The sequence below is a fragment of the Xiphias gladius genome, chromosome 19 (genome assembly GCF_016859285.1).
Source record: "Xiphias gladius isolate SHS-SW01 ecotype Sanya breed wild chromosome 19, ASM1685928v1, whole genome shotgun sequence".
Lineage (NCBI taxonomy): Eukaryota > Metazoa > Chordata > Actinopteri > Istiophoriformes > Xiphiidae > Xiphias > Xiphias gladius.
In genome coordinates, this window is record NC_053418.1 from 29,455,138 (window position 1) to 29,527,226 (window position 72,089).

Sequence of the window (72,089 nt, forward strand, 5' to 3'; positions counted from 1 at the left end):
GTACAAGAATCTGGGCAGGAAGTCACATAGTGGGTAGATCATGACAAAGACCATTAGAAGCCCGTACTGCATGCCATTTTATTTTTGTGGGAGCTTTGATTTGGCAGAAAGTGCTAAATTCCTACACAAGTGATATTAAGGGTATTATAAACCCACATTTTCGCACCAAAATGATATCAATCATTATTTTTTTCTGTAAATACAATCGTTTAATAATTTTGCCAAATAGGGTAACCCAGTGACCACAATCACATCTTAACCACATCTACAAGACGTTATATTTGAACCTCCAAAAGACATCCTCACAGGAGCCAGAATGAAAGTTTTTTCATACATCATTTATGGATGTTGTATTAATGGCAGTAATTAGATATATCTAGTGTAGCCAAGATAAAAGATTTTATACATCATTCAAAGATGCTTTTTAAAGTCCTGAATTCTATATCATGACTGATGTTCAGCTGGTAAAGTCTGGTTTAATTTAAGCAATTTTTCTATAACTCAGATTATTGATAATAGTATAATCTAATATAACCTAGGGCTAATTAAGATAATATATTATGATAATTAAAATTGACAGAACAAGATTTACGTGGAAACCTCACAACACTTGAACCTTGAAGGCTGCACAATCTCATGTATTACTTTAATAACAGAAAATTTTTAAATTTTATACCTGAATTTTTTTCAAAATACACATTAGTGCATTTAATGTTTCATAACAAGGCCTTTGTGACTGTGAATTCGAGGCAGAATTTTATTTTTTATTTTTTACACCTTCTAAGAGCCAGTGCTGTACTGTAGGTTACCAGTTAGCCTTAGTTGGGTGTTGCAATCAAACAGAAGATACGTGTTCCAGATGTTGTTATTTCAAATAAGTGCAGTATGTTATAAGAAAAGCAAGTATAGCATATGTAAAGACTATTACAATTACTGCAGGGTTCATATATTGGATTGAATTACACTGTACAAGTGTTCCTTTTTTCTTAAAGTTTACCTACAGCACATAAATACATTATTCAATATATTTTCATTACAACATACAATGAGATATTTCTGTTCAGTATATATACATATATGTGCATTTCTAAGCAACATGATTAAACCACTCAGACAGGGTCAAAAAGTGAACATAATGACGGTAAAAGTTTAGTCTCTTAGCCATTATTTATTGGCTAGTCATGTTTTGTGGCTACATAGTTTACCTTTGTCATACCTGTTTGCCATATCCTGGCTGTCACAAAATTAACCATCACGAGGTGGAATGTAGAACAAAAAAATTTATTTAGTGGCTAAGTTGTCTGTGACATTCCCTTGATGCCATCCTGGCTATTATAACATAAGACATCACTTAAATTAAAAATTCTTAACCTAAAGGAAGATGACTTCTAGTTTAATGGCGGTAAACGAGCAGAAACAACTGATGAAGTAACTCTAGTCTAATAGAATCTCCTGTTTGCACTTGTCAACACTGCTGAGCTGGGTGTAGCAATCCCGATGTGAATGTGTTACAAATATTCCACCTAATATTTTCCATTTTTAGAGAGCTTCTGTACAGGACACACAGACTTACACTCTCTACAATGATGATATTAGAAAAATAATATAAAAAATTAAACTGTTGAGTACCCACAACAGAACATGTTACTATACAATGCTATAGGATAAATATAAATGAAGATAAAGCTTGACAAGACATACGATGTAAATACAATTCTGATGACAGAAATATTGTAAATATTTAATATATTTAAGAGATGCCAGACATTACACAAGAATGTAAAGAATCTTAAGCTTACAGTAAAGTCACTACACCAACCAAATATGAGTCCCTATAGGGTTATTAAATAATAAATGATAACCTAAGTGAACTAATGCTCCCAATATTCTGATTATTCCCTTCTCTGTGGTAGTGTCTTCCAGCTGAATACTGTTCCATGCAGTCCTGCTGAGCATCTTCTCCCTGAAATGTAATAGGCATAATCAATACTGAATTTCACATTGAGGGTGTCTTTGTGGTCTAGTGGTCTAAAATGCTCACCATGTAATTGCCATGTCCCTGGTTCATGTCTGGCTGTGGACCTTTGTTGCATGTCCTTCCTCCTTTCTTTCACCTCATATCCTGTCAGCTCCTAACTGTGTACTATCTAATAAAGGCAAATGCCTAAAAATACCTTTAAAAATAATTTCACATTCAGTCTGGTTTCAATGTTTAATGCATTGTAAATAGAATTGGATAAAAAGACGTTTAAAAATTAAGTATTATTTTGATAGCGCAAGAGACACATTTCCATATTTTTAGGATGGTGAACCAAGTATTATCCCTGAGATCTCAGTCAGGAGCTGTTTAATTTGTCTGTGTGAAGGCCAATGAATCAAAGATGTGACCTGAAAATGTACAAATCTCAAGTAAAGTTACATTATACTGATTATTGTAACACTTTCCTTTCAGGCCTGCCATGTGTTAGTACTAAAATTCCTCCAGTGGTTCAGAGTGCTGCAGCTAGAATTTTAACTAAACCAATTTTAGCTTCCCTTCACTGGCTCCCTATCCATGTCAGATCAGACTTTTTTTTTCCTCTTTTATTATTAAAAGTTCAAAATACATCACACACATTTACACACTATTTACATGAAAATTGTGCATACATTTTTACATCGCTCTACAAATTAAAAATAGACATTGTGCAAAACACATACAGAAATTTGCCCTACAAACCCCTAAATTTGAACAAAAACCACCAAAGTATGTGACAAAGAAAACATAATCAAGGCAAAACAAAGTTGAATAAAAAACTGAAAAACAATAAATCTAAATAAACAAAACAAAAACAAAAAATAAAATAGGATAAGATTCAGTAAATAGTTAAGCTAATTCATTTACATATAAATTAAAATTACCCAGAATACACCCACATCATTTAAAAAATTAAAAACTGTTCATTATTGTCCATTATTTTGACTATTACAGCTCTGTTTACCAACAAATTAGAATTAGAAGACAACATATCTACTCAACATAACTTTACTGGGGGTCAAATAGAAAAACACTTAAAACTGGATTAATTTTCTCATTGGGAGAAGCATCTGCTTAATCAAAACCTCCCACTCCTAATCACTATAAGTGCCTTTAGCATGCTGCTTTTAGGCCTGTATAACACTGCTGAATAAGAACTTACAGCAAGTTGCCAATTACAGTGGATGTCTGGACCCTGGTGCACCAGCTTTAGATAGGCAGTCTGTAAATTGTAGGTACTGCCAGAAATCAATATTTTACAAATTAATCAAACATTAATCAAAACTTTAAAAAAAAAAACACCCCCCTCATACAGAAATCCAGTATTTTATGATGTCCTTAATATATCGATCTTCCAATAAATGTTGTTTCTTCCTATTTTAATAAGGCCACCCTTCAGATTTCCTAAATTGTTTTCAATTTCAAGTGGTTATCGACCAGTCTACTTATTCTATAATCAAGGTTATCATGTCATAACCAGGCCCGTAGGCCATGACAAAATGGAGCGGATATGCAAATGGCAGCAAATTTAATTATTTATTTTAAAGAAAAGAAAAATATTTTGGAATGTGAAGTGTGAGAGTCAGTAACATCAGTGGTGTAAATGTGTGAACAATGTAATGAGAGTTGTTGGAAGGCGTAAAAACAAAGCAAAGGCCAAAAAAAATTATTTTGCATATGTACTACTTTATGTTTATTCTGTAAAGACCTATAGAATGGTTTTCACATTTGCAAAGGAGCAGATCCACTGGGTTTTAATGTTTTAATTAGCTCATATGTATACTCTGCACAACTAAAACAGGTAGCGGTGGAATGCCAGCAGCTGCAGCAATATCATTCAGTTGCCTGTTCACCATCAGTCCCATTTTCTGTGCTGCTCCTCCTCTTTCAACTTTTCATCATTCAAAATAAGTAGCTTAAATTTTGACCTCAGCAGGGTCAATAGGTAGTCTTCTTTAGGGTTGCTTTTTTTTCAGCAGGCTGATTCCCCTCTGTAACAATCTAATGGAGGTCACAATAATGACTTTACCTTTCCAAGGTGAGCCAGACCCTACTTAGGCAGCGGCATCAGGTCTTGAGAATGCTGATGTCATCTCAGCCCTGGCTCTAGTCCTGCTGTGAGCCAGCCTTAAAGCTAAGAAGTTTGGTGCCATCTGAGATGGCTGACAGGGGTACCCTTCTGTCAAGTAAAACATCAAACTCATCATATGGGGAAAGTCTAGGAACACCACAAAACGTGCAATAATCATTTAAGTTCAGGGACCTGTTCTGATAGAATGAAAGCTGTTTACATAATGAGCAAAGCATTACAATTTTGTAAAGAAAACTTCCTCATGTAACTACAATTACCAACTTGCAGTCGTGTGCCTCTGCCAACCAGTCAAGTTGCAGTTTAAATCCATGTCTGTCCAGACTCATAATACACGCTATGTAGTGAAGAGTTTGAAGGAATTTAATAAAAAGTATTAGGTGTATTGTCAAATTTATATTGTATGTGTTCACATGCTTGGCCAATAAAGTTGATTTGGATAGAGCAAAAAGTTGTAGCCATGACAGTAGACAATGCTTCAAATATGGATGTTGCTGCAAAGAAGCTAAAAATTCTAAAACAGATGCTTCACACACATCTTCAACCTAGGAGCATATAAGATCTATACAATCACCACAGTTTCAAGGTGGGCACCCAAGATAAGTGTCACCAATTCATATATACGACCAAATGTGAAATTTAGTCACAATCTCCCCTTTCTGTTCCTGAATTATGGCATTGAATAATGGCCAGCAAAGTGTTTTTGCAGAACATTATGATGTCATAGTGAAGCTGACCTTTTGGATATAAAATGTCACTTCATTTTATCATGTTAGACATGAAATTTTGTCATAATCAGCATATGAATTCTTGAATTACGGCCCAAAATGTTTTGAGAGGTCAGTGACCTTGATTTTTGACCACCAAATTCAGATGAGTTCAACCTTGAGTCCGATTGGTGCCAAATTTGAGGTAATTCCCTCAAGGCGTTCCTGAGACATTGGTTTCATGAGAAACGAACGGACCGATGGAAGGACAACCCGAAAACATAATGCCTCCTCTGGCCAGGGCTGTTGCCCGCGCAGAGGCATAAATACATGAAAATGTATATGAAGCTGAGCGCAAAATCCCCAATACCTAATATTTAAAGTGTAAGAGTGGACAACATTAAAATAAATGACTGCACAGAAAAATGGTAACATTAGAAAAGTCAGACATCGTGTAACAATTAAATATCCAAACAGGATTCTAATCGGTCTCCAAGCATGGACCTGCAAATTACGTGAGATTTGATGCACTGTTTTGTAAAGAAAAGGAAATACCATATCCAACACCTTGTTCAGATACTGAACCTCAGGGTATGTTGAAATAAATCTGCTACGAGCAGGTTGGGGTCACAATATAAGCTAGTGTAAGTAACAGACCTAAAGTTTCATCTGACCCGTTTTTTTTTTAATTAGCAGCAGGCAATTGCAGCCATTGTTCCAATGTTGTATACTGCCCATGTGGTCCAGATTCACATAGCAGTTGCAGTACAAGTAGTAGAGTCCATAGGCTCCTCATTGAATATGCTTACTAAATTTCATAATTCCTTCTGCAAATCTCCACTTCTCTCTTTTTTTGCAGGCTATTGACAAACCTTTAAGCTGCAACACAGAAAGGAAGCTAAAAACTTTGAGGGCATCAAAATACTAGTTTGTAAAATGGACTTGATGCTAACCCTAGCCTGAAATATTGTGTTTACACTGCATACCATGAGAGAAACCAAGGTACTCAGCAAAAGATACACAATTCTTCAATCTGGAAATGTATTTATTCTGCTACTGGAATTGCAAAGCAGAATGCAGAACACGGCAGTAATTCACAACAAGACCTACGCTGAAGGGCAGTTAGATTACTGTCCCTTCTATAGCCAGTCAAGATTTTTATTATTTTGAATATTTGAATTTAATTTAGCACCTAACCAAGTTAAAAGGCAAGCAAGCCAATAAAGATCCTTATTAACCAGGAAAACTAAATTCTAAAAGCCAAAACAATACACAATGTGAACATGACGATGTTTTCCACAAATCAAAGCCTTTTTATCTAAACGTTATTCAAATACTTTATACTATATTTAGGGCTGCCAGCTTCTCTACAAACAAAGATTTATCAACAGTTAAAGTTCTTCTGAATCTTTGTGCAATACCTCATAGGTCTTATATCTTAAGTATAGCATTGGGATAAGACCTGTACAGACATTCGTGTTCCCCAGAGGATGACTCCTAATGACTTTATTGATCACCTGATGTTTCAACTTTTCCTTCTGTCTTCCATCTTAAGTGTATCATTAGGACATAACATCACAGGATCAAACATCACTTGCATTAAGTACAGTAATTCATATTCAAAAGAAAAAACATTGAAAATTCAGTTGGCCAAATGAATGTTTCACAAAAGTAACCACAACACAGTCCCCCTCTGAATGCAACTATACAGATGAATGAAGGCAATTATCATTACTTTTTCTCCTGATCCACAATACGGAGAAGTCTGGCTTCATTTTTGATGATTTCCACATACCCCCGCAACTTAAAATCACACAAATACAGTTCAGAGGGGAGCAGCAGCAGAAGCTTAAGAAGCCACTTTCATCAACACTTCTATTGAAGAAGCACATCGGGTAAAAACTGCTTTATCTAGTACAGAGAATTCTGAACCCCAACTTTTGACAAAGAAATCTACAACTAAAACAGTACACAAATTGACATTTTTGTGTGTGTAATACCAAGTGAGACTGCAATTACATTGGTACATCTGTAGCTTTAAAAAAAAAAAAAAAAAACAAACAAACAAACAAACAAACAAACAAACAAACAAAAAAAACCCCAATACACAGGAGACAGCGTATACAACGTTAGTACATTTTCGTATGTAGATTCGTTTAAATTAATAATGGGAAAGCTTAGAAACTATCATAGTCTTTCTTGTCTTTTTTGCCTTCACCCTCAAAGCTGTCTGTCCCATCACTGTTGTCACGGCGACGCTTGCGGCTGTTGCGGATGTTGAAGCGAGGGTTTATCTGTGGCAGAGGGTCCATGCCCAATACTTTATGGATCTGACGGAATGCCAACAGCCTCAGAGCAAACTGTGTAAAAGTACAGAAAAAACATTTCAGAACAATTACTCTTAGTGGAAGCCAAGGCAGCCAGGGTGTCTCATCTTTATGATGAGAGATGAAACAAAACCAAGATTTTCATTTTTCAAGAGCTAACAAATCCCCGAAACACAATTTATGTGAATTTATGTGACAATTTACCACTTGATCATGCCACTCTCTAAAAGTGCAAAATATAGTGACAACTGAAGACAAGTTTCAGTATCAAAAATCAAAATTGTAAAAAGCCTGTTTTGTCATTTTTCCTATTTAACCTGTTCACCCCTTGAAGCAATATTAAGTCTAAATGCTTCATGTCTCAATCAGCTTGAAAGTTTATGTATAATTCAAGAGCTTGTACTTGGGCACTTGAGGTTATGTCCTCTCTCTGTTGCTCTCCCATAGGTGTAAGGGTATCCACAGGCTTCTTTTCACAAGGATCTACCAATCCTGGTCCACCTGTTAAAATAAATAAAACTTCATCAGGTGATGTTTCATTTAATTGTTTTCAGTGTCCTCTGCATCAACACAACAGAGGTTGATGAAAATTAATACATAAGGAAGTTTGAATATTCACCAAAATTTAAAATGTAGATAAAACTCAAATCACATTTTGTTCAAAAACCAAAATATGGCAAGTCAATGCATGTTTGTATTGTACGTAATACACTAAGGCATTTGTCTTCACTACATCCCTTTCTTCAGGAATTTTAAGTAGTTAATTGACTTTGCAAATTTTGAAAAACCTAGATTGATGGACTTGACCACTTGTTAAAGTGAAGCAAAAAAAACCCCCTTTCCTGTCAGTTATGAAATATAGTCCTTTTTTCCCCTCTCTACTGTGCCTACCGAGGCATACTCTCCCCAGACAGCTGTTTAAAATCGCACAAATCTACCATTTGTGTGAAGTTTTTAAATGATGTATGTTATGAATGATGAGGCTCCTGGTGTCACTGTGAGCTTGCTAGTTTCACTTTCCCCCACCCTCTTTAGCGGGCAAGGAAATCAGTAAGAATAAAAAAAAAATTACTGATTTCTTCCTGAGCCTACATGAAAGCTAATTGTATCCAATACATTTCTGACAGCCGATTCTGACTATAGATGCTGAACAAACAGTTGGAGTCGTGGATTGATCAGACCGAACACTTCAATAGTGCTTACGTGCTTGCTCATGTCTCGCTTTTAATGTGGATTCCCAGTAAGGCAGAATGTTGCAAGGTTTTGCAGTGAACCTTGGAGCCAGACTGAACATGTACACTAAATTTGGTTACGATAGCTCAAAGCAAGCTTGATTTATGAGTTTCCATAGAAAAGACTGCATTGTCAACTTTATGAACTGCAGAGAAACAGAATGGTATATCATAACCAATAACTTTTGTGCAGTCACCAGGAGCAACTAGAGGATACAGTTTTGAACTTTTCTGATAGAAAGCTGTCAGATATTTTTAAGTTAGCTCTCAGAAAGAGATTGATTTCCAAAAATTTTGTAGAAACATTATTTGCCTCTTTCCCCTCGTGTCCACCTCTCCTACAGACCAAAACACCATAGTTTATATTCCTGTCTTTAAGGGCAAAAAAACCCTAACAAAAGACCAGAAATGCATGCACCCTTGGAGAAATATTGTCGTTTGGATGAAGATGATGTAAACAGTAGAGGTGGCCTAACTGAGAACATTTCTGCCTATTTAGACCACTTTATTAAGGAGAGGTGGAAACATCAGGATCAATTAAGTCATTAAGATTCATCCTCTGGGCAACATGAATGGCTGTACAAAATTTCATGGCAACCCATCCAATATTTGTTGAGATATGTCCAAAGTGGTGGACTGGCCAAGAAATGTTGCAGGAGGGGTCTGTTTTGGGGTTCAATTTTTTTTCTTAAATAAATATACACTACTCAGCCTCCCTAGGACGGCTTATGCCAGAGTTCTGGAGGGCAGACTGATTGTTGAACCTCAGATTCAAGAGGAAAAACGTGCATTCTGTCCTGGGGCCAGATCTACATATGATACATATGCAAAAATAAAGATGTACCGTAAATTCTCAAATAGTGGCCTTTATTTACAATGCTGAATACCCAAAGGTAAAAAGGTAGCACACAGAGAGCTTCAGGACAAAGTTGAATAATCTGAAATTCACTTTATTCCGGCCATGTCCACAACGATGCCAACATTTCGGTCTAGTGGCCTTGCGCGGAGTGGAGAGCAGAGCAGAGCATGACAGAAAATGGAAGTCATGTCATTTATATACAGGAGTGGCAGGGGATTGGCTTATTAAAGGATCACATGGTAATTCACTTCATAAAGTCCCATTTACATCTTTTCTTGACATTATGAAAATGATGAAGCGCAGGTGAAATGGTGAATCCCATACAATTTAACAATTCTGAGGGTCTCAGATTCTGTGATAAACATTCTGTGTTTCCATAGTTTGAAACTTTTGAGGAAGCATTTGGAACTGAAATCATTATTCAGTCCAGCAGGTGTCATTGTGTTGAGTTTTGCGATCCAGGACCTCTCTCTCTGAAGGGGTAATTTTGGTAGACTGCCTCATCTGGCTGGAGAGCCAAGTTAAGCTTCATGACAGTGCTTGGCTATAGCTGTTTTATGTTCTGAGATTCATTGGTTGAGTGCTCTCTTTGTCCAACATATGCTTGTCCACATGGGCGTGTCAGACATATGTGAACTCAAGTAGCTAATTTCTAAGATTCACAATGGAATATAACCTCAACATTATTAATTTTTTGGACTTTACCATCTCTAAATACCAGGACGGAAGCATTCATAGCTCAATTTATAGGAAGCACATGGATCAAATTACCCTCCTCCACCATAACAGCAACCATCTAAGCCATTTGAATCAAGAGATACATAAAGGGACAGTTCTTATGACTAAGGAGAAATTGCTGTATTCAAATGCAAAGCAGATGAGACTAAATGAAGATTCTATGAAAGAAATTACCATCCATCTATAATAGACAAAGCCTACAACCGTGCTTTAATATCCCCAAAATCTGAGGTGCTTAAGCATAAACCCATATCTGAAAAACTTCAAAAGAATAAGCTTCATAACTGAACTCAACACGTTGACGAATTTTCACATTATTAAGATTTGCAGCATTCCCTTTATAATTAGGATAGGAAGTGTTGAGTTTTGTTAAAGGCAACTTAACATTGATCAGGGGTTAATAAAGAAATAAATCAATAAATAAATCCAAACTAAAATTACCGCCTTATGGTTGTATGCCTATTCCAAATAGTCAAGTTGCAGTTTACATCAATGCCTGTCCAGACTCATAATATATGTAGTGAAGACTGAAGAAATTTCATAAAAATGGTATTTAGTATATTTTGTCATAATCAGCTTATGAATTCTTGAATTATGGCCAAAAATTTGTTTTATGAGGTCACCAAATTACCACCAAATGCTAATCAGATTATACTTTAGTCTAAGTGGACGTTGTGCCAGTTGTAATGAAATTCCCTCCAGGCAATGCCTCCCCAACATGTTCCTGAGATATCACGTTCACAAGAATGGTATGGACAGATGGACAACCTGAAAACATAATATCTCTGGCCATGGCTATCACCAGTATGGAGGCATAAAAACAAAAAAACACAACAACAAAAAACACTGGAATTAAATAGTGTATGAAAACATAACTTACGTTGGAAAAAGGAAACTCAGAGCAGCAGAATAGTAAGTCTGACATGACTATTGTACTAATGGAATTTAGACCTGTGGAAATTGACACACTAAATTTACCACATGAGCTGCTGTAATAGGCTACAGATAGTTCCACTTGCAGTCAAAGTTTCTTTTTTTTTTTTTTTTTTAAATCCAGTGACTGGCCTTTATTTGAGAGAGACTTGGCCTTTGAGAATTTACAGTATATGTCATTTCCCCATACACCATCTGGTATTTTCTAAAACTAGAATATAAGAAGTAATGATAAGGTGTGCACCTCACCCATACTTCAAACCAGTGATAAACATTTTTACCTAAAGCAAACTGCTGAGGGCAGTTGCCAGCCAGCCACTGGAAAACTGAACCCCCTTAAACAAACGAGTCTTGTCAAGTCTTGTTATTTAGTTTGCTTTAAAGGGGCTTGTATACTCCGTTTTAACTCCTTGTAGGATGGCTTTAGTAACCCCCTCTGCACATCTTTTCAACGCTGGATTAGGGGCAGGTCTATGTCCGATGTCTTTAACTTTCCGAAAATGAATATCTGACTTTCACATCATTCATGCCATGACTGGCCAGCTGTGCTGAGGTGAGAAGGTGCAATGGGATGGAACTTCTCTCTCTGACTCTCCTTCATTTGTTACACAACTATCTGTGGGACTTTTCATGTGTACAACTAAGTGTAACACTATGAATGTCTTCCTTGAGGAACCAGCAGAAAATGTGCACTGTTACGTCCATATTTAAAACAACATCGCCTCTCACCCCTCTCTGACGGCTGGATTTTCACACTGACTGCCTGCGAGTGTGGCAGGTATAAATACTTTTGGCGAATTATTTCTTTTGTAGAGTAACCCAGCTTTTAGAGGTGCAGGTAGGCAGATTCTGTTACCTTTGGACAAAGCAAGGTGAGCCATTTCCCCGTTTCCAAACTTTGTGTTAAGCTAAGCTAGTGTCTTCTGGCTGTACCTTCATATTCAATAGACACATTATGGCACCAGGGCTCATTAGCAAAACCAAAATAGAGCTACTTCTGTCTAAGCAAAGGATTTCTTGCAAAGAATTTTTTAGAAAAGGATATTAGGTTCTGAGATGGGTTATAGCCAAAATACAGGAACCGGCAGTTTATATCAATGCACATAAATAACCTTTCATCTATTTTTGGCCCACAAACAGAGAACTGCATTTATTTTATCTGAAATACAGATCTGAATTATATAACACTAACTTACCAGGGAGTAAAATCCCAGAAGAAATACATTCAAAGGCCCGTCTCAATGCATCACCTGGGCTGAGGGGGGCAGAGGCGCTACTGATGGCCTTCTCAACTAGCAGCTCCATGGCCTGAACAGAGTGGACAGTGAAGATGGTTTAGAGACCAGGCAAACACACACCATCATTGCTTACATTACAATAGTCAGTTTTTAAACCTGGAATACTCTATAAATACAGTAATTGTTTAAAGAGGTGAATCCCGTAATATTTTAAGGCCTCTTTTCAAAAAAAAAAATAAAAATAAAATAAATAAATATCAGCATGAGTTTGCAAATGAAAAAAATGTGACTAAAATGCAGTTTAAACGTAAAAACTATAATGTAATCTCACGTTTTCATTGACGTAAAAAAGAAAATTATATGGACTGTTTTTTCAAACAATGACATAATCCAAATTTCCTCCTTTAAATGGCTGCACCCACATTTCTCTTTTTGTGTGCCTGAATCATCCATGTGGTGACTATACACACCAGCAGGGCAACCATGAATGCACAACCAGTAGTGCTAACATTGACCTAGCTATGCACTTTAACGCTACTGCTGTAGGAGGTCTGGCAACATATGGTGACAGGAAAAGAACATGACAGCGGCCGTGGGGCTTGGTTGTAAAAAAAATGGGTTGACATTTGGACCAACTATACCAACTATAACCAAATATAACTTTTGCAAGAAAAAAAAGCAGACAATGCTTAAATTCAGGTAACCTGATATTAAGATGTTAGGTAATGTTACATTACTTTTAAAGCCATATTAGGCCAACTACTAAAGGCAGTGGTGTAACATTATGCACTAGCATTTCACAATAATGGGACATTGCTTGTTGTAGTGAACATAGCTTCACTGGGGGGGGAAAAAAAAAAAAAAAAAAAAAAAAAAAAAATCAGTAGCCCAGTCAGCTACGTTGACTAACCTTTGGTTAAGACAAGTTTGTTTATTTTGGATTGTTTAACATGTTATCCATTCTAAAGCACGTGCAACTTACAATGCACGAAATATTATGTGGATGGGTCTGCTAAGTTTCCAAATATTTTCTTCACAAATGTATTTGAATGGTAGTGTACTTGAATATAACAGTCTGGTATTACCACACCTCTAGTATCACTTTTCTGGCACAGTCCTGATAAAAAATAAATACTGTAAGGGTAGGATGTATGGCAGGACTGTTGTACAGAGTTCTGATTGAATGAATATGTAAAAGGGAGAGCCAGCATGTCGAAACAGACGCTGACATTGTTTACGTGTCATGCCTCCGATTCCAGAACTCCAGCATGCTATCTAAAATCACATATGGGGCAGCATTATGCCAGCTTTGCTTTGTTCAGTTTAAACAAGCAAAGCCACAATAATGAAAGGTCATCTTAAGGGCAATATAATGGGATCTCTGTTTAAAAGAGGCTAGTGTGAGGTATGCTAATTTTCGTGTTTAATCCAAGCTCGAGTAGTGTGGCATCACCTCACCAGAGTCAGTTTGTAGTCTGCAGAGAAGTAGATATTTACGGTCTAAAATGTAGTAACTTGGTAAAAAATCATTATCATGTGCAGGTGAAAGTTACTGCTGCATTACTAACAGCATAACTCAATGTGGTGTAAAATGCCTTTAACCAAACCCTGGAGCTTATCTAGGAGCTAAAGTTCTGTCTAAACAAACTGTGTTTGCATTTACATCAAATATAAAATAATGTGAGGATACAAATAACAGACAGTGAACTTATAATGTTGCTTTTTTATATTCATGACTGTTGGAATGTTTCATTCAAAGTTTGACTAAGCCTGTCAAGTGTGTTGACTGGTCCTTTCTCTACTCTGGTTGGTAACAGCAACATAACATTCCTCATCTATCAGATAGTCATAACTTTGGAGCAAGGATTTGTGTGGGGCAGGAACTATTGCACAGGGACGAACACTTACATTATTGACCCTTTTTGAATGGTCACAGGAACTAAGGTGCTCATGAAACTATATTACAAGCTAAAGTGTCTTTTACGCATTGTGTTTAAAAGAAAAAAAAAAGGTTTGTTTGAGGTGCAATTTTTGTCATGTGACAGGTCATCAAAACAAATCAAGAAGTTCATCATTAATAATGCATAATCCTGAAGTTTAAATCATTGTTGCAAACATGAGCAATTCTTCTGATTGCTTTCTGGTTATTTTTCCATTTGCATGTATTATCACATTGAAATAATAAATTAATAAATTTAATTAAGTTTTCATTTTGGTTGCTCGCTTGATCACTATTTATCACCCAGTACCTCGATTCACGATGCTCATTTCTAGAAGGCAGGGAAATCAGCTATGTTGTTTAAAGATAAACAAAAATTGTGAAATAATTCCAATCTCAAGACCAAATACTGATACAAATGAAAACCCAGTTTGTGTTTGAACTCTAAATTAATGCTTTACACGTTATAAAAGTTGCAAGACTTCCACCTAAATAATTACAGTGTCATCATAAAGTAGGACTTTGAAAGCAGTTACTTTTAGAGGCGAAAACTATGGCCCAGAAACCAAAACTGGTACTGTGGTTGAAATGCAGGCATATTTCCTGATGTCTCTGAAAAGGTTCCTGTGAAAGTTCCTGCTCACAAAAGGGGCTTGGGGGGAAAAAAAAAAAAAAAAAAAAAAAAAAAATTTCATCCTAAATTCCTGATATTGTCAGAATTTTGATGCAGGCCGCCTTTGGTCACCAAATCTCAATCTTGGACCACTGTTTTGATTAAACGACCAAAAATTTCACGTCTCATTAATGTCAACTCTCATCAGGGACAGCCCAGTACAGTTCATAGAAGCCTTTAAAATGTTTAATTACCATATTTAAATAACATTTACACTTACCCATCCCGGGAAGGGTGACCATGTAGGAACTCGCTGACAGAGGTCTCGCAGGATTCGGATGATGATGACACAGGACTGAAGTCCATTAGCTCTAGCCTTTTGATGTAATGAAAGTTAGGTTTACGGAGTGACCAAGAGTGACAAAAGATGGACCAAACAAGTGAATCAGTTCTGTCAGAGGTCCAAACACTACTGTGCATAATGGAAGCTTGAGTATGGTTTGGAGTACGTATGAGTTTGCAATCAGCTGCCATTCCCAGTAGTCTTGTACCTCATAGTTAGTAAGGAAGTTCAAAGTTTGCAAGATGCACAAGAAATAGTGACTTTTCTTGCCATCTTCTAAACCCTGACCCCAGGTTCATCCAGGTATCTCACAAACAGGTACTTAAAAGTACAAGAGTCCACCTGAGAGGAGAGTATAGGGACTGAAAGAGCCAAGGAAATCTGCTTTACTTTGCCTGTGCGTTTGCTCAGGTAGCAGAATCACAGGAAACTACTCAGATATTCCTTTTTCTCTCAATCCCCATTCTACAAAAATATACAGAATAAAAACAATACAAATGTTGAACATGAAAGCACTTCTTGATGGCACAAATTTGTGCAAGTTATTGTGCAGCCTTATGGAATCACATGTAACTATAATGCAGTACTCGGAAAATTGAAAACAGAATACAAGGATGCCAGTTCTTTGCTAGAGTATTTTTTGTGATTTAAGAGCTTCAGATGAACTTAGATTTATAAATCAGTACATGTGATGGACATTGACCAGATCCTTGTTGTATTAAGTGGCATCCTTGAATATTTGTTTTTTTTTTCTTCAAATAGTAATATTTTTCCTTATTATAAAATAAAAACCAAATGTGTAAAACACAAATAAATGAATAAAACAAATAAATAATGCATCTCATAAGGCTACCGTAAGAAAGTAAAATGATGTTCCGAACCTGGAACCACTTAGCGTGGCGCAGAGCAGCCAGAGCGTCAAGGCATTTTTGCCTGTCCAAGACGTCCGCTGGGTCTTTCACCATACCCGAGGTTACATCTAAAAATGGATTTGAAGTGTCAAAATGGTGATGAGGAATGGGTGTTTGACCAGGTCAGCGAGGCTGGCAAAGAACAAACACAATGCCACACATACCAATGTTTTTTCCATGACAACCTACAATTGGTTGTTTATTTTGTAATTTCAAAAAGGTTACTAAATTCGAAATACTAACTACACAAACCAACACATCGTCAATCTGTATCTATCGACTTATTATTTTGGCAGTGTACAACATGTTAAGTCATTATATTCGCTAAAAGAGGTATGAATTTACTGACTCAACATTGAAGACAAATAGACTAATGTATTTGGAAAGCAACAATCTAAATTACATATGTTTAGGCTCACAAATGTTTTGAAGCCAATACCATTTTATCAGGTAATTGTATTGCAAAGCGTATCATTACCTTTCAAGTACCACAGGAATTTTTAGGATCAGTAAATTTTTCTTCACTGTAGCTTCGGGACAGAGGAGGGATTCTGTGGCTAATGATGATTGGTATTAACTTGGTGATGGGAGAAAGAGAGGGTAAATGGCTAATAGTGAGTGACCTGATAAAAAGTGGCACGGCAATAGTAGGTGTGGCAAAGTTTTTGGGATGTGAGAAAACCTTGGTCAAAAATCCTTCCGAAGCTGTTGGGCTTTACCACTAATGGGAGAAAATGTACTGGAATTTTTTCTTTTTTTTGTTCAAAGAAATAAAAAGGAGTTTGCGCTGGACTTAAATATAAATATTACTACAAATATAAAAAAGGAGGAAGCAATGGGTGCTGAAGAAGAGAAAAAAAAAAACATGATATCTACCAGCAAACAAAAGGGGTTAGGTTATCACTGCATGCATACCTAACATCAGTAGGATGGAATAAGACCCCAACAATCATTGAATACCAAAGGTCTCAGGGTCCAACCAAAGATTTCTCTGTCATAGCCTTTTTACCTGAACTCTTAACAATACTCCCCCAAGAATAATTTGAAAATAAGATTTCAAAACAATACTGCACATTGTTTATCTTCATCTTTCCATTGTCAATTCAAAAGAGAAAATTGCCCATCTTCAAATTATTTGTCTTCATCTTTCCATTGTCAGTGAAATAAAAACGACAAAAACTTGTCAAAGGCTTTCATTTAAGCTGAATCAGACTAAATATCTCCTTTTAAGCCCAATTTTGAGTCCTATGTGTGTAAAGGAAGATGTCAATCAACTCAGGGGAGCACTTCAGAACAGGGAACCTCAGCATGGTGAAGTGTTCACCAGTACAGAAAAGGAAGATTTGTTTCCTGTGGAAAAATAACATTTAATTTTGTCCGCCTTAAGCCAGATTTTGATTTGAGAAAGTGTTGTAAAGTCAAACATCTTTGCACAATTAATTCCAAATTAAATTTGAGGAACAGAAGTGCCTCCTGTTGTCTATTTGTTCATCTTCTGCAGGAATTGCCTTTTTGTGTCTCATCTCAAAGAAAATTTGAAGAGATGATACTGTAATGCATGTCCTCCCATTAATTGTAGCTAACAGTAAAATGGAAACAGAATCCCCTGGAACACAGGAAACAAAATAGAATCTCACCTTGGAATAACTAGACTTAACACAATGCAAACACTGATCATGCTTTGTTTAAAAAGGATAAAGATAGCATTTGAGAGATAAGAGTTATAGAGCAAAAAGCATAAGAGCAATACTGCTGGCACTTGCCTCATATGGGCTCCCGCTTTCGACCAATAAAAGAAAAATGATCTAAATCTAATGTTTTATTGAAGAGGAGGGGGGAAAAAAAAAAAAAAAAAAAAAAAAAAAAAAAATTCTAAAAAGGTTTTCAGTTGTTTAAGCAAAGGTGGTATTAAAAGTGACATTTTTCCGGTCATAGACTGTATGCAGAACAAACCCTGAAGGAAAGAGACCACAACTAAAGTTATTAAATAAGCACTTCCTTGGTTGCACTGACATTTCTGATTTCAGAAATCTAAATTAATCAGTCAAGTTGCCAGAATGATCTGATTTAATGCCCAACAAAACAATCTTTGTGGAGTGCCAGCAGGACAGTGCTCTTCAGAGTGTCAACCAACATATTGAAACTGACTTCATAGAGAGATAGCAGAAAGACAAGAAAAGAGGTGCAACGGGAAAGGCTGTTATGGGTTTCCCAACCTCCATCCCGGCCATTTTCCTCTCTGATGACAGGTGAAGTCAGTGTGATTGTCACTTGCATCTTTGGCTCTGTACAGGATGTCAAAATGATGGCTGCTTCCTGGACAGATCCTCTGACGTCATATTTTTCTGGTGTTACCATCTGGAAGAAACGGTGCAGATGCAAATGCACTCACATTATTTCAAAGTCTGCTTTACACCCAACTAGTTGACAGTCATTTCTCTAAGTAATATCTATGGAGCATTCCTAGTTGTCATCAACACTCAGTGGCCGCTTTCATAGGTACAGTTATTGGTTCATGGGGACTTCCAGGTAGTAGTGGACTGGAGTGACAGGGGCAAAAAAAAAAAAAAAAAAAAAAAAAAAAAAGACACACAGAACAAAAAATAAATAAATAAAAATTAAAAAAAAAAAAAAAGGCTACATCCCCAAATATTTTATAGGGTTCAGAATATAAGAAAAATGACACCTGAGTATTAAAAAGGATTTACTTTTTAAACATTTATTTTGCAAACATCTCTAATAAAATACAGGGAATGGTTAATTTTTTAAGTGTTTATTTCTGTGTTGGAAAAGCGAGAAGCAAGATTGGTGAAATCAGAAGAGAATCCTCCTTTTGGCCATGACTTTGTAAATGTTAATGATCTTGTTATGGTCAATGTAAATGTCCCTCGTGCTGTCAATTGACGAGAGCCATCTTCATCCGTTTTCTAAGCTGGGTCTTCATCAACTTCAGTATGTAGAATGATTGCTCAAACTAGTGATTAGCATTGTGCCAAAATCAACTAAATGGGAAGATTTCAGCTACAACAATTACGAAATGCTTTTAAGGGTGCTTTTTTCCCCTAATGGTCAGCCTAAAGGATATATTAATTTCTACCATGACGGCCAAGTTTAGTCCATTGTAAGGGCATCTTATAGGGAACAGTATCTCATGTTCTTCACTGAAAGGGTACTTCAATGTTTTTCTCCCATATAATGCACACTATAGCAAACCATTATTTTTGTTCATTAAAATGGCACTAATAATTGCATCATGTTTTCTCACATTTGGACACTGGACACTCTTTTTTGGGTTTCCTGCCTTGACCTTATTTCTCTGTATAAAGTAATATCTTGTGTGAATGTAATTTAAGTGTATGATGCTGTGTTAGGGTTATTGTTCAAACTATTCTACTCGATCACACTTTCTTAATATTGCCCTGGTAAATTACTGTGATATTAGTCCTCTCATTCTTTTAAACCTAGTTTACAACTAAAATTACTAAAATTTTACAACTAAAACAAAAGGCAAAGAGGTGTCTTAGTAAGCATGAGGCAGGTACCGATTAAAATGGCCAATGAGGAAATGAATTGTGGTGTGACATTTGTAAAGATAGTACTGTTAGTTGTTTGGGGAGGTGATCCACAATGCGATTGAGGAGGCCCTTGGTGGGCTTCTCGGAGCAGAGCAGGACTAGGTTGACATTTTTGTCCCCACGAAGAAGCAAGCCTTTGGCCAGGACTCCAACCCTCATCACTCCCTTCAGGGCTCTAGATAGTTTTACAAGGAAGATGGGAAAATATGCAAAAGCAAAACAGTCAACAATTACAATGCCATCATTCTGAAAAGTTAGATACATTCAAATTCAAGATTTTCATTGGCTTATTGAAATAAATAACGTGTATCACGACATTAAAAAAAAAAAAAAAAAAAAAAAAGAATTAGACTTACAACCAAAAGCAATCTGGTTTCCTTCAAGCTTTCCAAACAGCCAAATTGAGCCATTGAGAATGTGAGGTTACGCTGGTTGCCAGCCAAGCTTGAGTAACAGTTTGAACTGATAGCATGTACCACATGGAGCTCAATTGGGACAGACCAGAAACATGAAATGTGTATTTACACTTTTGTCCTTAATTATTTGGACAGTGACAACATTTTCATAATTGTATCTCTGTACACCACTACGATTAATCTAAAACAAAGTCAACAACATGTGATTGAAGTGCACACTGTAAGCTTTAATTCAAGGGGTTTAACAAAAATATTGCATTAACCATTTAGGAATTACAGCCATTTTTATACAGAGTCCCTCATTTTTAGAGGCTCAAAAGTAATTGGACAATTGACAACTGATCAGTTTCTTTGCCAGGTGTGGCCTGTTCCCTCACTATTCCATGTAAAATTAAGCAGATAAAAAGTCTGGTGTTGACAAGTGTCAAGTGTTGACTTTGCATTTCATAGCTGTTCATGGGAATTCTCAATATGTGGTCCAAAGAGATGTCGATGCAAATGAAAGAGGCCATCATCAGGCAGAAACTTTAGTAGTGGCCAAATCAACAATTTGGTACATTCTCAAAAACAAGGAATGCACAGTTGAGCTCAGCAACACCAAAAGGCCTGGAAGACCACAGAAGACAACTGAAGTAAATGATTGTAGAATCCTTTCCTTGGTGAAGAAAAACCCTTCACAACATCTAGCAAAATCAAGAACAATGTTAAGCAGGTAGGTGTATCATTGTAAAAGTTTACAATCAAGAGACACCTTCATGAATGTAAATACAGAGGGTTTACCACAAGATGAAAATCACTGGTAACACTCAAGAAGACAAAGGCCAGATTAGACTTTGCCATAAAACATCTAAAAAAAAGCCTGCCCAGTTCTGGATTAATTTGTACTAGAAGGATGGGAAGAGAAGAGTATGGAGAGGGAAAGGAACGAAAGGAACACAAAACCGAAGGCAGAAAGACCCACAAGGAAGCAGCAACTGAAGGTGGCGGCAGTAAAGGCCATCTCAAGGGAAGAAACTCAGCATTTGGTGATGTCCATGGGTTGCAGACTTCAGGCAGTCATTTACTGCAAAGGATTTTCATCCAAGTATTAAAAATAACCCTTATATTTATGTGGGTTGTCCAATTACTTTCGAGCCTCTGAAAATGGGGGGCTGTGTATAAAGATGGGTGTACTGCCTAAACGGTTAATGCGATATTTTGTTAGACCTCTTGAATTAAAGCTGAAAGTCTACACTTCAAATCACATCTTGATGTCTTTATATTACATACATTGTGGAGGTGTACATAGGCAAAATTATGAAAATTGTGTTAATGTCCAAATACTTAATCACCTAACTGTACTTGTGCACAATAATGACGCTACGGTAAATGTAGGAAAACTGTAGGAAAACATATAGTTAAATAGTCTAGCCACTTACATCTCCAAATGGAGTTTGGATTATTCCTCAAATTAAAATAAATCAGCTGTTATGCTCCAAATGATCTTACTGTATAACCTGGGATTCTGTGCAACAGCTCACCAGAGTAAAGTAAAGCAAAGATGGTCAAATACCTGCTGCTTTGTTTAAAGATTTCAAACATTAATCAAAGTATCCATGTCACATGAGCCATGCAATACATCTGCAAATTTAGAAATAACAGATGCAACACAAAAACAATGGTGCTGTATGATGGCTATAGGTATTTAACTTAAAATTAAAAAAACCTTCATATTCTGCAAACTATTGTGAATGGCATTCAGGTAAGAATCAGCTTTTAATCTAACTCAAAAGACTTTGCCCTAAAAGACAACTGAAGTTGTATTTTGATGTGCATTTAAAATCAACACTGAATGCAATAGTAGCAAACTGAAAGAAGCAAAGTCCACATAACTGAGCACGGTTTTACAGTTTTCGTTGTAACGGGTCAGTTCTGTACTGAGCTGCGCAGTTATCAGGCAGGCATAGGATTGCCTTTAGGACTCTGTTTCAGAGTACAGCATTTTCTTGAGGATAAGAAAATGTATTTCTATGCAAAGAAAGGCTAATCATTCTAACATTACTGCATTCAGTAGACAATCTGAAATGTAAAAGCAGCCCTGACGTCACACCTGTCTTTACAGGATTCTCTCTTCTCTTTGTCCTCGTCCTTGGAATTGTCCTGGTCTGTAATTATGTCCGAGACCAGTTTGAGGGCACGCTCTGTGATTGACACAATCTTCTGGATAGACTGGAGCTCATCTTCTGAGGGGTAGATGGCTGCATGCTTGGTCATGACATAGCGATCATCTGAAGAGTCAGGCCGACGTGGGGGCTGAAAGACACAAAGGTTCACGACTGTGTTTCAAATGGTCATTGGATGATGTTCTGACACTTCTCAAAAGTAAATTATATCATTAACACACCAAAAGGTCTCATTGATATAAAGTGCATCAAAATTAAAGGTTAAAATAAACCGGTGTAACAAAGACACACATTGCATTATTAATATACAATTTCAGTTATTGTGATTAATAAAAGGTAACTCTTCAACTTTAAGACTTCAGTACCTTTAACATGAACTTGACCAAAGCCATTCTTAACAGCTGATTTGTTAATGCACTTATCTCCCCCCCTATTTTAACCCTTTCTCCAGAAGTCATTTTTTACAGTGGCATTACAGATCAGTTATGCTTTTAGATTGTATTGGGAGTTCCTTCTGTCATCTTTTATTTATATCGAATTGATGTAAGGTAAAGGGATTGCACACAATATTTCTAATCCCTGTCCACTGTAATTAAAAAAAAAAAAAAAAAAAAAAAAAAAGACCATACACATGAATAAACGCAACCATGATGTACAACATCTTTGTTGAAAATGGAATGTTTTATCAGTATTTTGTTTGGTTTTAAATTTGTGAATTCTAAAATTGTATATTAAATATTAAAATGGATTTACAGTGACTATTCATCATTCAACTAAATAATGTGTCCTATCACATTCAATCTCAAAGTTTGTCTCCAGCATTATTTGTTTTTCATCCTCACATTAAGATGCTTCTCTGAATTATAATTAACCACTGAAAAAGTAGTAATTCTGATGAAACACTCAATGAATAAGTCATCTTCAGGAATGTGAAAGAATGTCAACTTGAACTGAGTACCGCAAAATAGGTTATGAAATTATTAATTTGTTATTGATAAAATTGAATCTTGACCATTATGAGTAAATAAGCTTCCTAGCTACTATAGCAAGCAGTGACAACAGTGTTTGCTACAGGTCGGATGATATGGACTGAAACTCCACAAAAGGATTTATGCTTCCTGCTTGCACAATCCACAGTAACACCAGTCTCACTTGTTGTTTATAGATGTCTCCTGACAGCTTGCAACCACAAACTACAACTACAAAAAAAGTTATAATTAATGTTACATTATGTTATGTCCATGGCAGGGAAGAAAAAATATTTAGTACCATTGTAAATGAAATTCTAGACTTGAACAACTTCAAAGATGTTTTGAGAGAAACTGATAAATACTGTTTTTTAAAACTCTGTAAGCCCTGCAGATAACAAGAAATATCAAAATATGTGTCAAAAAAAGTCCATATAGAGAGGGAGAGTTATGAACTCTTACTCTATTGACTGGGAATCAATGCCATCAACAGTTGTTACAATAGTAGCAGAATGAGTGAAAGAGGCACAGATTTTAGTTGCCCCATGTCAGATTTTAAATAATGACTGTAAATATGAACTAGATCAAAATATATCGTAGCCTAATAATTACCGCCTTGTAGTTGTATGCCTCCGCAAACCAGTCAAGTTGCAGTTTACATCTATGTCTGTCCAAACTCATTATATACAATATATAGTGAAGACTGAGAGAATTTAATAAAAAAGGTATTAAATGTGTTTGGAGAAATAACATTTGTGCCAAATTTGAAGAAATTTCACCGAGGCTTTTGTGAGATATCTCGTTCACAACATTGGGACGGAGGGACCAACAAAGGGACAGACGGATGGACAACCGAAAACATAATGCCTCCAGCCACAGCTGTCGCCAGTGAGGAGGTATAGGTCCACACCAAACATACTGGGACCACATCTGATCAAAACAAATATATTATGACTTCATCTGACCAAAGAATGTGCTGCTAACATTCATCAGGCTTCTTTTTATGTACTAGGGCAAAGTTTAATCCTGCAGTTTTGTGCCTCACTAAGTGGCACAAAACTGTTTTCTCTTCTTGGACACCATCCGTAGAGGCTGACTTTCTGCAATGTCCTTTGCACTGTCTTACTGAAACACCAATTTCCACAGATAATTAAGCCAAGTGAGTGCTTCTGACTTGGCACAAGGATTTTTCAATGTAAGATTGCATAAATACTGAATAGCACGTGGTGTCATTTCTCAAGGACAGCCACTGTGCCTGCTGTTATTGTTACTTATGTATAATTAAAAACAAAGTTTTGAATCATTTAACATTTTTACAGTTTTGTTCTATACCGTAAAATGGCTGTATGGACAGACACCAGACAATTTGACTATATGAGTGTTTAGAGTACTACTAACCAGCATAGGTTAGACAGAGTCAAAATACAAAGATATAGTACTTTTGGATCTACCTTTGGCTCATATAAATTCTATTTTAAACAGAAAGGGGAGCGTTAGGTAAATGTATTTAGCATTGTGGTAAATATGTATAATTTCTTCTTCACCCACTATAATCTGTATATCACAACTTTCAATCAATCAGTCGTGTCACAGGGAAACAGGAGTCTGTGTTGTCATGATTTGGGGCAGGCCAGAACGACTATTAAAATAACTTATTTATCCTGTGTCATGCTTCAACGCAATGCCTAACACTTTGTCTTCTTTATATGCTATTTGTATTTTGTTTATGTTATGCCTGTCCGTGTTTTTCATTAATTTGAGTCTGTGTGTTCTTGTTTGTGTTTTCTTGGGGAAGACGTGAAAAAGAGTTACGTGTAGGCTGTTTTAGGATAGAATAAAACCAAATTAAGCAAGCCCAGAGATAACATTCAATCAGTCCTAAAATCACAATGATATTCATGTGGAGCATATACAGTTAGGTACATAAGTATATGGAGCAACACAATTTCCGTAATTTTGCATCTGAGTATTTATAAAAAAGGGTGCAATTCCTAAAACGGCTAATGCCATATTTTTTTTAAACCCCTCGAATTGAAATTGAAAGTCTACACTGCAATCACATCTTGATGGCTTTGTTTCAAATCCATTGTGGTGGTACAGAGGCAAAATTACAAAAATTGTGTCACTATCCAAATACTTACGTATCTAACTATCTCAAAAATGACATTACTATTTGTTTCATTACAATGAGGAAAATAAAGCCTTGATATACAGTGCATTTAGAAAATATTCAGACCCCTTTCACCCCTTTACACGCAGTGTGCACACACACACACACACACACACACACACACACACAAAAACCAGTTACTGGTTTTAATGTTGTGTCTGATCCATGTACATAAATGGGATATTTCAGTTTTTCCTTTTTATTTATTTTATTATTGCTGTCGTTAATGGGGTATTGAGTGTAGACTGATGAGGTTTTTCCCTCATCAATCTACATGCATTAAAGCTATTTTAGTATAAGGCTGAAATGTAAAAAAAAAAAAAAAAATTAATAAAGTGAAGGAGTGTGAATACTCTCTTAATGCACAGAAACACACCTTTATGAAATACAAATGGCCATCTTCTGATGTAAATATTGACCTCTTTTATATAATACATCTCAAAATGGAATCCTGAAATAAAATATAGAGATATGGTAAGAAAAAATAAATGATAAACACACCCCTGCTCTCCCAAAGTAGTAAGACTACCTTCCATCTGGCAAAAGGGGAAAAAAAAAAAAAAAAAAAATACGAATATGCCCCCCTCTTGTGTATGCACTGTAGATGATTCAGCAAAGCCAAAACAAACTACTCTGTCAGTGATGCGGGGTTTATGTATCAACAACCACAAGTGAAAGTAATAGTTTGTAGTGTCACCAGGAGGCAACAATTACAAACTCCAAACTGTCCTTAAGTGAAATGTGAAGTGTTACCAATGCATAGTCCCTGGCAATATACTGAGCAACAATTCATAGGCACCATCATAAAGCCCTACCACAGGACCCTGAGGCTGCAGGCCAGGCATGCCAGGCCGGACTCCAAGTAGACCAGGAGGGCCAGGAGGCCCCTGTGGATATACCCCGTCTGGTATACGACGTCGCTCATCCCAGTGGTGCTGCTCCTCCTCCATACGTCTCCAGTACATGTCTTCTTCATAACGCCTGAAAATATAAAGTCTTCAGGTTCAACCACAATGTCTCCAGGTTCAACTTTTTTGTGGCATGACACAGCCAGCCGGCCAGCCAGCTAAGTCAAGCCAACCACCCCCCAGTTCCCCCCATAAGAAATGATCCTAACCATACCGCATCTCCATTCTCCAGCGCTCTTCCTCCTCCCTTCTTCTCCAGTACTCCTCTTTCTGCATCTGCTTTCTCATCTTTTCCTCCTGAATTTTTCTGGCGCGGATGCTGGGCTTGACCTCCACCTGCAGATCTGGGTTAACCTTCTTCTACAAAAAAAAAAAAAAAAATTAATAAAGTGAAGGAGTGTGAATACTCTCTTAATGCACAGAAACACACCTTTATGAAATACAAATGGCCATCTTCTGATGTAAATATTGACCTCTTTTATATAATACATCTCAAAATGGAATCCTGAAATAAAATATAGAGATATGGTAAGAAAAAATAAATGATAAACACACCCCTGCTCTCCCAAAGTAGTAAGACTACCTTCCATCTGGCAAAAGGGGAAAAAAAAAAAAAAAAAAAATACGAATATGCCCCCCTCTTGTGTATGCACTGTAGATGATTCAGCAAAGCCAAAACAAACTACTCTGTCAGTGATGCGGGGTTTATGTATCAACAACCACAAGTGAAAGTAATAGTTTGTAGTGTCACCAGGAGGCAACAATTACAAACTCCAAACTGTCCTTAAGTGAAATGTGAAGTGTTACCAATGCATAGTCCCTGGCAATATACTGAGCAACAATTCATAGGCACCATCATAAAGCCCTACCACAGGACCCTGAGGCTGCAGGCCAGGCATGCAAGGCGGACTCCAAGTAGACCAGGAGGGCCAGGAGGCCCCTGTGGATATACCCGTCTGGTATACGACGTCGCTCATCCCAGTGGTGCTGCTCCTCCTCCATACGTCTCAGTACATGTCTTCTTCATAACGCCTGAAAATATAAAGTCTTCAGGTTCAACCACAATGTCTCCAGGTTCAACTTTTTTGTGGCATGACACAGCCAGCCGGCCAGCCAGCTAAGTCAAGCCAACCACCCCCCAGTTCCCCCCATAAGAAATGATCCTAACCATACCGCATCTCCATTCTCCAGCGCTCTTCCTCCTCCCTTCTTCTCCAGTACTCCTCTTTCTGCATCTGCTTTCTCATCTTTTCCTCCTGAATTTTTCTGGCGCGGATGCTGGGCTTGACCTCCACCTGCAGATCTGGGTTAACCTTCTTCTACAAAAAAAAAAAAAAAAAAAAAAAAAAAAAAAAAAAAACATGTTAAGAAAATTAAAAAAAAAAAAAAAAAAAACGCACGCATATACACATCTACATATACACAATTACATATCCCTCGTATTATGTTGAAAAAAAAATTACATTGGTTATGTTGCGGGTCATTTTGACCCGTACTGTGTAAATCCACTCAAAACAGTCAAAAAAAAAAATCAGGTTAAACCAAAAACAACTTTATTTTAGATTATATAAACATTTAGAGAAGAGACATACAATACATGTTTAATTACAACACTATGTTTAAGAACTATTTAGTCTAAGTTTTTCCCTCCTCACGTTTTTTTCCCATCTAACTTGCCCTATTTTCTCAGATTTTCAATGTTCTCCACATGATGGACAGAATGTAACTGTGTGCTTTCTGCAGATGTAATTCTTGCATTTCACACGAGGTCTTTTTTTTTTTTTTACTGTCCTCTCGGGAATGACAGACCTGGCATCTTTTCCGTTTCTTTACACCTGTATCCACTGGAACCATTGCAGATTGATTGGATGACCTGAGCTTGACCTTTTAAATGACAGCTGCAGCTGCTGGGGATCGAACTCGCCTGGCTCGCCTCTGGATGTTGGGAGTCATGAGTGCTTTGCACAATTCTTCCAGGAAAAGCCGACGTCGGTAAATTTTGCTGGCTTTCCATTGCTGGTTCATTTCAGTCCACAGGACACAGGCATTGTAAGCAGACAGGTCCACAATGTTGTAGAAAATCACCAAGGACTAACGGGCAGTCTTGTGCTGGCAGCTGTATGTTGCTGTGACTTCGTCCAGATTATCAACTCCTCCTTTGGTGGAGTTGACAGGGTAGTCCAGGGAAATTTTTGGCTTCATGTCTTCTCTTGAATTTCACTAGGAAGTTCTGGCTTATTTCTTCTGACTGTTCCCAACATAGTCAGCTTTCTCTTCTGAAGTTCATCTCCAAGGCGGTAGGATGTAAAGAAGTTGTCAAATGTTATGTTATGACCTTGCAGCCCTTCGCTCATCTCCAGCACCACACCCCTGATTCTTCTCAGATGCTCCCCCAGGTAGCTCTCCAGTGTACACTTGCACATTCCACGCATAGCTAAATTTTGCACCACAGGGTGCCCATATTTTGATGCCATACTTAGCAGGCTTTTTGGGCATGTACTGTCGGAAAGGACAGCGCCCCCTGAATGGAACAAGGCGCTCATCTAAAGTAACATGGAGACCAGGATTGTACAACAAAGGTAGAATTACAACCCATTTATCCCATACTCCTCTGATCGCAGCTAGTTTGTCTCTTTCACATCGACCAGCTCTGGTGTCTTAGTTGTCAAATCGGATCACACGAGATATCATGTGAAATGTCTCCAGAGACATTGTTGCTTGGAAGATTGGCCTTCCTTTCTCTTTATTCCATAGACTTGCAGTTGCTTCTTCCTTTGACCTGTACACTCCAGCTAATACCAGAATTCCAATGTAAGCATGCAAGTCAGTCTGATCCAGTGGCTTCCATTTCTCTTGAAATACATGCCTCCCCTCCGAGTTGTTCATTTCCAGTATAATCCTCTCTATTGGTGGGGATATGAGGAGCTGAAATGCTGAATGAATATCATCAACTTGTGTGACAGCAAATCTTGTAGGACCGGGAGTCATTTTGATGACAATGGAGGATGACGATCTGCCTCAGCTTTGGTGTGGTGATGTTGACCATTTTATATTACCATCTTTAGATGCCCATGTCCCCTCTGTGGATGATGATTGCTGCATTCCTTGGTTTTCATCTGATGGAGAGACAACAGCAGACTCGTCCTCTGAATCCTCCTCGTCATAGGAAAATTGACAAACTGGATCATCAATAACATCGTCCTCAGTCTCTGAAAGATCCTTTGTCTCTGAAATCTCTTCCTCTGCATCATTATCCCAGTTCAAAATCTGTGATCTGTGAAGCTTCTTCAGCTGTAAACCTTCTGGAATTCATTTTTGGTGTGTTTGTCAAAGAGATGACATGAGAACAGTGACAAGGACAAGGGAGAGAAGGTTCCTCATCTACACACACCTGGGTCTCTGGGTCTGAATGGCTTTTCAGAGGCAATCAAAATACAAATGTTTGGCTAAATCAAAATAAAGTACATCGAAGAGACATGTTTATTTTGGATCTGAACTGCTACTTACCCACATTAAAGTATCCGGGTTAAAATGACCCATATCATCATCTTTTTATACAAACTCTGCACATACATTCCACTACACATCAAAGTGTCCAGATTTTACACAACAGTTCATGACCTTAGCTGAGGAAAAGTCACAAAATTTCATGAAGAAAAATAAAGGATAACCAGTACTTTGGTCAACACAAAAACTGAAATGGGTCAAATTTACCCTTAACATAATAGGAGGGATATATACATATTTACACACAAACATGCGCACACCTGATAAATACACTAAGGTATTAAAATTCTGTGAAGTGGTGTGAGACATGTCAGCTACAAACCTTGTATTGCAGGCGATGCCTACGACCTTTAAGATGCATTTCCTTTGCATTTGGATCATTGAAACTACATTCACACAGCTTGCAATGGAAGCGAATGACTTTGCCCTCATCATTTCGCACCTAGAAATGAGTTTCACATATTACGTTCAAGATATAAATGCATTTCTGCTAAATAAGTGTAGGTTGGCTAGCGCCCATGCATAGGTCTGTCAAAACTTACTTCCTCAACATAGTCATGACCAACAGGCTGGACATCACTCTGCAGTCCAGCCAGGGCCGAAGTGGAAAGAGAATCTAAAACTTCAGTCTTGGGGTCCTGAGTACCTGAAGAGGGTGTTGCAGGCTTAGAAACCTCGACTTTGGCCTCCGTTCTGGCCTCTTCCATCTTCACCGTGGTCTGTAATTTATTTCCACCTGCAATTCAGAAATGTTAATATAGTTTAATCATAGACAGTGCTACTATTTAACGCCAGTCTAAATAGTCCAAAGTAAAAAAAAAAAAAAGACGATGTGACAAAGTTGGTAAGGTGGCTCCGTGAGGAGGAATTCTCTGATGGACAGAGAATTTTCTCTGTGGTTTTCAGAACGATTCATATAGTTGAAATTACAAGATTGACAACCTGCTTGTATTCCTTGGTTTGAAGCTCAATACAGCTACAAAATACAAACTAATGTAACATCTAATAACTCAGTTTTTTTTTTTTTATAGGATTGATTAAATGGTATACAAATGGAATTTTTCCTAAAAAGAAAAAAACTAGACTGAAAAAAACAAAAAACAAAAACCTTATATATATATGCCATTATATAATTAATGGATGGTTTGAATTGACCAGATTTTGGCTAAAAGTAAAGAACTGGCATTTACTACAAGGAAGTGGCATTTAAAACATCAAACCACGCATCATTTACATCAATAAGAACATCTGTAAAGATTGTTTTCTCCGCTTCCTCACAAACATTTTTAGAATTTGTACGTTTCTTCTGCACCAAAAACTTTTTGGCAAGAACAGAATAAAAAAAATCCAGCAGAGTCAATATATCAGTTTGCGGATTTATCTGCCATTATTGGCCTATCAGAGATATATTGGTTTCGATTTATGTGTTGCCCAATTTGTGAGTGTATGCGGCATCTTGATACAAAATCAGAATTAACTTGGCCTCCTCAGCATTTTTATACATGCAGGAGAACATGACTGGATGTTAACTGTTTATTTATACACACACACACACACACACACACACACACACACACACACACACACACATGCACACGCATGCACGCGCACTGAAGATATGTTAATGCCCTTCTCCAGTGTGCTGATAGATGTTATGGGGAAAAAACAGGTGGAGCTGAACAAAATGATACCTAAAAGGTGTAATTGCCATTAAAGAAAAAGAAGGTAAATAATGGGAATTTTCAATACGACTAGGATTACTTGCATTCAAGCCATGCAAACAGTATAGTATAGCGTAACACAGTAAAAAAATGTTGCTAACCTTGATGATGTGTTAGAGGAATTCTGGTTTACAAAAATCCGAGTGTCACCTGCAACCCTTTAACATGTCACAGTAGCTGTTTCTGCTTTTATAGTCGTCCTTGCAATTTATAAAACTGATCTGCTGACACAATAGTGCTGAATATGTCCCCATATTCCTATGTTAATCAATCTTTATTGAAAAACGGCACCAGACCTACTAAAGTCTGTTGGTTTCTGATCAGCAGATGTGTTCCTCAACAAGCAGGACTATACTTGCAAAACTATACACAAATTCAGCCCGGTTGTGACATGATGGCTGACAGATTTCCAGAATCGGGCCCGAATATGAATGTCAGGAAAGATGAAAGGGCGTTGTAGTCTGACATAATCGAAGAACTGCAATGTGGCGTCTGGGATGTCCCACAACACGCCGACGCAAAGTCTAGCATGTCAGAATTTTTTGTATGCTTCTACCTAGTGTGACATCTCCTGCAATGTGTTCCTTCACGGTTACCAATACAATGACAGAAGGCTCTCTTATGGTTCAATAGGCACCTGTTGGTTTGGGGTGCTCTTGACACTGCTTGACAGCATGTTTATAATTTCTTGACCATCTTCCCTGACAACACACAAAAGATGTAAACAATGATTGGTTTAGGTTAAACTTGTAGTGTTTCCAGTCTCCCGACCAAGAGGCAGCAAGAATTTTTTGGCATTATGATTGCCTAATCTGACATGGTGACCATCGTGAAAGATAAAGAAATTGTGTAGTCTGATCCCGGCATAAGACTGACCTCACAAGAAGCCAATTGCTGCAACATCAACATGTATGTATTTACTAACCAACAAAATTGATCTTGGGGGTGTTGACTTTCTTCCCGGCTGAGGCAGAGTTGGGAGAGGAGAGGTTGTTAGCTAATGGGTTCTTGACACCTGCAAGACCACTACTGACTATGTTGACAGGTTTCAGGTAGGGGGGGCTGGAGCTGGTGGCAGGGGAGGAGGAAGCAGCCACAGATAGAGAGCTAGTGGTGCTGGAACTGCTCAGGGTGGCTGTGGTGGTCTTGCTGGGGGCAGCTGTAGTGGAGGATGATGTCTGAGTGACCATACTGGGCTCAGTAGACGGAATGGGTTTACCAAGTTTGGTATGAAGCTTCACGACCTGGAGAAGAGAATTCAGAGGACATTAAGAGTGTTTTTAGCATGTCTTAGGTTTCCATTCAACATAGTGACAACACATTACTCTTTTAGATTCCAAACAATATACACACACACACACACACACACACACACACACACACACACACACACATAAAACAAAAATGAGCTCAAAGCAACAAAAGGGCCTTCAACAAGAATGTAGACGTACATCATGCCATTATTTAAAAACTCTTAATTTGGACATATGTCCAAGGGAAATCGTGATATACTGCATTTAAAATTCAGAGAAAGATGGCACTGAATCAAAGGGCTGTCTTGTCTTATTACCATCTAATCAGGATTAGTACCACCCTTAGCCCCTGACTAATAATACCCTACTGATATCCATACCTTCTGGTGCTTGGCTCCACGGATATGGGCAGCATAGGCATCTGCGCCAGTGCAGGAAACATCACAAAGTTCACAGCGGAGTTGGTTCTGAGCATTGCGGGCCAACACCCCTCCACCACTACCACTACCACTGCTGCTCTGGGAAACCTTCAGTGCCGCTTCCTTCTTCTTGTGCTTCTGCCCTTCCAGATGTTCCTTGTAAGTCTTAGGCATTCAGTGTTTGGGAGGGAGATGGATTAGATTAGAAGATTAGTTGCAATGATTGACAAGCATTTTTTAGGGACACCAATGATTGTTACTACGACTACTACTATCCTCAGCAAAGGTGACTAATGGTAACTTTTTTTTTTTTTTTTAAATAAACCAAATACTGCTCTGCTGGATCACTTGTTGAATACACACAATTGAAACTATTGGATGGTTGTTATTTCATGTATTCTGCAGGTGTCACACTGTTCATTCATTCACATCATGTTAAGAGACGGCGTTTCAACAAAGCAAATAGCTTATCTAGTGGAAGGATCAGACGTGGATCAGGGTGTATATACTTGATACCCATCCAACTAAAAAAAAAAAAATAAATACATGGAACTTCCCCAATCCTGCTGATTGGCTCGGGACATCTTTATTTAACAGTAAGACTAGAGGAACTACTCTTTGATTGCATTGACTGCAAAGAAGTGTATAGTGGACTCACAGCAAGACAATGTTTGTGTTTTAGATGTGATACAGAATGGAGACCATCTTTACCGACTGTGTGCATGGACATATTAAAGAGAGTTCATCTCACTATTTCAAAACATTCACATTTAACAACGTAGCTGCTTTTTTGTGTGCGCTTAAGGCTGAGCACATTGGACAAAATGGTGTCATTGTGGGCCATATTGAACTCACCTGAGGGCCGGCACAGCTGATCTTACAGACATCGCAATAGTGGATCTGGGGGGGTTTGGGCGGCTGCTTGGGCCGAAGCTGCTTACTCTGAAAGGGGGGTTTCTTAGTGAAAGTGTTCCCCGTCCATGCTGCTGTTGCTGCTACAGCTGCCACTGCCTGTTTCTGTTGCTGCTGCTGCTGGTAGTAGCTGGAGGCTGCTGAGTAAACTGCTGCTTCATAGCCTGAGTATGAGGTTCCTGGAAAGGATAAACCAAGGCGTACTTAAAACCTACTGACTGCTCTGTCAAGTTATAGCCTTCTGAAAAGGCTCCATGAGAATGCAAAGCAAATCAACCATCTTAGTCAAGCAATTTATCATGCTAATATATTATAGTTAGCACTAAACACAAAGTGCATCTTCAGGCTGATGGGAATGTCATTGCTTTTGCAATTATTTGGTTACGGACAGTGATATCATTATCAGGCTGGGGTGTAAGTAAAGAGAGACAGCTACCTCGCAAGCATTATAAATATTTTTTTGGAACCTCCCCTTGACTTATGAAAAAACACTGAAATACCCTTACCCTATTATCTCAAAGCAATATTTTATAACCATTTATAAATAATGATGAAAACACAACCACTGCAATGGAAGTTTGTTTTTAACTAATTAAAGTGAAGGTCAACACCAACTAAAAACGTGAAAAAGCTGCTGACTGGATGTTTTGCATACTAATTTGCTAAAGCGAGAATCGGAATCAGAGTTTAGCATATCCATGTAACAGTATTTTTCCAATCCCGGTGTCACTAGCACTGGTGTGCCCAAATAATTTTTCACGTTCACTCACTCACATATGCAGTGTAATGCTGTACTGTAGAGTAAGGGTGTCATAAGGACAACAGTTCCAGAACACTAGCAGGCTGAGGTGGACAAAACCCAGAGTAAAGAAAGAATTGGATTTTCAGTGGCTTCATTTTAGCCGATACCAGTACATTAAAATATGCCCAGATGAGCTGTGGTACCAATCTTTAAGGTCACTTCGGGACATCTATTTATTACGGCGACAGCATAAGTGAACTAGGAACAGGCACCGGCTCCACTCCACTAGTATCTGTAGTTGATAGAAGAGTCTTCACAAAAAAACTTCATCTGGTCTTGCAAAGCAAAATAATGTTTATTTGGAAAGCTATAGGAGACTCATACAGCTTACCTCAATATACAGTTAGGTATATAAGTATTCGGACAGTGACAGTTTGACACAGTTCTCAGTTGCTCAAAAGTAATTGGAAAATTGACAACTGATAAGTTTAAAACAGCCAGGTGTTGCCTGTTCCCTCGTTATTTCATGATAAATTAAGCAGATAAATGGTCCAAGTGTTGAATTTGTATTTGATCGCCGTTCATGGTAACTCTCAATATGTGGTCCAAAGACGTCTATGCCAATGAAGGAGGCCATCATTAAGTTGGGAAAAAAAAGGAAAAACCTATTAGACAGATGATAGAAACTTTAGCAACGGCCAAATCAACAATTTGATACATTCTTAAAAACAAGGAATGCACAGTTGAGCTCAGCAACACCAAAGGACTGGAAGACCACGGAAGACAACTGAAGTGGATGATCGCAAAATCCTTTCCTTGGTGTAGAAAAACCCCTTCACAACATCTAACCAGGTCAAGAACATTTTCGAACATGTTAACATATATTGTCAAAAGTCTACAATCAAGAGAAGCCTTCATGAATGTAAATACAGGGGTTTACCACAAGGTGCAAACTACTGGTAACACTAAAGAACAGAAAGGGCCAGATTAGACTTTGCCAGAAAACATCTGAATAAGCCTGCACAGTTCTATAACAAGATTCTTTCTTTGGACAGATGAAGAGTATGGAGAAGTTAAAAAAAAAAAAAAAAAAAAAAAAGAGCTCATGATCCAAAGAATACCACATCATCCTTCAAATATTGTGGAGGCAGTGTTGTGGCATGGGAATGAATGAATGAATGAATACTTCCATACTGAAAATGAGGAACTATATATAAAAATGACTGCAATTCCTAAATAGTTAATGCAATATTTTGTTAAACACCTTGAACTAAAGCTGAAAGTCTACACTTTAAAATCACATTTTGATGGCTTTTAAGTTATTAACCTAATTGTACATTCTTTTGCGAGAGTATTCATTTCCCTGGATTTCTAGCATCTCTACTCATTTAACTTTTCATATAGCACTGTCATCATTCTCCAAAATGCATCAGGCCCTGCATCAGAAAGATTTTCTTCTGATGACTCTTCAATGAAGGTCAAATTTGTGTAGATGGCGCTGCTCAGTACAACTATGCACCACCACTCTGGAATCTGCTAAATCTTCCTGAGGGTCTTCTGCAGTCAAATTGGGGGTTTTGATTTGCCTTTCTAGAATTCCTAAGAGCATTTCTCTCTGGAAGCTTTCTTCTCAACTTGACCTCCACCATTCCCGTTAAGTGTCATTTCTTAGGGCTAAGCATCTGCTTAGAGGATTTCATGGCTACTGATTGTTGGGGAAAAGGTTTGGGGAGTCACTATTTATAAAGCTTTTGAAATTTTCATTACCTGGCATTTCCTAATGATAACTGAACAAGCCATAGCCCTATCAAGCTAATTAAGGTATGAAACCCTGGTAAACGTTATCTGAGAGCTCAAATCTTTTTGGGTGCCCAAACTTTTGTATGGTACAGCTTTTCCTTTTTTCCCCACTCAAAAATTGTAAAAACACAAAAATAATGAACCAATCTTACTTAAAATGTTGTAAAGAATGTTTCATCTTTAACTTTATGCCTTTTGGAGAAACGGTTCATCATCTTCTACTCACTTAGCTATTCAAAGTAACAGAAATTTTGACCAGGTGTGCCCAAACTTTTCACACCACTGTATTGTTAATTTTTTTTTTTTTTTTTTTTAAATATAAATTGAAGAAAATTCATGGTGTACTTACTGACTTGGCTAAACACTCAAGAATGAAAACCACACACAAAACAGCTTCCTGATTTTCCCAGTGCTATCTTTTGTACCATTGCAGGCAGCAGATAATTCAGTGTCAAACTTACCAGAGTAGGTGACAGCGTTAGTGCTATAGGTTGGGCTTTGAGAGTAGGAAGGGACCACGGAGGCGGCAGCAGCCACAGGCTGGACAGTGGAGGTCACTGGGTAGATGGAGAAAGTTGAGGAGGCTGGACTGGGAGCAGCTGGCTTTATCACAGTCACCTGTCGAGTCTGCTGGCTTTGGGTGTATGATGTTACCCCCTGGCTATATCCTGGTTTGGGGGCTAGAAAAACAAAAAATGTGGATATACATACCACTCAAAATCATTTTCTTTAATGTACAGCAAAATGTTGAATATATATTTGGATAACTTGCCCACATCTTGGCACGTAAGGAGAGTAAATTCTCCACCTGACCAACTTTGGCTGTGGAACAGTTGTCTCTTAGCTAAACCATGGTAGTTGGGTTAGCCCAAATGAGAAACAAGAATTGGACAAGCTTTCAATAGCTGCAGTTTTATGCACACGTTTTCTCGTCTAATTGAAATCATTGCTAATGAAGAATTCAGGCAAACTGTTTACATGGGATGTGATTTAATACAGTCTGGTGTTTACACACGCTGACATTTAATTGGAACAGCTGTGTGATGTGCACAAAAGTGATGAATGCGTCACGAGAGGAGACACATGCGTCCCCACTTATTTACGTCAAAATGGAGGCCATGTGCAGAAAGAATGCAGCCAGAAAGTAATCAGGTTCAAATCGTTTACATGGTACAATTTTGCCCTTTGATCGGTGTTTATGTGGAGCATTTTAATTCTTTTTGGAATTTTAAACCGATTATAATTGGAATATTGGCCCCATGTAAATATACCTAATATAATTTTGATCTAGCGTCTAGAAACCAAAGTGGGTATGTTTCTGTTGATGCACACTGATAACAAATGCTGTAAAACTCTCATAAAATCTGACAATTTTTTTCTGCAATAGTCATATGTATTTACATTCAGTTATCATTAGGCCTACCTGCATACAAGGGATTCACGGGAAAATGATGCATGCAATGTAATACAACTCAGTTTTATCTCATTAATAACGTCACTGTTCGCTGTCGATACTCCATAGCAGAGCTGTATCAAAGAGGAATTTCACCACTAGAAAGAGACATTTCTTAAAACTAGGTCACCTATGTCGACATGAATTTTTCAAAATTGGTGTCTTATGGCCAGAGAAAACTGGGCAAAGTACTGTCGATTTCCCTATCCCTGTAAAACAGAAAAATCTGCACCAACCATATTGCATTGCATGTAGTGCTTGTCAGACAGTTCCCAATTAACGGCAAAACAATATTGGGAACGGATTGTTTTGGTCCCTAGGTTCAGAGATCCCCTTTAACTGTCGTTTGAGCCAGATCCCAAGAATGAGGACGTGCAGCTTGTAATCCACAATAGGTTTCTATCACTGGACTTTTGCAGCTGGAAGCAAAGAGATATTTAATATAGGGAAGACCAAGGGAAGTATGATACCATTCATATACACAGTTAGGTATATACATTTTTGGACACTGACAACTTTCGTAATTTTGCCTCTGTACACTACCACAATGTATTTGGAAAAAATCCATCAAGATGTGATTTAAGTGCAAACTTTGAGCTTCAATTCAAGGGGTTTAAAAAAAAAAAAAAAAAAAAAAAAATCGCATTACCCTTTTAGTAATCACAGCCATTTTTACACATAGTCCCTCATTTTCAAAGTAATTGGACAATTGATTGACAGTTTCGTGGCCTCGTGTGGCCTGTTCCCTTGTTATTTCATGCCAAATTAAGCAGGTAAAGTGTCTGGAGTTCAGACACAAGTGTTAAATTTGCATTTGATAGCAGTTCATGGGAACTCTCAATATGTGGACCAAAGAGGTGCTGGTGCAAATGATGGAGGCCATCATTGGGCTGAAAAAAAACAAAACAAAACCACACAAACCCATCAGAAAGATGATAGAAACTTTTGGAATGGCCAAATAAATAATTTTGTACATTCTTCAAAATGCATTCCTTCATAGGCAGGCTCAGTAACACAAAAAAAAGCCACAGAAGACAACTGAAGTGGAAGAGCGCAGAATTTTTTCCTTGGTGAAGAAAACCCCTTCACAACATCTAACCAGGTCAAGAATATTCTGAAACAGCTAAGCATATTATTGTAAAATTCTACAATCAAGAGAAGCCTTCATGAATGTAAATACAGGGGGTTTATCACAAGGTCGAAAACACTGGTAACACTCAAGAACAGAAAGGCCAGATTAGACTGAATAAACCTGCACAGTTCTATAACAAGATCCTTTCTTTGGACAGATGAAACCCAGATTAACTTGTACCAGAATGATGGGAAGAGAAGAGTATGGAGAAGAAAAGGAACGGCTCATGATCCAAAGCATTCCACATCATCTATCAAAAATGGTTGGGGCACTGTTCTGACATGGGCATGTATGGCTGCCAATGGAACTGAATCACTGGTGTTTATTAATGATGTTACTACTGATAGAAGTAGCAAGATGAATTCTGAAGTGTATAGGGCTATGTTATCTAATCAGATTCAGTCACATGCTACAAAACTGATAGGACAGTGCGCCTCACAGTACAGATGGATAATGAACCAGAACATACTGCGAAAGCCACCAAAGAGTATCTCATGGAATATTCTTCAATGGCCAATGAAACTGACTTCAACCCAATCGAGCATACTTTTCAATTACTAAAGACAAAACTGGAGGTGGCTGCAGTAAAGGCCTGCAAAAGCATCTCAGTGGAGGAAACTCAGCATTTGGTGATGTCAATGGGTTCAAGACTTCAGACTGTCATTGACTACAAAGGAGTTTCATTCAAGTATTAAAAATAATTTTTAGGTTTATGGTTTGTCCAATTTACTTTCGAGCCTCTGAAAATGAGGAACTATGTATAAAAATGGCTGAAATCCAGATCAGGTTTTCAATAATTCTTGATTTATTGGTTGGGCTGTAAACAGATAACAGTTGCTCTACTGTTGTATTTCTGACAGCATACGTGCTTTAGGAATGTTTATAGTTAGTATGAAATTGCACCCAAATTAACCAGATTAAAACTTTAAAGTTGTAAAATGCATGTTTGTCCAGGAGCCATTTTTGCCTCAGTTCTATAGTTAGGCATTGTTTACCGCACATGCTCATTTAAGAATATCATGGCAAAGCTATGTTAACTCTTTTTCCATCTTGCTCTCTCTTTTTGGACCCCACTAATCATCATTTCTGGCTGTATTTTTTATATTAGTTTGTGCAATTCATTTCGCTTCCATTAAATAGGAGTGAAACTGTAAATTTAACTGCCTCAAATTAAAGCTTAAGGTCAGTACTGTAATATCATAATCATCATTTCATTTCCAATTAATTGTGCTGGAATACTGAAAAAAATGACAATGTCCAATAGGACTGCAGTATATGTTGGCAGTGATTAATTTTTCTCATATTTAATAAACCAATTACTTACAACCTATTACTTATGCAAGGACAAGGAGTTAATGCAAGGAGTGTTAACTCCTATACAAGTTGATGATGCCAAATTCACACTGATATGGTGGTGCGGGTCAAATCTGCGCCAGGGTTCTATCAACACATACCAGCCATCCATCATGCACAAACCTCCTCCTGAGGGCAGTTGGGCATGGGTTAGAGACTGCTTGGCTTAGGTGAACTGTTACTGCTACCAGGAATGGACATTGATACGATGGCACTGACATTTAATCATCATTTTAGTGACTCCCCAAAAAAGGAGAGGGAGACGAGAGAGAGAACATGCATACAAGTGGGGGGAACAAGGATACTTGCATATGGACAGAGATTAAACTAAATCTTAATTAAACGGAATAATTACCACATTACAGTTGAATTCTGGTTTATCAGTTAAGTAAATGGAACTGCACTGCAGACTGGAATCTCTGCTAATGGTGAGAAGCAGGGCGACAGCTGTCTCACATGAATGGGTCCAACACGAGTCTAACACGTGCTTAGTAGACAAGTGTCATATGGGTGTTTGTTGTTGGAAAGTTTAAAAATGAAGTGAATAAAAATTAACAGAGTGGTACATATATTTAGCATACCTGTCTGGTAGTAGGAATCTGCCACGCTGGGTTGTGGCTGTGCAGCAGCAACAGCTGCTGTAGCAGTGGGCTGTTGGTAGTACTGCTTACTGTCATACGCTACAGCTGGAGCTGTGGACCGGACATAGGAGTAAGAGTCCTGTAAAGAAAAAAGGAAAACAGAATTGCAGGGTTGGTAGTTCAATCCCCGACTCCTCCTGTCCACATGTCAAATCCTTGTAAAAGACATTGAACCCCAAATTGCCTCTGGTGCCGCTATGTGCATGGATGGATAAATATGAGGAAAACTGTGAAGTACTTCTGATGAGAGGCACAACATAAAATGCAGTCCACTCACTATTTATAACTGATGAATAAAAAAGTATTTCTGTTATCACAGGGTCACCACTCAATATGGTTCTGTTGTACGTATTTGTGATGTGCAAAATGTTATTGTGCTGAATCACATGACCTATAGAGGACAGGTAATTATCACACCAACTTAAAAAAAATTAATGGGTCAGGAAAAAGAATTTAAGTATGAAAGTTACATTTAGTGAGATGTGACGAGTCTGAGAAAAGTTTTGCTCTGTGGTCTAATTTACATTACTGACGAGGCTTCAATTTTTGGACACAGGGATAATGCTGGTCTGACCACTGACTTAGACAATTTGTTCCATCCATTTAAAAGTTGACTAACATGGAGGACCCCACGGGGTCATGTAAATGGTTATAGAGCATTTGATTAATTGATATCAATTTAGACATCAAACACTGGAATAAGTAAGATTTTACAAATGAATTAGTCAATCCACAAAATGGACTAAATTACTATGTACTTTCCTTGTTGAAATTATTGGCACCCCTGAATTTTTAAGTACAAAATTTAGAATATTCTCAGAAATAATTGCAAATGGACCAATATTGTGTAATCAAAGTATTTTAATAAAATTTCAATGGTAATTGAACAAAAGAATTTAAAAAACAAAATTTGCATAATAGTGAGATAACACAAACACAAAATGTACCCCAGATATAATAATTGGCACCCTTCACTAATATTTGGTTGCAGAACCTGAGTGTTTCTTGTAGCCATCTAGAACCTTCTTGCACCTGTCTGCTGGTAGTTTCTCTGTTCAAACTCTAAGTTTGCAATAGTCATCTTTGCAATGGCAGAGAGACAAGAGAGATTTCAGCTCTCCCCGAAGATTTTCAATGGGATCTAGGTCAGGACTCATTGCTGGCATGTTTAAAATAGTTCATCTTTTCCTTTTCAACCATCCATTCTTTCGTGCTTCTGGATGTATGCTTTGGGACGTTATCTTGCTGAAAGACCCAAGACCTTCGCCTCATACCTAGTTTTCTGACACTGGGTAACACATTTTGCTCTAAAATGCCTAGGTAATCTTCTGATTTCATCGTTCCTTTGATACATTTTCCAGTGCCGGAGGCAGCAAAAAAACCCACAGTATGATAGCATGTTTTACTGTAGTTAGGGTGTTCTTTTCCTTATGGGCTTCATTTTGTTGCCTATAAACTGAAGCACTGCATTGCCTAAGAGCTCTACTTTGGTTTTATCTGTCCATAGAACATTATCCCAGAAAGACTGTGACTTATCTATGAGAGGTTTGGCAAACATTAGTCTTGCCTTTTTGTGCCTCTCTTTTCAATAGTGGTGTCCTCCTTGGCCTTCGCCCATGGAGCCCTATTTAGTTTAGCGTACGGCATATGGCACTGGCTGAAACCACCACTCCAGATTGCTCCATGTCGCCTGAAGCTCTTTAGATGTCTTGCGTGGCGTTTTTTCAACAATCCGCAGACTTCACTCATTTTCTTCTTAGCAGCATGTCCTGCAAGCGTCTTAACAGTTTTTTGAATGTGAAACTGTCTTGATACCAATAAGAACTGTTGAAACGGGAAATGCTGATTGCCTTGTAGCCTTCGGAATTGTAATGTTTCTTGATAATAGCATTTCTGATGCTCTCAGACAGTTCTTGCCTTCACCATTGTGAAAAACAAACTGGAAATAATCAGCCACTTTTTATGCAGTAAAACCATCATTCATCGGTTAATTGAGGTCATGTGAATACTGAAAATCAAGCACAGGTGAGTCATTTGTTTTTTATTTTACTAGAGGAACTGATTTAAATTCGTCAAAAGGGTGCCAATTATTTTGTCAAGGATACATTATGTCTCTTTTTTAGTTGATTATATGAAAATTTTTTTTGCTATTCAGTAACTTCGGACATTTTATAAATATTCTGATTATACAAAATTGGTGATTTCGCATTTATTTCTAAAGATATTCTAAATTCTGTACTTAAAAATCCAGAGTGCCAATACTGTATTTCATTTTTTCATATTTAAAAAGGAAATAAATAGTAGTATTAGTATTAGTAGTATATATATAAATTTATTAAAATTAACAAGTGGGTGACTGGCTCAGGAGGTACAGTGGGTAGCCCACTAACCACTAAGGTCAATGGTTCGTTACCCAGCTCCTCCAGTCCGCATGTCGAAGTGTCCTCGGGCAAGATACTGAACCCCAAATTGTCCCCGATGTATCAGCGGTGTGAGAGTGTGTGCGCGCATAGAAAAAAAAAAAAAAAAAAGCTCTGTATGAATGTGAGAAAGTGGTATGTAGTGTAAATTGCTTTGAGTGGTCAATAAGACTGGAAGAGCGCTATATAAGTGCAGTGCATTTACAATTATTATAATTGTTCTGATATTTACAAATGAACATACTAATCAATAAGAAATAAATCAAATTTAAATAGTGGTTTATTTAAATAAAATAATAAAAACAGATTAATACCCCAAAAAAATTGAATTTTCAAATTTATTTTAAAATTCCGTTTTAAAAAAGAAACAACTAATTTCAAACAGTCAATTAAGAGTACAGTTTTTAAAATCAGGCATTTGGAAGCGCGATTCCACTGCTTTTCCTTTTGCTTCTTCATGTACATTTACATGACCCCCTCGGGGTTTGTGCTGGTAAAACAATGCAGATCAGTTTCCACCAAAGGCTTGTGGTCACAGTAAAAGCTCTGTTGTGTCTCCTATGTACATTTTGTAATATTATGCCACTTCAAACTTGCCATGGGTTCCCAAAGACTTAATATTTGAATTGACATTTGAATATGTTACTGTGCTGTTTATGATGTATAGGGGTTAACATTAACTAACTAAACTCTCCATTCTACATGGGAAGCCAATATAAAACAACAACTTTGTGATCAATGCTCATTAATTAGCCAATATTACTTAAAAATGAGTTGCCTTAATTTGTTGAAATAAACCTTGAAAGGCACTACATCAAACCAGATACAATAGGCCTAACCACAAACCATGCACATGATGGGGGGCTACAGGTGAAGACTGGTATAAATGGAAATGGAAAAATGAATTGCCTTTCTAACAGACCTATTAAAACCTGTACTCTTTTGCACTCAATTTGTGAATTTGGTTAGTTATTTCTATTTTAAATTAACATTTTTAAATTGATTTTGAAATTCCTTCATTGTATTTATTTAGGTATTCATTCATCTCTTTAAATCTCTTGTATTTCATGTTTAAATATCAATTAACGAACTACTTAGTAATTCAGTCTATTTATGGATTAATTATAAAATCTTATTAATTCCTGTTGTATTTGTCCAATTATTAGATTTCTGGAATGCTGTATAAACATTTATGACAGCTGTGGTCCTCCACAGATTATAAAGGCAGAACGCCTTGACCGCATCCCACCATCAGAAATAAATATATGCAATCAAGTGTGATCAAAATGACAAAATGACAAAAAAAAAAAAAATTAAATTAAGAAAAAAAAATTTTTAATTTAAAAAATTAAAAATCGCATTAAATTTTGTCAGTGTAGCAGCCGGGAAAACTTGAGGTGTACCTGGTAATTCTGTGAGGTGACTGGTGGCGGTGGTGGAGGGACTTCAGGCTGGCGCTGCGGATAGCCATAGTCAGCAGCAGTGTGGGTTGGCTGGTATCCTCCATAAGCTGCAGCAGTAGCAGCTGCCACAGCGACAGGTGCAGGCCTAGCTACAGCTACTGTGGCTGCAGTGGGAGCATAGGCTGCCGCCACGGTGTGTGCCGCCACAGGTGCTTGATGAACTGTGTAACTAGCCACTGTGGTGGGGTGTGTGTATGCTACCCCGGCAGCTGGCTGCTGACTGGTAGGGCAAAACAAATAAAATGTCAAAGGTTAGCTGGCCATTTGCAACTTCTTGGTGTCACTCCTATTGTTTATGTTTGTGTGTGCCTCTTTGTATGTGCACGCTCTGCCCCATGTATACAGAGTGGTGCATGTGTGATGGAAGGGACAAGAACAGATGTCTTTTGGGAAATAGAGTGTCAAAGACAACGTCAATGTCTGAACGGAAGGGAAATACAGAGAAAAAGAGTACATAACTTGATCGAACACCACTTCATGTGAACCATTTATTTTGTAGTATAACCTGGCCCTTTAAGACAACTTATACATCTGAGGAGAATCAACGCCGTAGGTAAGACGTAGCCGTGTACCGTATGCCGTAGCCTGACTTGAACCTCCCTAGAAATGTAACTTAACATCGTGTTGACGAAGACCGCAGCAGCTGTAATTGGTCGTCCATCTCTCTCAGTGGTAAGACAAGCACAGAGAATTCACACTCCCTCTTTCACACTCGGTTCCATGGTCACCTCCCTCGACGTCTTCTTTTTTCTGCGTTGCAACAATTTCAGTAAAGGTAACTGTTGTTCAACATTTATTAGCTCCAACTCCAACATAATCCCCTCACTCATAGTCGCTATTATTTAAAGTACACGAAGAAGGTCTCAGTGGCTAGAAACCCCACCAACAACTAGCGTTTTGGCGGTGTAATTGCAGAGCGACGGAGAAGAATAAAACCGGCCCTAGACGGAAGATTTTTTTTCACTCCTGGTTAGCCAGAGTTAAGACCTACTGTGACACTGCAACATTTAACGCAGCCTCATTTACTTTTATAAAAAAACGCCGGTTTTCTGGAAAGTAAGTTTAACCAACACCTCGTTCGTTGATTAACGCAGTGCCATTTTCCGTCTGAACTCCGGTTTACATCCAAATGCCGCAGCAGTGGAATAACCGCCCCCTCCCCCCGTGTGAACAATGGAGGCAGCCTCGACATACCTGCACAACATACGAAGCTAACGTTTGAGCTCAGAAATGTTATGCAACATGCTGTTCCCAAAAGGAGGAATATATAGTGCACACTTACCTATACTGGGCGGTAGCTCCATGGGTAAATCCAAAGTAATTGCCGGTAGCCATTTTGGCATCTTCACCAAGCCGGCTGGGCACTGCGGAGGACAGACAAACAGGATAACGCTAAGCTAGCCGTTAGCAGCAGGCTAAAATGAGAGGTCTAAAGACTATCCATTAAGCTCACTATCTTAATATTACTCTACGTTTGGAAAGTTAATCAAGTCTTTCTATCCAACTGTAAAATAATCTCCACATTTTTAACTATACTTACCATAGGTGAAGGAGACTACAGGACATATGGGAATCATTGGTTTCGTATGTTCTACCGACGCCCGACTAGTAGACCAGTCTATTTATATTTCATATCTTACCCGGATATTTCGTCTTGGCGCATGCGTGGAAAAAGACGATGGGGATGTAGGGCGCGGCCCGGGCCGTGGTCCCAAACCCGTGGACGTTTGTTATCTCCGCCAAGGGGTTTATGTTTGTCACTCGTGTCTATTTTTTTGTTTATTCGTCGGCAAAATCTACAGAACCGATTTGCACTTATCTTGGTGGAAGGATGGGGCACAGGCCAGGGAAGAACCAATTAAATGTTTGGTGCGGATCCGGTTAAAGGGGCGGATCCAGGAATTTTTTTAATCCCTTTCCTTAACAGTGCCAGATACGGCATTTTTCGACATTTTCATAAATTTCTCGGGAAATAATTTATGGATCTTGATGTAAAAAATCAAAAATAATGATGATGTTGAGATCTATTAGTTTGTACAGTTTGGTGTAGAAAATGCTGAATCCGCGTTACACACAGAGTTGTACTTACTATGTTTTATGACAAATCATTTGTTATCAGACTACCTCCTTGTCCTTTTATTTTTCTAACATAAGAGCTAGACAGACATGGGTAGGATTGTTTGGCCGTGGCAGAGGTATATGCTCTACTGAGTGCCAGTCTAGTTGTCTGTTTGGCCGTTTTCTGATCACAGTAACATTGTGATCAGATTACCGTGCCTTGTAATGTTATTGTTTTCCACATTAACATTAAAGGACAAAAAACATATCAATTATCAAATTATAAACATACAAATTTAAATAACCTGACAACAATGTTTGTCCACAATGTTTCTCAAGTTCATAACAAGGTTATGTATGGAAGAAACTGAAGAAATTTGGCTTTGTGAATGCCGAAGAGACAGGTTAAACATGATAACACTCCCAAGTTAATAGGTCAGTTTGAGTCCAAAACATAATTGTTTAGGAAAAAAAATAAACGAAAAACTGACTCAATCTCTTTTTTGCAAAGGGGACATAAAAGGGAAACATTGGGTCTAACAGTGTGTAGGCCAGTGAATTTATTGCATGGATAGTATCAATATGACATTTTAATATGGATTTCTTTACTTTTATCTGGTACAAAACTTCTGTCCAAACATTAATATTAATGGTTGGGGACATTTCTTTCCAACAATGAAAGGAGTCTGGACACTGACTCTGAGCCGAAGTAGAAACATTCAAGATGTCCCAATTATCGTAAAAATGATCCTTGAGATTCTCTCCACCGAGCAACAGTCTAGGGCTCCTGGGAAAGGTTCATATGATAATAACCTCAATTTAGTTGATATACTTTTATGTACACTTGGATCAATTCTTCATAACTAGTTGAGTCACACATTCCATTCAGCAGGTCAGAAATAAACACAATACCTTGGTCATACCAGTCTTTGAAAAATATGGTCTTATAGAAAAAGTTGATTGTTCCACAAGATTGGGGAGAAGTTGGGCTTGAAAGCAATCTTCAGTGTGTCACAGGCTTGTTTATGGAAGTTACCAGCTGCCATCTGCAACCAGTGCTGGGCCATATGAGGTTCTGAAGGGAAATAATGCATTCTGGTGGTGCTTCTAAGTCTGAACCATTGTGCCAAAATTGAAAAATACTAAGTAGAGGGTTCACAAACAACAGGGTAAACATCTGTGAATGATGACTCTAGATCAGTATATATTTGAAAATGAGCAGTTTTCAAAGACTTCCACTCAAGGATGGGTGCTGGGGGAGGTGGACCGCCCACCTCTGATTAGAGGGTGTTAACATTCTTTTTATATATATATATATATATATATATATATATAAATTTCATAACGTAAAGAAGTCCCAAAATGTTGACTCTCAGCATTTGCCTTGCAAAGTTCAGGATGACGAATTAACAGTACATGGCGTGTTGAGCTATTTTCAATCCATGAAATGCCAATTTTTATAACTTTAGAAAGAAAAATCAATATCAGCACTGATATATTTCATCATAGGTACAGTCATTTAATTTAGTTTAACATTTTTAAGAAGTGTGCAGTACCTCTTTAAATGCAGCTCTTTTCATAAGGTTCCCCAGAATGATTGGTGCCATAGATTACAACAACATTCCCATCTTTTCACATCTTGGTGAGAATGAAGCCAATTATGTGAATGAGAAGTCAGTCCACAGCCTCAACGTTCAGGTAAATCTACATCTAAAAGGGTCATTTGCAGTGCACAATGCACATTGCACAGTTAACATTCATTCAGTTTGTTCGTAGCCACAACGCTCAGTGGCTAGTGGATCTAAGAGCGGACCACAGCAATCTCCCAGAACAAGATCCAGTAACCATTACAATGGCAGACATCCAAGAACGAGTGTCAGGTATGAAGAGCTGGACAGCACCGGGCCCAGACATGATTCACACCTACTGGCTAAAGAAACTGGCTGCACTCCATGAACGCCTGGCAGCACAAATGAACCAACTGCTGATGGATGGGACGCACCCAGAGTGGTTAACCCAAGGGCGGACAGTCCTGATCATGAAGGACCCCTAGAGGGGCACAATCCCATATATATATATATATATATATAAACACACATACATACATATACATACATATATATATACATATATATATATATATACATACATATACACACACACACACACATATACATACATATATACATATACGTACATAAATACATATATATATACACACATTTAAATATATACACATACACACACACACACACATATTTATATGTATATATATATATATATATATATATATATATATAAATATGTTACACACATAGGCTAGTCCATTTTGCTGAAATTCCATTGCAGCAACTCAAAATGGTACTCAGTACTGTATATTGCCCCCATGTGCTTCTATGCATGCCTGACAACGTCGGGGCATGCTCTTAATGAGATGACGGATGGTGTCCTGGGGTATCACCTCCCAGATCTGGACCAGGGAATCACTGAGCTCCTGGACAGTCTGAGGTACAACCTGGTGGCGTTGGATGGACCGAAACGTAATGTCCCAGCGGTGTTCTATTGGATTTAGGTCAGGCAAGCGTGGAGGTCAGTCAATGGTATCAATTCCTTCATCCTCCAGGAACTGCCTTCACACTCTACCCACATTGTCATGCAACAAAAGGACAATACATTTTAGTTTAATTATTTCCCGTGCCTGAAAATAAATTACGTTACTGAATTACCTTCTTTTCATCCCCTAGTTTCTCCACCTCAAAGTTTTACTTTTTTCATTAAATGTTTTTTGTATTCTATATGTGAGTTTTTTGTATTCAATGTCAAGCTTTTTGTACTTAATATGTAGTTCCAATGTTCTCTTGTAGAGAGACTTCACATGGTCTGCTCCAACCTGAAAAATTTTAACACATAAATACAGTTTCTTTAAAATGTAAGCATTGTCCCTTTGCAAGGTTTGCTTGAAGAAAGGTGCAAATGTAACACTGACTACCCTTTTTAAAAATAAAGGTTAATTCATTACCTTCTATGATCCTCTTGGCATAGAGGTGGAGCCCACAGGCTCAGGGGGAGGAAGTTTTCCCTCTTGCTGTAAAGTTATAGGAATTGAAGCAATTGATTCATTTTAGGATAGAGAACACTTGAAGAAGTATTTAGTCCCTTGTGCAGACCAACACCATTAGCAAGTTATTAAAGAAATCAATTACAGTGTCCACACTCTCACCATCTTCGTTAAATGCAAATTGAAAACTGCATGAAATTGGGAACAAAGGACTTAGGTGTTCCCCGAAATCTCTCAGGGAATACGGATACTGTCTCATCATCAAGGGCCACCCCCTGAGAAACTAAGACATGTAAATAGTCTATTAAATCCATCATCAGCAACAAGGTTGCTTATACTGTTACCTCTGTATGGGACAGTGTAAGTGGGCGGTGGCAGCGAAAACAAGTCAACTGTAGAGAAAGTAAATGCATGCTACTTATTTTCACAATGATTAGTATATTATATAATTGTGTTTTATTAGCCACCCAGTAGTTTAACATTGACTAACTGACTCATACTCTGCACAAATGTGGGCTGTTGGGAGCAGCCACTTCCACCAGGCTCTGACGAGACACCCCCTTCCACCCCTTCCATTAAGGGGTGACCCTCAATACTGCAGAGGGCCATCTCCTCAGTCGGTGTGTACTCCTGTGTAGGGGGTCCCTCTCCTGTCTTGTTCCTTTCATTTCTTTTCCTGTTTGCTGCAAGCAATGTCAAAGCCATTTCATCGTGCTTTTATATACCGATATCATCCTAAAACAGAGACCTATTGAAGCACTAAGGTCTTGTACTTGTTGTACTTATAAGATATGTAAGTAAGCCTACTTAAGGCTTTGAATAATGTTTTTACGTCTATTTTTTATATGTTCCCAAGCCCACTGGACCCTGCTGGGGTTGTAGCTGAAAGAATAAGACTCAAATTGTCAAACACTCCATAAGAGTACATCTAAGCAACACAATAATGTAATGTAATTATGCTCAGATCTATCTGGGCCCTAATGATGGGGCAGTGATTAATAAAACCATTAACTTGCGCATTCACACATTAAGTGATTTTTTTTGCCAGCTGTCCTTTCTGCATTTGGCAGCTGCAACTGTGTTGCTTTTAGCCTGGATTATGTTTGTAACCTATTTCGTATTTGTCTAATATTATAGTTTGCTCTTCCTGCGTGAAACATGCCGCTCTGCTGCCTGTACACTTGTCCATGTTCATGATTGGACACTGGCCCTTTTATGCGAATGTGCTCATGTCTAGATGGGGAAAACCTGGGTTTTTTGTAAGGCTGCTTAGCGTGATCATGGTTGTTAGCTTTAGTGAAACCTAACAAAAAGATATCCTGGGTACGTCGAACTTGCTTCATAGTACAGGTTTCAGGTGAATGAAAAAAAAGCCATGATCCCTGGAGCTCTGATACTACAATTCACCATGGAAATGGGTAAATAAAGAGCAGAGCTTCCATTTTAATCCAGTGGAGCTATAAAGATTTATGTGTGGCAATGCAAATGTATCTTTAAAAAACAGAGCAGCAGCAGTGAAACAGGCCGAGTTGGAATAAAGAGTCAGTAAATTAACACTATTACATTTTATTTAGCGTAGTCCACTAGACCACATTATTTAGCAGACTTTAATTTCCTTAATGGATGTTTAACATCTGTTAGTCTAAATTTTAAATATATTTAGTGAGCTTTAGTCTGATGGAGACAAAGTGCTGGTGGCAGCAGATGAAAATACAGATCAAACAGATAATACATAAGTTTATAGATATATTATTGTAACCTTCTGGTCTGACCCAGTAACAGCCTACTGATATTGGTCATTTGTTAAAACTGAGTGTAAATTTTCTGATGTCTATTTTACATTTAAAAATACTGCTTAGCAGCATCTAATGACTGTATGTCAACATAGTAAATTTAAATAAAGTAACTGAAATGCCTTTAAAATAAGACTATATGCAGTCCATATTCAAAAACTCACTTTTAAACTACATCTATTCCAGTTTTAAATGTTAGTCTTTACAGCCACAATAAAATAATCTTCACTCAGGAATATCACATAATCTCCAATATGATATGATGACTATGATAGGAATGTCCCATCGGTGCAACCAAACACACCATGAGAAATGATTATTCAGTGTCTTATGTGTCTAAAGCTTCACAGATTTTTTGCAGTGATTAATACATGGTAAATGTTTTAGTGCAGGGGAATTAATTGACAACCTGACAGTTGTCTTATTGTCCACAATCATGACACTGTATAGATTTTATTCTGAACTGAGGATGAAGCGAGGATGTGTAATATGTGAATGTGAGAGATCACTGTCTCTGTTAACTATAACATTAGTAAAGATAGGTCTGGGGAAACAAACTAATATCCAATCGGGATTTAAATTAACTTGCTCCAATATGCACTTTGATATGGACTGTGTGAATGAGGAAAAGAAGTATTGTGTCAGACAGCTTCTTCAGGCCCGGCAGGTGGAGAAAGAGAGAAACTCAGGGTTGTTGAGGAAAACCTGCGAACGAGCAGGTTAGCTTCACAGAGCAAGTTAACATCATAACTGACTTGGCGTTAAAGTTATCTCAATTTCTGAAATGGAAAATCCAGATTTTCCCTAATCTCAGGGTTAACAAATTCAAGAGTTTTCACTAAACCTGCTTTCTGCAATAAGGCCCAGAAGCTTTTCAGTGTGTTTATATTGAAAAGTCTCAGAGACCTAGGATATATGTTACTGAAGAGCGGCGCGTTTGTGTCCTCTAGTGAGTTGTCATTGTCAGCAGCTGGATAGGGTCCCTGTGCTTTGATTCATGCCAATTTTTTTCTTTCAAAAGCGGGATGTTAAACTGAACCAGACCAGGAGCCAACACGGCTCCAGGGCTGCCTAAGAACCTACTACTGTGCATATCATCATTCTTAAGTTTCAAACATGTTGAATTAAAAACATCATCTGGCTAAAACATCTCATATCCCTTTTTCTTTGAAAGACCAAACCAGTATTTTTACTTCAATACTTTAACTACATTTTGCTGCTAATACTACTAATGTATTTTTACTTAAGTAAAGATTCTGAATACTTCTCCCACCACTGACTATATACGGTATATAGCTAAAGAGATGATCCAGTTCAGCATCTGTGACTTATGTACAATTAATTAATGATATTTCTGAAAGGCTGTCACTACAACAATGCTCAAAATGAAGATATATAACTAATGCAAACTAAGCATATGTTACGCTACAACATAAACTTCACTTTTATAATTTTACAACTGCAGTGTGATGTTCATAGTTCGCCTGTGGGTATAACATTGTTGAAAGTAACTAAGTAACGGTAACTTACATGATGATCTGCATCGTCACGATTGTTTGTTTTCATGAACAGCCGAATGGTGCATTGCTTTAAATGCTGCTGCCACAAGGAATTGTGGGCCAGCATTATCTCGTTTCCTTTTGTAAAGGAAACTCCAATGTATCCTATGCTAAAGGAGATAATATAGGAAGCATTAACACTCCTCTCCTTAGCATTTAGAGAATTTGACCAGATATTATCATGGCTGCCACTTACATACTTCAGGTCATTTCACTCAACTAGGAGCCTTCCTAAGTAAAACTGGCTATTTGATGCAGCCCAGGTGTTTTTCCACATAAATCAGTATCAGCTAGCAGCATGGAGGATAGTGAACCAGTTGACCTGTAAGCTAGTTTATCGGTCAGTGCAAGCTAAATTATTCTTTTAATCTAGTGAGTTTTAGAATACTGGACACGAAACTGTGACGCACTAGTTTTCAAGTTGGGACATATGAAGAATGAACTGAGTCTGAGAGCCAGTACATTCAAAGAAATGTCCAGGCCAATTGTTTCCTTCGGAGGGGTTTGTAAGCAGTGATGCTAAAATCTGTTAGATGAAAGTAAGAACAACTGCTAATAATATTATTCATAGAAATAAAAATAATAGTAAATAAATAAAATGGCACAGTGTCTCTCTTGTGGCATATAATGTTGATACTGGCAATTTTTCCAACAAAATCCATATTGTATGTAAAATTGGCCTTTTCTGATGTACTTTCACTAGTTTCTGTCTGCTTGGATTTGAAAGTCCCCTGACTCCTCCCTATCCTAGATGTAATATGCAAGACAGTGTATTTCTGCCTGTGATAGCAGCTGCTACACCGCCTATTGGAAGGAGAACCCTTGCTTGATATAGCCTCAGTGCGTGGCTCCCACACAGAGCTGCTGATGACATTAGCAGATGGAAGCCAGGAAAGAGCTGAAAAACAATTCTGTATATGAACAAGTTTCTGAAATGGCTTTATACACAAAAGAAGGGCCAGATTCCCTGTCGGAGCTTTCCATCTGAGAAGAGGAAAGTCCGACAATAGCTTCTCAAGGGGTCAACTGTGAGCACGGGAGAATCAAAATGACACTGATATCATTTTTGGCTTTGACTGTGATTCTTGGATTTTTGGAATTGCTGGTTGGCATTAACTGGTTTGTGACTGGATTGGGATGGTGACACTGGTAGTAGATGAAGATGATGATATTGACTTTGATGACTGGAATCCGGTATTTAGTGGAAGAGTATACAGTAAAGCAAAAGCGAGGCAAGATGAGGTATTAAGAGCTTTTGCTAGCCAGGCAATAAAAGAAGCTTAAAGAAGAATAGTTCAGATGAAGGAAACTGGGTTGTTTGCAGGAAGGTCGTGAGGGAGGTATTTTAAAATAAGGTTGTGAGGGAGGTATTTAAAAAAAAATACTTAAATTCAGAATATGGCTGTATATACATATGTATACAGCCACAAGGATCCCAATATTTTGTATTAATGAAGTGGACCTACTTTATCAATAAAAAGCTTTGTTTACACTGTGGCTCAATAATGCACTTGACTGTGCTACATTGAAAAAGCACTGCAATGAATAGGCCATTCATTTTGTTTTTATATAATCGTTGTGATTTTTTGACTAATCTGGCCATTGTTTGATAACACAAAGCCTATTATACTTTATACACTGTTTAGAGAACAACGGAGAAACAAGTGTTTAAAAGTTTGAAAGATAGGCGTACTGAACATTCTTTATGGCTCTGTAAGTTGTTTTTGGACTTGGATACAATTACCAGATTACGGTTTCCGACTGAGGAAAGGGTGAATAGATAATGCATTTTTTCGCCATTTGGACCTTTCAAGTTAACATGAGGATTCACATTTAAAAATGATTAGATTTGGTGTTCTTGTTTTTCTTAAACGGGTTGCGATATGCACCATCATCAATCTGGTTCATGGCCTACAGCTCAGTGGGCTATGTTTTTAGAATATTATACCACCAAAGTATCCTCAATATCTTCCATTTGTTACTGTTTGTTATTTGTATCAGTTGAGGTAATAAACATTTTCAATTAATTTCTTCATTTCATGAACCCCCCTTCCCTCCATTCTTTCTCCTAACCCCTGAACACATTTCAGACACAGAAATGTTCCTTGCTGGAAATAGCCAAGATTCTTCTAGATGGAGACTTGTTGGTAAAAGTAGAAATGATGAACAAAGAAACACATCTTTGCGTATTGAAAATACTTACAAGAAAATGGTGAGTTAAAAAATTAAAATAATTGTGAAGGAAGCTGAAAAATTCTTGGCTAAAGGGATAAAAGGTTTATTAAAAGGTCTCAGAAATAAACCAGAAACCGCATTAAAGAAACGTGGCCAAGCCAGCATTAGACCTGGTAGTTACAGGCTGTAGTAGTATTGGCATAGATAGAGGGGAGGGCAAAGGGAAAGATTTGGAATAATTGCGGTTCGGACAAAAGATGTTAAAATCAAAATAGTTAACTATTACAATAATAAACACCAATAAGCTTTTGTTAGAGTTTCTGGATGAACTTACTGTAAATTTAGAGGGAAAAGTTATGCTATGTTCTCTTTCCTCCTGACGCCCCCCCCTTCTGTCCTCTGTCTTTCTCTTCCTTGCTTTCTCTCTCAACCCAACAGGTCAAGGCAGATGGCCACCACCATGAATCAGATTGTGTTCAAGGTTTCTACCTTTTAAAAGGGTGTTTGTCTTGCTCCTGGGGGGAATATTGGGTCTCTGTAAATATAACTGTGAAGAGTACGGTGTAGACCTACTCTGGATGAAAAGTGGCTTGAGATAGCTTCTGTTATGATTTGGCGCTATAATAAATAAAATTGAATTGAATTGAATTGAATTTTCTGTTTATATTTTAACTCAACAGCAAAACAAATACCCCTCCCTTTAGTGCCTCCCTCTCTCTTCAAAGCGCCACCCCATTCATGGTTATTGCCAAGGCAACATACAATGGCTGAAACAAAGCGTCTTATACGGCGTGGAAGTGGATACTCTAAACAAAAAACAAACCTTATCATATAAAAAGTCATCACACAAACGACATGCACATGAACACAGCATCAAAAACACAAAGGAGTAAAAACTAGTGAGTGTTAGTTGTTTAGGTTGTTTTTACAAAACTACAGTAACAGAGGAGAGGACCATAGGTTTGTAGCTAAGCTAACAAGGAAGGTGACATTACCTGGCATAGAATTTTGAATTATGCATCGAACCAAATAATCCCACTGTGCTAGCAAACTTCTGTTGTTTTTAATTTTTACGGAAAGCTAACATGCAGAGAGGACAAGATGGTTTCCCAGAGCCAGCACACCAGCTGCAGACAGTGATACTCACAACTGTCCTGCTACTATACTTAACCTCATACCAACATAATCTTGGTAAGGAGAAAGTAAACTGAATATCCATGGGCAAGTAATTTATCGTTACCAGACACAAATGTGACACTGTTTACTGGGGCTCAAGAGGTAGAGCGGGTCGTCCACTAACTGGAAGGTTGGTGGGCCGATCCAAGGCTCCGCCAATCTGCATGTCAAAGTGTCCTTGGGTAAGATACTGAACCCCTAATTGCGCCTGAGTTATCATCTGTGTGTGAGTGTGTGTGTATGTCTGGAAAGCGCTGTATGTGTAGAAAAGCGCTGTATGAATATGTGTGTGTGAATGGGTGAATGTAGCATGTAGTGTAAAGCGCTTTGAGTAGTCGATAAGACTAGAACCGGTTGGGATTAGCAATCACAGACAATAGCATACAGGACAAAACAATACTACCCTATCGGCTCTCTGAAACATAGCCAAACTAATGTTTTACACACCTCTCAAGCAGAAACAGAGCAACCCTCGCATCTGTCTTCATGCCTTTCAACCCTTGAGGTCTCTCCACCATGGTTGGACTGGCCATTGGGACTACTGGGACATATCCTGGTGGGCCATCAAGTGGGCCACCACAACGCCGGGCCGGTGGACCGTTACAAAATCTATAAAGCTTTTGAAGTTTTTACAGCCTTGTCAGTCTCTTTAGTGGCCCTCTTTATGTGCCTTCATTCAGGATGTGGGCCAGTCCCAGCGGATAAATCCAGGGCTGAATTTCTTTCCCAGTCCGACCGTGCAGTCTCCACCACTGGAAAGCCTCCCTGATGTTAATGCGGGTCTTCCCCCCTCGTGTGATCAGATCCATTCTTTTTCAACTTTTGTCCAAGTCACTTTGTTTATATCCTATTTACATTGTTGTAATCTACTAAACTAAAATTATTTAATCAAGAATTGGAGAGAGTGAACCACTTTTTTAGGATTGTAGTTTGACGAAAGAATTACATCGGCTGCACATATTCAGAAAATAACTGACAAGTGTAACAAAGTATTAAATGCAATGAGATGTCTGGTTGGAAGTGAATGGGGGGCAGAGAGAACAGCACTGAGGACCATTTACACAGCATTAGTAAAACCAGTATTAGATTATGGTGTGTGGTATTTGGATCTGCGGCAAATAAATTAGACAATATTCAATATCCGGCTTTGAGACTATGTTTAGATGCCACTTGAACGACCCCAACATCAGCTGAAATGGGAGAAATGCCACTGAAATTAAAGAGAATACAGCTTTTTTTAAATTACTGAGTTATTTTGAAAGGACATGAAGATCATCCAACACAAGATACTGTACATCAAAACAATGTTGGGAAAAAGAAAGGAGGGAAACAAAAGGTTTTGGATGGACAATTGATCAGAAAGCAAAAGAATTACAAATATCTGAAATAAACATTAGTCCAACAGTACAACACAAAAATATATGGATACTTCATACTGTACTGTAGATTTGCTTTGACATTGCTTGACAAAAAGAACAAAGATAAGGAGTTCATTTTACATCTGCAGAAAATAAAGACCTATATAGAAAATAACTACTACAGCCATGTTCAAATTTATACAGACGCTTTAAAATAGCTCAACTAACAGAATTGGAATTGTCTACACAGTTCCAGATTTCAACAGTAAAATTTGCAAAAGAATCAATTACAGATTAGCGGTGTTTACTGGGGAGATGGTGGCAATTTTGTTAGCATTGCAATGGGTTGAAGACGTGAGACATCTGAGATCAGTAATATGCTTTCACTCCAGCTTGTCACCAGCCAGCTTGAAGTACAGCCATTCAGACAGCCAAGCAAATGTTTTAGTAGAAACACAGCACATATAATGTAGTATTAAAATGATACGACTAAGTATGATATTCACATGGATACCAGCACATATAGGAGTCAAAGGAAATTAATTAGCTGACAAATGTGCAAATGAAGCCACAAAAGAATCCAACTGACATGACAGTATATGTTGGTAAAACAGACATGAAGATAATAATTAAGCACAAGTTGAAAGAAAGGTGGCAAAAGCAGTGGGAAGAGGAAGATGGTTGTAAATTCAAAGGAAAGTTGGTATAATGAAAAGCAGTGCCAAATGAAGACCTAAGAAATTCAGGAAGTCAGAACAATAAAAGAAGCTTTAAGTAAAACATTTTGGATGTAGTTCATCAGGTTTTTAGAAGGAAGATAGTAAGAGAGGAGTTTTAGATAATTCTTTAATTCAGGGAGGTAGGCGAACATGTAAAGTGTTGTCTCTGGAATTGAGGAAGAAGGTATGGTACAAGAAATGGCTAAAGTCCTGCAAGATGGAAGTTTGGTTTTGAAATGAATTGTTGATTGATTTGAGCTGAGAAGTTATACCATTCAGTATCTCAAGGTGACATACTGTAATGTTCTCCCTCCATGTTAGAATAGATGTGCAGCCCATGATAATCCACCTCCCGTCCCACTTTCAAGGCAACCCATCCTCTTTATTCCATTTTGAAGGAATGGAAATGGCTTTCAATTGAAGAAGGGACCATCTTTGTTCCAACGACAAACCATTGCCCATATGTACAGTAAATGGCCTTGATCTCTAGGAAAATGGGAATGTCCTCCCTTTGAATGACTTCAATCACTTTCACCTCCCCAGTACAATACGGCACATCATTGCAGACAAGTGAGTTTGTAGTTTATAGTACAATGTCACTTCTTTCTCCAAACTTGCCAGATGAGCATGCTCCTAGCACTGGGTAATTTGTTTCCAGTGTCTTGCTGATGTTTTTGTAGTTGCATACCACAGACGACAGCTTTTTGAAGTATTATTGTTTCGCTTCAAATCTCATGCAGGACAGATGGACCAGTGGTCCGTACAGCTTAATTAGCTGTGGATAATTCACAATATACTGGCATATAAAGCAGTGACTGCAGTTGAGCATTGCCCAAATGTCTTCATTTTTGGCCAATTTCTGCAGTAGGGTCAAGGGGGATGTATTGGTGGGCAGTAGGAATTTGGCCATTCGTCTCCAACTGCCGTGGTTTTATGTAACAGAGCTCTTCTTTGCAGTATTGCTGCAGCATCCATTCACTGGGGATCTCCTTAATGCACTGCTCAAAGATGGCATTTTGAACAAGAGTTCACCTAGGTCATCATCTTTATGTATGTATGTATCTTTATGTTGATCTGCAGATTTTTCTGTAGGTGGAATTTCAGTGCCTCTGAAAAATGGCTGGTGAATTCTTTAAGAATTACTTTAAAGTCTACGGTATTGGTGTGGACAACAGCTTGAATGCAGTGTTTTTCTCACAGTTTGAGAATACAAAAAACAAAGGTTCCTGTTGAAGTCTTTGACAAGGTCCTCTGTTTGATATACTCTGGTGTGCACCAGGACATTGTTTTGGATATTGTCATCATCATTTTCATCAACATTAACATTCTCATTGTCCTAGTAATGAGTTTGTTCCAATTGGCCTCAATTTTCATTATGGACTATTAAAAGATATCTGTTATTGTAAACAAGTGATCTACTGTATAGGAACTGAAGCAATTGTTCACCTGTGTACATCCACTCAGGCCACATGTAAATGAAAATGTGGCATCATTTCTGTGGTAGAGTCCAATGTGGCGAATTTGTTTTAGTCAAAGAAAATGCCTGCTTAATGCACAGAGGGCAAATGTAGACAACAGCCATTTCATTTCTCACCTCTGAATCTCACAGTATATTGGTTGAGGTTGTTGGATGCCAGCAAATGACACACTTTTTCTATTGACTACACTGACATGGATCATTGATTATCATTTATCTTTGTTTAATTTATTTATTGATTCACACAATCCTTGATTTGAATTCCAGGTGTTATAAAGAAAGGCTATCAATGCATGGAATGACTCACTCAAGAGAGAAAAATGGATGCCTGCCTGCAGTACCTGCCTTGCTGGTTGGTTGGCTGGCTGGTCCATTGAGTGTTCAGCTAACTGCATGGGAAATATTGTGCAAACAAACAAACAAATAAATATACGGTTAAAAGATAAAACACACTGAATATGTAGATATAAATCTTTTTTTCTCAAAATGACATGCCCAGCCACCATTTGAAATAAGGAACACCAAGTGCTTGATCTTCTTCTTTAGAGGCCTGCACCTTAGGTTGTAAGGTCAGAGCTGGAGTATATCATATGAACATTGTGCAGTACTTGGGTACCCAAGACCAACAGAGAGAGGCAGCAATAAGACAATGGGCATATAGTTTGCTGGAAACTCAAAAGAAGAAGAGGTTGCTAGATAGACTGACAACACCTGATTAGTAACCACACAACTTGAACTTGCTCCAGGGTAAGCAGATGTCAACCAGATGTCAACAAATTACATCTGCTTTTTTTTACTTTGACATAACATTTGCTTGTGCTTCTGTCCACCACATAGGCAGTTAATGTGAGAGGTCAATTGATACACAAAAGATTGTTTATGTTTACTATATGGTGTATAAGGGACCCCATAACTTATTGTTTTATATACAGTATACAGTATAATTCAGTATAATTCAATTTGGAATTTCCAGTCTTATTTCTGTATATGCCGACAATGTTAATTGATGTTAACATGTTTTTTTAGGCTGCAGTGTTATGTTAAGCACTATTGACGTGGGAATGCACTGCATATCTATGCCACCAGGTAGTGCCTGTGAGTGAGTGGCAAGTTTTTCAAAAGTAACAGTTGTAGAAGAACTTTTCCTTTTCTATCGTTGCAGTTCTTACCTGCCGTTGTAGAAAGAAGTTGAAGTTTTACTGGCATCAGAAAAATGTGTAGGCAGTGGAAATATCCTGTATGCTGTTTTGTTTTGTTTAGAAAAGAGATAAAATGAATAATACCAACATTGTTTATGTTTCTTTTGCTGACAGTTTCAGCCAAGAGGCCATTGTCACAGTCTAGGTCGTAGTGCTATTTTTTTCCCTTGTGTTTCTAGTGTTTCCACTTTTCCCTGTATTTTCTGTCTTTTCCTTGTCTGTCTGTGTGTGTGTGTGTGTGTGTGTGTGTGTGTGTGTGTGTGTGTGTGTGTGTGTGTGTGTGTATTTGTGTCTGCATCCGGGGTGTAGCGCTCCTCCTCCTCCCTCTCCCTCTCTCTCTCTTTCTCTCGCTCCCACTCTCCCACTCTCTCACTCTCTCAGCCACCTGTTGCCAGTCAGCTGGCACACCTTCAGTCCATCAGCTCGTCAAGTCAGCAGTATATATATTCCCTGGTCCTACAGCCACTCTTTGCCAGATCGCTGTTATCAGCAGTCTTGTAGAACATGCTCAGGCTGTTTAGAAAACACATTCTAAGTTCTAGCAACACTGTTTTTTCCACATGTTAACATTTGTGTCCTTGTGTTCAGGACCACTTCTCACATGTTTGCCTACCAGCTTATCAGAGTGCCATGCTCCAGACCACCTGCTTGCCTTGCCAGCCACCAGGCCTCAAAAGCCCACCTGCCTTCCCTCTGATCTACTCCCATCTCCGGCTTCCCAAGACCGCTGCATTTCCTGCTCCCCACATGGCTCGCTCTTTATCTGCAACCCGCTTCCCTCTGCCCCTCCAGACCCTTCCTGCCTGCCCAATCATCTACCCATTCCCTGGCCTCTAGGAATGCTGTCTTCCCAGCTCACCTAACAGTTCCCTCTCTGCCTACTGCCTGCTTCCCTCAACCCTTTGCCCAAAACCTCAGTTGTAACACATACAGATGTTCAGTTACATTGTGGTATGCAAACAAACGGTTTGATTTAATACATGTAAAGTAGATATAGTACAACAATCACAAACAATATGTACATTTATTCACCAACTCAAAGATGTAAGCTGCTGGTATTTTCTACAGTTGTAGTCTCCACTGCAATGTTAAGAATGCTGAGTAGGGCTCCTTGACATTAAATTTCTTGTTACTCTAATACCACAGGTTAGAGTGCCACAGCCAGAAATACAGAAACTAAACGGTTTTGCATCTAGCTGAATTTCTGTCTGGTAAATAGGCTATCCACTCTGTAACTATGTATATATTCTGTTGCATTTACAGGCAGGTCAGCAGAAGGAATGCACAATCCTCCATGGGTGAACAAAGAAATTTGCATTCACCTCTGGTACTGCTGCAAGATGGCCGATAACTATGACACATTATTATTATTATTATTATTATTATTAATATTTATTTTTTTATTTTGGGAGAGCCGATTGGGATAAATTCGAGGAAATCAGTGATCGGCAAATGCCAATAGTGAATGTTAAACAAGATGTAGATGAGTTAAATAATTCTATTTGTGAAGCTATTTTGAGTACTGTTGGAGAGTCCATTACAAAGAAGAGAGGTAGGTTTAAAAAGAAAATTGTACCATAGTGGAAAAAAGAGCACGAGAATGTAATCAAACCTCGAAATAAAGCCTTTAAGGTTTTAAAAAGAACTCGCAATTTCCAGAATCATAGAGTATAAAAGGTTACAAGCCAATGTAAGGGAAACATTTTAAAAATGCAAAAAGGGATTATTGGAAGAAATTTTGTAATTCAGTGGGAAGAGAGACAGAAATTGATGTGGTATGGGGAATGTATGGGAATTAAATCAGAATATGGATATCCAATATTGGTTAATGGAGATACTACAGAAAGAAATATTATTGCAAAATGAAGAAACCAATGATTTATTAAATATTCAATTTACAAAGGCAGAACTTAATCATGATCTTAGGAAAATAAGGATGTCATCACCAAGCAACGATCAGATTTGTTATGTCATGATAAATGACATAACAGGTGGTCATGTAAGTGGGGATTCAGACTTTCAGATTCAAAACTGGAAAGAGTGAAACAAATTTTTATTGTTATGGTTTGACGAAAGACTTACTTGTGGTGTGCATATCCGGACAATTATTGACAAATGTAAGAAAATATAAAATATAACCAGATGTCTAGTCAAGTTATTTGCAATAAGGAACTGAATTAAGGACCATTTATATTGGGTTAATTAGATCAGTATTAGATTGTGGGCATGTGGTGTTTGGGTTGGCACCCAATACGTCTCACAAAAAATTAGAGCACATTCAATATCATGCTTTAACAATATGTTCTGGTGCCTTTAGAGCAAGTCCAACATCAACTTTAAGGTTGAAGTGGGGGACATGCATCTGGAAATGAGGATAAAACCTTCCATTAATCATTCAGTTAACTTGCAGGGACATAATCAGGACCATCCAACACAAGTCACATTAAACTGTACCAAATTCAAATGATGGGACTCACAGTGATATTTTTATGGCTGCCAGGGCATTTTGGAATCAGAAGAAATTAATTTGCAAATACATTGCAAAGGAAGCCACAAAGAAAACCTACATTAATGTGACAGTAAACCTTAGCAAGGCAGAATTGAGGAGTGTCATTCAGAATAGATTGAAAGGTGGATAAAAGCAGTGGAAGAAAGAGACAATGATGGTTTTATAGAATTCAAAGGAGAGTGGAGACATGAGATGTACTAAAAGAAACAGAAGAGAAGAGACAATAATATCCAGATTTAAAATTTGGTCATACAGGACTCAACAGCACATTATTCAAAACTGGAAAACATAACACAGGACGGTGTGAATTTTTGGGTCCCATTATTTATACATATATATATGTATGTGTGTGTGTGTGTGTGTGTGTGTGTGTGTGTGTGTGTGTGTGTGTGTGTGTGTGTGTGTGTGTACATCTGAGTGACAAATTAAAGGAAAAACCTCGTTGTTGGGGCACGGATGATAGGAGCTTCAGTCACAAAGACTGCTCAACTGTGTTTCAGTAGGAAAAGTAATTAAGGTGACATCTGCATTTAAATTTATGGGAAAGACATCAGTAAACAGGGTTGGAAATTGTGGTCAACAGCACAAATTTGATGACCGTGATGCTTTGTATTTGTGTGATATTTAGGGAATAACAGAAGAGTAACTCTTCCTCAGGTGACTGAGAATGTCGGTGCAGGACGTGATTAGACTGTATAAGCAAGAACAGTCAATTGACAATTACATAGAGAGGGATATTATAGTAAGGTTGCAGTGCATAAACCCCTCATTACAAAGATGAATGCACATTTGAGAGTTCGGTGGTGCAAAAACCATAGGAACTGGTCTACAGAGATGGGGAGAATAGTGATATGATCAGATGCGTCATCATTCACCACATTCTTGTGGGGAATGAGGGCAAGTGGAAAGTGGGCAAGTCTTTGTGTTGCATACACCAAGAGTACAGGACAAGCCTGAATGCTTGACCCCTGCAGTGAGGGGATGATGTGGCTGTTATATGCTTTGGGGTGCATTTTGCTGGAATGGCTTGGGTCCACTTGCCCCCCTTGGAGGGAAGGGTCACCGCAAATCAATACAAAGTTATTCTGAGTGATCAGCTTTATCCTATGATGAAACATTTCTATCCTGATGGGAGTGGTCTCTTTCCAGGATGACAATTCCCCCACCCTCAGGACCTGAGGGGTCACAGAATGGTTTGATGAGTATGAAGATGATGTGAATCATATGCTATGGCCTTCGCAGTCACCAGATCTCAACCCAATCGAACGCCTATGGGAGATTTTGGACCAATGTGTTAGACAGTGCTCTCTACCACCATCATCAAAACACGAAATGAGGGAATAAATTCGGAAGAATGGAATTCTGTCCCTCCAGTAGAGTTCTTGAGACTTTTCACATTTTGTTATATTCCAGCCATATGCTAAAATAAAAAAATATCATTTTGTCCCCTCATCAAACTACACTCAATACCCCATAATGACAAAGCGAAAAACTGAATTTTAGAAATGTTTGAAAATTTATTAAAAAGGAAAAACTGAAATATCACGTTGACATAAGTATTCCGGGCCTTTGCTATGAAATTTTTTAATTTAGCTCAGGTGCCTAAAATTTTTTTGATCATCTAGATATTTCTACACCTTGATTGGAGGCCTCCTGTGGTAAATTCAATTGATTGGACATGATTTGGAAAGGCACACACCAGTCTATACAGTCATGGTTGAAATTATTGGTACCCCTGAATTTTAAGTATGAAACATAGAATATCTTATTCATAATAAATGCAGTTTAACCAGTTTTGTATTATCAAAATATTTTATAAAATGTCCAAAGTTACTGAACAACAAAAAATGCTTTCATATAGTGAAATAAAAAATACAGACATAAAATGTACACTTGACACAGTTATTGGCACCCTTTTGATTAATTTTAATTAGTTCCTCAAACAAAATAAAAAATAAATAAGACTTAAGAAATAACCAATAAATGATGGTTTTACAGCATAAAAAGGGGCTGATTGTTTCCAGTTTCTTTTTCACAATGGCAAAGACAGCTGTCTGAGAGTCTCAGATATGCAATTAGCAAAAAAACATAACAATTCCAAGGGCTGCAAGGTAATTGCCAAAGATCTTGAAATACCTGTTTCAACAGTTTCTCAGTCTTTCTGGGATAATGACAGACAGACAGACAAACCAATGTAGAGCTCTTTCGGAATGCAGTGCACCAGTTTGTTTATAGGCGATGAAATGAAGCCCATAAGGAATAGAACACACTACCTACAGTAAAATATGGTGGAGGTTCTATCATGCTGTGGAGCTGCATTGCTGCCTCTGGTACGGGAGGCATTGAATGTATCAAAGACATGATTCGATCAGCAGATTACCAGGGCATTTTAGAGCGAAATGTGTTACCCAGTGTCAGAAAACTAGGTTTTAGGTGAAGGTCTTGGGTCTTTCAGCAGGATTAGGACCCAACGCATATATCTAGCAGCACAAAAGAATCATTGAAAAGGAAAAGATGGACTGTTTTAAACTGGCCAGCAATGACTCAAGACCAAAATCGCATTGAAAACCTTTGGAGAAGGGCTGAAATCTGCCATTGCTAAAAGGACTCTTGCAAACTTAGTGGCAGAAACTACCAGCAGACAGGTGCAACAAGTTTCTAGATGGCTACAAGAAATTTTTAGAGGCTGTCATTGCTGCCAAAGGTTCTGCAACCAAATATTACCGAAGGGAGCCAATAATTGTGTTTGGGGTACATTTTCTGTTTGTATTATTTTGCTATTATGCAAGTTTTTTTATTTTTATTTTATTTTGTACAGTGACCTTGAACATTTTATTAAAATATTTTGATTATACAAAATTGGTTAATTTGCCTTTATTTCTGAAGATATTCTAAATTCTTCACTTAAAATTCAGGGGGGCCAATAATTTTAACCAGGACTGCATAAGGTCTCATAGCTGACAATGCATATCAGAGCAAAAACCAAGCCATGAGGTTGAAGGGACTGCCTGCAGAGCTCAGAGACAGGATTGTGATGAGGTACAGATCTAGGGAAGGCTACAAAAAATTCTGCTGCATTGAAGGTTCCCCAGAGCACAGTTGCCTCCATAATTCTTCAATTGAAGTAGTTTTGGACTCTTCCTAGAGCTGGCTGCCCACCCAACCTGAGCAATCAGGGGAGAAGGGCCTCGGTAACAGAGGTGACCAAGAACCCAATGGTCACTGTGGCTGAGCTCCACAGATGCTGTGTCGATATGGGAGAAACTTCCATATATATGTATGTGTGTGTGTGTGTGTGTGTGTATGTATGTGTGTAAAATATATAAAATATCTATTTATTTATTTTACCGATCCACACTCCATACCAGTCGGTGGCGGTAGTGCACCCTTACGTTGTTTGCCAACGGCCAATAAACCTCAAAAGGAAATCCCAACTTGCAGTACTACCGCTGTGTCCGCCAACGTTACCCAACTAAACATACTGGGTGCTATAGCTGAGGCTTGCCGCCGTGAATCAGGTATAGATATCAGACAGATACTGCGTGGCCTTCACCCTTTCCAGGATGAGCGGCCTGCGAACCATCTTAAGCTCCACTGCGATGGTTGCTGTGCTGGGGGTCGGCTATGGGATGTGGTCCGTGATAGCTCCAGGAGAAGACAGACGGAAAGAGCTAATCAAGGTGATTCAGCTGAATGGCTTTCAGTGTACAAACTAAGTGTGTTTTGTTTACTGTAACTGTACTCTCAGTTTGTGTCTCAAATGCGGTAGCTGTTTCTAGTTTTTAAAAACTTGCAATATAAGGTTAACTTCAATCGAATCACAACTATGCCTCTGTTTACTTAAGTAAATGCAGGTAGAACGGTGTCCGGCCTTATAAAAACATTCTAGCTTACTCTCAGACGTCTATCCTACCCATACGAAAACAGTACACTCGTTCGAGATGAGCTGCGCCTCGCCTGGAAAGTGAACGAGGGGGCAGTGACAAAAATGTGCGCTCAAGGCGGACCTTCACAGTCTGCATAGGAAGTCCCAGAAACACTTAACATCCTATTAGAGCCGATGCTGATTTAATAAGATGTAATCAGACCCTCTTTCCCCACTCCCAAGGTTGACTAGTGCCACAGCAGATTGCAGTCCAAATAGAATTGGTTGATTATCAAAAAATGGTAGAAGTAGGTGTCAGGGTGAGCATTGTGATAGAAAATGAGAAAAGTAAGTGGGTTTTATCATTTAAATATAAATTTAAAGAAAAATTCAACTTAAACCCAGATTCAGCTCAAACAGATAGTCTGTGTCTTATGTAACATGTAATGGTAAAAAGAAGAGCAAGGCTTCAGTCTCTTCATGACTAAAGATGGTAATACTGTACTGGACTAGTGTTGATTAGTGAAGTGAAGATGTTGGGCCCTTGGTTTCATTTTTCCTATACATATGCATGTGAATGTATGTTTGGCAAATTGACCATTGGATGGAACATATATGTTGATATTTACTGACCAACCAGAATGAGTTTATTTGTTCTCTAGAAAACTATAAAAGATTAGGTTTGCTCTCTGTTAGGAGAGACGGGTGTTTTACCGACTTGTGTAAGTTGCTGTCTCCTATTATTGATCAATATTAATCGCATTAATATTCAAATCTGTCAGTGTCTGTGCTTTATTTGTGTCTCTGTCCAGAGCGTTTACAGAATTTCCACTACAGCATGACCAAAATAACAAACAAGACAATCTAAAACAGTTTCCACTAACTTACCTAGTCGAAAAAATAAAATAAAATATAGGCATCTTACCTGCCTCCCTAACATAAACAGGAGAAAAAGTGGTAATCAAAAAAAGGCTTCTCAAGCCTACAGCTACCAAGACTGCAGAGGATATGTACACTATTTACAAAAAAAGATAACTCAAGCCAACACTAAATCCACGATCATGCATGGTCTGGTAGGGAGTCAGGAGGAAAGGCAAAGTGAAGCCGGCATTGTCTGGTACCATTTTAAAGTAGGCAGCCTCAGTCTCAGACCAATCAGCAGCAGCCACCTACAACTTAATTTACAAGGAGAAAACACAGAACTGATCAATGGCACCACCCTCAGTCAGGGAGGGTGAACAGCATAAACAGAAAAAAACTCAAATACAAATAATGACTCAGGGTCATAACAGCTGCGCACCTAAGTTTATACAGTTCTCACTCCAAGAAATTTTTGATACTTAAAACCCTGCACAAGAGGCATTTTTGTCAGTTCCTTTTAGGTGGTGAATCTTGACGTTAAAATCTTGCAGCTATAACAACCAGTGCATGAGACGCTGGTTGTTATTACACATACGAAACAGGAACACGAGAGGATTGTGGTCATAAAACACAAGGACTGGGACTGAGCTTGAACAAATGTCAACTTCAAAACCAAAATTCAAAACCAATTTTTTGGAGGAATAGCACATAGGATAATCAATACCCTGATCGTCATTCCTGCAAAAGAACAGTGCCCGCACCATAACCACTGGCATCTAACTCTAATTTCAAGGGATGCGCAGAATCAGGTGCAGCCAGCACAGGTGCACTGCAAAGAAGAGCCTTGGCAGAATCAAATGATTCTTGACACACAATAGTCCAGACAAATGGACTGGTAGGGCTTGCCAAACTGGCTAGTGGTGCAACTACACTTGCAAAATTTTTACAGAACCCATGATATCAACCACACATTCCCAGAAACCAGTGGAGTTGCCGCCGCAATTTCTGGCACAGGAAAATTCGGGATGGCCACGACTTTGTCAGACAGAGGGCACACCTGCCCTGCCCCACTTGCTTTCCCAAGTATATAACCACAGCCTTTCCAAACTCACATTTAGCCAGATTCAAAGTCAAAGAAGCCCCCTTTAAACAACAGAATACTTCCTGCACAGTGTCTACATGTTAAGACCAAATGGAAGAATAAACCACTATGTTGTCTGGATAAGCCTCAGATTTTTTCACACTGGAAAGAACTGCATTCATCAACCTTTGAAAAGTGGCAGGAGCATTTCTTAAACCAAAAGGCATGGCGGTGTAAATGAAGGAAGTGATCAGGAGTGAAAAAAGCTAAGATCTCAGATGCATAATGTGAAAGGGGCACCTACCAGCACCCCTTTAGTAGGTCTAATTTAAGTGATGTACTTGGCCGACCCTGCACGATCTACACAATAATCCAGGTGGGGAATGGGAAATGAGTCTGGCTTGGTAATGGCCTTCACCTTGCAGTAATCATTACAGAACGAGGAGTTTGCTCAGATTTTGGGGCCTAGAAGTGAGGGTGAGATCCACAGACTGGAGCTTGGCAAAGCAAAGCCATTTTCCAGGAAATGTTCAACTTCCTCTTGCATTATTGCCCCCTTCACTGGGTTGACGTGGTATGTGTGCTGCTTAATTGGCTCGTGGTCACTGCCATCTATGTAATGTTGTAAGACTGTGGTTCTTATGGGCTTATCACCAAAAAGAGGTGCATGGCAATAAATGAGAAGCCAAATATCACTTTTGGCTGGCTCAGGCAAATGAAACAAATGTCCCTCCAGGTTTCCAGAATTTTGTAATTCTCCAAACAAACACAGAACTGAAATAGGCTAGCCACGCAACCCGTCCTCCTTTGGATTGTAAGATGCTGACACCACAGTAACCACAGGAATGGCACATGACACAGGGGTCACAGGTGGCACCCCAGAGCTATCACGGACAAAATATTGCTTCAGTATTTTGATATGACACACACGGTACTTTTTCTTCCCATATGGCATTCTAATTACATAATCTATGTCACTCACTTTCTGCTTAACAATACAAACAAAGCAATATTTTGTCCACAGAACTTTTCCTGGAGACTGGAAACAACAACAACAGGTAACGAGTCTGGCTGGAAATGCGACAGAGTTTTTTTTTTTAAAAATCATTGTTTTTTCATCTTGGACTGCAACGGGAAGGGAACTGCGTGCAAGCTCACAAGCAGTGTGCAATTTTTCCCTGAATGGACTCACATAGTCTAACAGATTGTGCGCGGGGCTTGGTTTGTCTGCCAGCCACCTCTCCTGCAGCAACCGCAGTGGGCTGTGCACAGTGTGCCCAAAAAAGTAGATGCGTGTGAAAGTAGATGCCATCAGTCTTAGTCCAATCAGCAGCCGCCACCTACAACTCAACATGCCAGGAGAAAACACAGAACGTGTGAGCAGCACCACCATCAGTCAGGGAGGGAGAACAGCATAAACATAAACACACTCAAATACAAATAATGACATAGGGTCATAACAAGTATAAAATTAATTAGTCTGTACATGACTAATGAGATTTTGATTGGATAGTTTCCTTTCCTCTTCAGCATATCACCTATTTTGATTCTAATTCTAAAAATGATTCTGATGAAAAAATCACTTATGTGCTAGTTCCTGCCTCAAGTACTTTTATAGAGCTCCTTTTTCTTGCTTGTTAAATATTTAAAATTGTTATTCATGTGTTGTCACTTGTATTGTCTATTGTACTAATTATTAGAAATAACCTTTTTCATGCCACTGGCCCTTTTTTAAACAGATTGTAAAAATATCTCATAAAAGGCTTTTGTGTAAATGTGCCTGCAGCTTAATGATAAACAATCTTAACTGCTGAAAAGTTGTTTGAAATTACTGTAACATACTTGTCATCTGTGTGTAATGGTTCATGCATTTTGTAAACACAGCCAGGACTGCATTTTGTAATCCTCAGAGTGTGATCTAACTATTAAAACTGAAGTTAAACCTTGTTAGTAAAGTTGAATACAACACAATATGTTTGTTAGGCAATCTTAATTTTCTGAGTGAACAAAGTTTTTTTCCATCATTACACAAGCCTGTGTGCTCCTCAGTCTTTAGTTGCAGTACAACAGCAGCCTACGCAGCACTTGGCTACACTTATAAAATTCCAAAACACATACACATTATGGAGGTGGCATGCAAAAAATTTGTTTTGAGGTTAATAATGTGAATGCTGCTTAACAAGTATACTTACACAAGCATACTCCCTGACCATTGTATGCCCCTTATTCTTCTCCTTATT

At 38.2% G+C, this 72,089-nt stretch overlaps 2 protein-coding genes across 2 annotated transcripts in view; one reads left to right on the forward strand and one right to left on the reverse strand.

The window, feature by feature from the left end:
* Positions 1–6,304: 6,304 nt before the first annotated feature.
* Positions 6,305–46,741, reverse strand: zfr (zinc finger RNA binding protein). The gene is made up of 20 exons (XM_040154421.1): positions 46,502–46,741; positions 46,244–46,325; positions 44,902–45,181; positions 41,019–41,157; positions 36,961–37,179; positions 33,901–34,136; positions 33,007–33,210; positions 32,299–32,617; positions 30,195–30,388; positions 29,975–30,094; positions 27,319–27,464; positions 26,053–26,218; positions 22,027–22,229; positions 19,546–19,696; positions 18,163–18,304; positions 15,917–16,014; positions 14,973–15,068; positions 12,099–12,210; positions 7,544–7,641; positions 6,305–7,173 (listed from the first exon to the last, which is right to left on the reverse strand). Exons 1-20 carry the CDS (start codon positions 46,536–46,538, stop codon positions 6,991–6,993), a joined length of 3,225 nt encoding a protein of 1,074 aa, XP_040010355.1. The 5' UTR covers positions 46,539–46,741; the 3' UTR covers positions 6,305–6,990.
* A 20,700-nt stretch (positions 46,742–67,441) lies between these two features.
* Positions 67,442–72,089, forward strand: part of LOC120804638 (ubiquinol-cytochrome-c reductase complex assembly factor 3) — a 5,712-nt gene continuing 1,064 nt past the window's right edge. Inside the window, exon 1 of the mRNA XM_040154115.1 lies at positions 67,442–67,722. Coding sequence (XP_040010049.1) covers positions 67,606–67,722 — 117 coding nt within the window. The 5' untranslated portion in view covers positions 67,442–67,605. The remainder of the gene's footprint in view (positions 67,723–72,089) is intronic.

Coding starts and splice junctions, on each gene's coding strand:
- zfr (XM_040154421.1), bottom strand. CDS start 46,538: ATGATTCCCATATGTCCTGTAGTCTCCTTCACCTATG. Junction 37,180..41,018: donor AGATTCCTACTACCAGACAG/GTATGCTAAATA, acceptor TTGTTTTTCTAG/CCCCCAAACCAGGATATAGC. Junction 22,230..26,052: donor TGCAGCCTCAGGGTCCTGTG/GTAGGGCTTTAT, acceptor TGTGTCTTTCAG/CCCCCACGTCGGCCTGACTC.